Below are 57772 nucleotides of genomic sequence, written 5' to 3'. Positions count from 1 at the left end.
GGACGCCCCACAGTTTGAAAAACACTGTTGTAGACCCTTTTACTTTATAAATATCTTGGTATCCCTGAATAGATAATCTTCTCTTAAAAATGTTGTAATGAGACAGACTTCTCAGAAGTAGAATGATACCCTGAAATGTTCTCCCCATTTTTTTTTTTTTAAATATAGAAAAGCAGAACAACTGGCGATAACCTCACTCAAGACTACTTGCTCACTAAATTTTGGTATCCCTGAATAGATAATTGCCTCTTCTTTTTAAAAATACACTAACTATTTTAATTTACTGACAATTCTGAATGATCGGGTGGAGCATTTGTTCTCAGTTTTACCTTGTGGTGACTGCCAAGACCGGTACAATATTCAATGCAGTGTTTGGCAGTTCCTAGCGGGAAACCTGTTTTTTGAGGGTAAAATTAAGAAAACATTAATACCCATCATTGGAAGTAGATCATATTTGGGGTACCACAGCACTTGTGGGACTGGCTGCTTATAATATTTTACATAATTTTAAAGAGAAGACAATTTGCTTTTCAAGGATACTGATATTTAGGGAGCAAGTAGTCTGAGTGATGTTAACTGGCAACAAACTCTCTATTCCCAGTTTAATTGCTTACCAAGAAAACAGAGAACATTTGGGGAACTATTGTACTTGTGAGATCAATTGCCCATTCAAATCTCAAATTCAAAGCTTACTTTTAAAAAGGAGATAACTATTCAGATGTATTTAGTAAGTAAGGGGTCCGAGTGGGAAAAAAAAAATAGCAGTACAATTCCCACCCCTAGTATTGCTGTAAATCATTTGTTTTCATAATTTGTCAGTAATGTGTGTCACACTTTTGGTTTATAACATACACTGTATCTGTAGAACGCTTTTCAGATTGTGATAAATTTGCTTAGCCCAATTTATCCAGTATCAGAATTTTGAGACAATATTTCTTGTAAAACTGATGCATTTTCTGAAAAACAATTTATTTGTGCCTATTCAATTTAAATTCCAATTGCAGGGTGGAAATAGCAGGATTATATTATTTTGGTAATAAGTTAAGGCCCTGTATTAAGCATAAATGCTGTGCTTAAGTGTGGAGGGAAGGGGATCCGCACCTTTGGTCCATCTTCTGAAACGATGATAGCCTAAATAATTTGTTCTGACTGTGCACCCCACTGTTTTTTTATTTGTAATCCTTCCTACAAATTACATTAACCACACACTTAAAAAAAAAAAAATTGTAAGTTAATGTATCTGCTTCATGAGAATTACTGCCCTTGGTTTAAGATTATTTGTTTAAAGAAACTTAAATAAACTGGACTCCTGAAGTGAAACTTTATGTAGAATAAATGCCTTTTTAAAATGTGTTATAAATCTGTGTAGGAGTTGCTTGAGGAATGAGTAATTCACAGGCTGAGAATGGAATAGTTAACCTCCTGCAAACACAGATGTCAGTGAACCTGCTAGGAATTACAATAACAAAAAAAATCAATGAAAAACATGTTTGTGAAAAACATTGCATCTCACTCCTAGCTTAGGCAGTTCTTATATTTGCCTGAAATAGCAATTCAAATTGAACACTTGGAAAAAGTAGCTTGCAATATAGAAGGTCATTATCAAAGCTCTTAACTGAAGGCCCTATTGCTTTAGTTCTCATTTTAACACAACTATGAACAGAACTCTTCTGTGAAGAGGATGGAACTGCACTCTTAGGTTGTCTCACTTATTTCGGAAATAAATGTACAGTAGTCCATCACTAGTACAGACACTGTTATGCCCTACAGTCAGATACGCCAGACTCAAGGTGTGGCCCCCAGTAATATCCCATGAAGTTAGGGCACTGAGACGCACTGAAAAAATAAAACTGTTGTTATACTGGCATCAGACGGACGAAAATAAAAATCAGAACACAAGCTGTATTTACAATGATAATTATGGAAATTCCATAGTTTTAAACCATGATAGCCTTCTTGAATCAAAACCAGTATTTTCTTAGATACCCAATAGGGTTTATATTAACCAGTTATATGACTTTTGAAACAAAATGATGATGAATTAGACAAACAATGAGTAATTAAGATTCAATGTATGTGAAAAAGTAAGTGAACGCCTGGTTTTATCAGCTCAATTAAGGGGATAATTAGGTAGATATTCAGGGTGAGTTTGGGAGGCCCCACCTTATATAAAGATCAGAAACTTTGTGAGTTTGGTCTTCACCATACAGGTGTGTGGAAACATGTCATGCCACGATCAAAATAAATCTCTGAGGACCTCAGAAAAACAGTCATTAATGCTCATCAGTCTAGAAAGGGTTTCAAAACCATTTCTAAGGATTTGGGGCTTCACCAATCCACTGTCAGACAGATAGTCTACAAATAGAGAAAGTTCAAGACCACAGTTAATCTACCCAGGAGCGGTCGTCCTACCAAAATCTCTCCTAAAACAAACCAGAAAATCATCAAGGAAGTCACAAAGAACCCCTAGAGCAACATCCAAGGATCTGTAGGCCACTCTCACCTTGGCTAATGTGAGTATTCATGACTTAACTATCAGAAAAAGACTGAACAAGAATGGTGTTCATGGAAGGATAGCCAGGAGGTAACCAATGCTCTCTAAAAAGAACATTGCTGCTCATCTGAAGTTCATCAAAGAGCACATAGATGATCCACAGGACTTCTGGAACAATGTTCTCTGGACAGACGAGTCAAAGGTAAAACTTTTTGACCTCAATGAGAAATATTATGTTTGGCGAGAACCAAACACTGCGTTCGAACAGAAGAACCTCATCCCAACCATCAAGCATGGTGGTGGGAGTGTGATGGTTTGGGGCTGCTTTGCTGTTTCAGGAACTGGACGGCTTGCCGTCATTGACACAACCATGAATTCTACATTGTATTAGAAGATTCTAGAGGAGAAAATCAGGCCATTCATCCTTGAGCTGAAGCGGAACTGAAAGTGTGTCACGCAGAAAGACAATGATCCTAAACATACAAGCAGATCTACAAAAGAAGCTGAAGAAGTAATTTAGCATTTTAGAGTGGCCTAGTCAAAGTCCAGACCTAAACCCCATTGAAATGTTGTAGCAGGACCTGAAGCGAGCTGTCCGTGCAAGGAAAGCCTCAAATGTCACCGAGTTGTGGCAGTTTTGTTAGGAGGAATGGGCCAAACTTCCTCAAAACTGATGTGAGAGACTGACCAATGGTTACAGTAAACACTTAGTCATTACTGCTCAAGGGGGGTGCCACCAGTTATTGAATCTAAAGGTTCACATACTCTTTCACACATGGATATTGAATGTTGAATCATTTATGGATAAATAAATATTGAAAAAGTATCATGTTTTTGCGTCATTTGTTTAATCAGGTTATCTCTATCTATTATTAGGACTTAGATTAAAATCAAATAACATTTTAGGTTTGAAATATATGAAATATGTAAAAATCCTAAGGGGTTCACAAACTTAATTGTTCTATGGTGGAATTTATTTTATTTGTATCACTCTGTTCATCCAGTATATAAACACAATTCAAATAATTGATCTGTCTAAGAAACTGTTTGAGATATTGTACAAATAGCAGTGAGACCTCTCCAAAAAGTTTATACAATGTTATGTAAACTGAAAATATAAGAACAACTAGACTGGAAAATCTGACAGTGATGAAATACTAATCAGTTTCATTGTGAAATCAGACTAGAAAACTTAATATACTTTTTTTTTTTGCAGTTGCCAAAATATAACCTTTTGTACTAACTAGCAGGCCTGCTGCCCCCCAAATTGTTAAATGCACATTTAGTGTGGTAGTTTATTATACCCCTTTACTAAATTTTATGACTATATAAAAAATGCTCTTAATCTTAATGTACCAAAACAATGCAGTAACAAAGTAATTACTCAAGCAAAACTAATTTCATGTCTCCAATGTGTGCATAGTAAATGAAACCACCTTGCCTAATAAAAATAAACTGTCCAGCTCAAAGAAGCATCTTCCAGATATTTGCATTTGACTCCAAGCAGAAGGCTTCAATGTCCCTTTGAATCCAGGTGCTTAGTTTACTCATTTTGTAACCAGGTAGCAAACATGGTCTTCGTCAAATTACTATTAAGTTGTTTTTGCACGATGGTGCCCGTGTCCGGTGTATCCCTTTTACATGTTCTGCAGCTTTCCCCGGTTCATTGCTTATTCCAGGTTCTCTCTTCTTCAGGACCTCATCTAACATTTTCTTGTCTTTTGATACTTTTGCATTGTTAGTTACATTTGTATCTGTGTGTGTATATATATATATATATATATATATATATATAATATATATATATATATATATATATATATATATATATATATATATATTATACTCAACCACTTCATTTAACAAGCTTTCTGCTTCAGTACTTAATATGACTCATTTTTAAAACAAAGTTTTAGAGTATCAGCATTACCTATGTGTTTTTTGCACAGTACAGTAAACCATTTTATTTAGAAAACACTGCTGAATATAAGAAGAGCACAAAGCAGCATTTTATTTCAGCAGGTGTTCTGTGCACAGCAACAAACAGTCATCAGTTTTATCTTTTAGAAACCATAAAATAGATTGGATATTTAGATACTTTATCAAAACAACTCTATTCATAAAAATGTAAGCCTGGTGAATGTTGTACTTCTATCTGTGAATCTGGGCCCCTACATTTAACCTTTTCCTTACATAGTAAATTGAGAAAACAGGTTTATGTATGAATACATTCATACAAAACCTATGATTGTCTACATTTCAAAAACAGATATGAAAACAGCCATTACAATCTCTCATTTTGTTGTATTAGCTGCAAGAAGATACAATGTTTGACATGTATGCTTATCCCAAACAGCTAGCCCTTTGTGCTGGGGCTCAGTCCCTTGCTTGGCTGGTCTATTTATACAACTGGAGTTTCAGGCTGCAGATAGCAAGCATTATAACCAAAGTTCAAACTAACAGGTGCCCCAGAACAAAATCACTCCAGGGACAGTAGTGGATTTAAATAGCATGCCTCACATTGAAGGAATTCAGATACTGCACGTATTTGTTTATACTTCTTGTTTCCTGGAGACTGTCGCTGTGTTTTTGTTTTTGTTTTTTTTGTGTGAGGTCATGCTGTTTGGATCATTTTACAATTTCTTTAGAAAGCTATGAATAAAATTCAACCTAAAACACAATTTAGTAATATTTTACATTAACTGTATACAAAAATAAAATACATTTTCAGTAGTGGAATTAAAACCTGAAAAACAAAATATCCTAACAAAAAAAAAAAAAATAGAAAAGAAAGTCATACTATGAGAAGTTTGAATGTCTTGATCATTATCCCAGATATTCATTCACTTGTCAAGCTGATGGGTATGAAAAGTATATCCCTGTTACAGGGTAGCTTCATGGCCCAATATGTTACTGGCAGGAAAGAAACCCAGAGACAGAAAGCTGCAATGTTAAAGCTCTGTTGCCCACTTTATTAAACAAACAAACAGGAACACAAAACAAACACGGCAGATGGCCAAAATAAAAGGTTCAAACAAAACAAGACAGGCTGGACATTCACCTTCACTATAAAGTTTTCAATCTCAATATCGCAGCCCAAACGCACACTCCCTCCCTCTCTCATTCACTTACTCCCTCCCTCCTTCTTTTCTTCCCTTCCTTGCTCACTCACTCACTTATTCACTTACTCACTCACTCACTTACTTTTTTTACATGTGGACACTCCCCAATTGGCCTCAATGGCCTAACTGGGGAATGGCCACACCTGTGATTGCTGGCCAGGAAAGATTTAACCCCATCCCTGCCAACCTTACATTCACACACACACTATTTACAGTAACAAAATGAAATGGGTGGTATAGTTGGCACCTAGTATTAAAGAAGGGGAGCAGCGATACTGGGCAACCTTAAACCTGCTATGACATCCTCTCTGTTGCAAGGTGCCCAAAGATACCACCCTCTTAAACAATTCTCTGCTTTTTTTATTCCTGTTATATATAAACTGGTCAAGTCTAGTAAATTTGGAACCACCTTACACTGTGGAATATAGCCACATTTAATAATCTGCATTTGTTCAAAGTGAAAAATGAAATTAAAACATATCAATCAATATTATATCACTGACTCGCCTTTTGTAATAAAAGCTATGTTATTTGAAGCTTTGATTTGAAACTGGATTTAACAGAGTACTGGTTAACCTAGTCCCTCGAAGGTGGGTCTTTATCATTATACTTGAACTTTATCTGGAATGTACCCTCACCAGTCAAAGCACAGACTAAAAACCCATGTAGAATTGAACATGGGGACCAAAACAGAATTCTGACCATTCTGTACAAAATGATATAGAAACTAAAAGGTTGCCTTAATCATATAAACCCTGTCTTGGTCCACTTGAAATGTATGAACGTATGGCTGAGACAATCCGTGAGGGCTATAAATCTAAATACTGCATGATTAAATTTAGTGTGATCCATGCCTATACTATTAGGTCGTTCCCCGACCACCAACATTTCTGACATCACAATAAAAATGAACAGCTATTTATAAAATATATTTACTCTTGCCTTTTAAGGTGTGATGTAGATAAACAATCATTCATTTTGACTCATTTTTTTATCATTGTTTCTTTTAGTATTTCCTAATTTGGCTTTGCTGAGTGTTTAGTAGTTATGGATGATAATTTTTACCCATGGATTACGCTTTTCTTTGATTTGGGACATCAATACTGTCCCAGTGATTGTTGGAAGGTAGTGGAACTCTTGGGTGTGCGCTACAAAAAACAATACTGAAATTCTAATATGTAATTTGTTTTAAAAAAATGAACAATTCACCACAACTGGGTAAGTGGTTCTATAGATACAAACAAAACTCAAGTGTGAGGATAATAAGAAACAATAAATACTTAAGACTGTACACCAGAATATAACTTCTTGATCAAACAAGCTGGTGACTCACTATCTGGTATTTGCATATGTATTTTTTCAAGTGGTCAACAGGGTTTTGTCCTTTTCCTAGACAACTTTTATAACAACAGTGGAACGCCTGTTTTAATTTTGGAATTCTGAGATGTCTTATGTGTGTTGCTGAGATGATACATGCTGTAAAGAATCTATTATTTAATTCTTAAATTTTAATATCAAAGACTGCTCTTGTTGGCTTCAATACAAATAATGTAATGCCACTTTGTAAACCTGGATTCAAATTTGAGGGCGTTCAAGTGCAAGAGTTGCATCCTATTCACATTACATGTATACCGTGCAAAAATATGATTATGAATTAAGTGAATGACAATAGCATTGTTTCAGCGCATGTTGATCACACATTATTTAACTAGTGTGGCTAAGGCATAAGCATTAATAAAAGAGAAGAGCAAATGAATGATAGTTCAAATGATTAAAAAAAACAACTTGTTAATATCTCAAAAACCATTGTACAAGAAAAATCAACCTTTTTGACAAATCCCTAGAGACCATTTGAGGCTCTGACTATGTTTCGTGGATATAGACATAGAACATTTTGAGTTATTGTCTTAATATTTGGTACACAACTGTATTTTATGATTTGCTCAGTTTCCATTACCAGTGCCGTCTTGTAAAAATGAACTGACCCATTATTATAAACAATAAAGACTGCACACTTGGAAATATTGTCTTTTTTGTACCAAAAAACATTTGGTACAAAGCTGTTTTCTATGATTTTTTTTCACTTTCTTTTAAGATCCATTGCTGGTGGCCTTTAAAAAATAACATTTCACTTCCACACTGTTGTACCCTTTAGGCAATTTCAATGATAACGCTTGTTTCATGTATTCATTTTTCCTTTATTACATCAGATATGGCTGGTGTGTTATATATATATATATATATATATATATATATATATATATATATATATAATATATAACATTTTACCTGTGTTGCAGAGGTAGAGAAGATAATGCTTTTTTTTTTTTTTTTAAGCATGCTTTCAGAAGCACCATAACCTGCTGAGAGAGAAAGAGATCAACATATTTATCACATCTGCCAACAGAAAGAACCAGTGAGTGCTTCCATTGAGCCTGTTTTAAGCCTTATCCATGGAGCTGCTGAGAAAACACCATGCACACAGAGAAGAAATGTGATCACTGACCAAGATAAACTGATACTCCCGAGAGCCAGACAGCATGTGATAATCACAGCCTCTGCAGAGCTGAGGGCAAACTAATCCATTCTGCGGCACTGAGAAATGGCAAAAATAATATGCATCTACTGGGGCATAACTATTTTTGTAGGTTGCTGGAGGGGTCAGGTCATCACGTGGTGTATAGTTTTCTGTGCCTGCCTTGATGTATTCTTAGAAATAGATCCTTAGGTTCTGGGCAAAGACAAACACTACAACATATTATTAGCCGAGGAGGCAGTGGCCCTAATATTACTGTGTACAAATAGTAATGCACATTGAAAGTGCATGACTGCAGGTGTACTTAACAGCTCACAAAACTAGACTCTTTTGCTAGTGTCTTATAACATTTAAGTCTATTTAAAATAACTCTAGTTCAATTTTGTGTGGTAATGACAGCAGTATGAAAGGTGCACCATTTGCTAGTTATATAAATTATACATGGTATACAAGTGTATGCACCATAGTGATGTGGACCATGTTCTCTAATAAACAACACTGATCAACTTTTAGATAATTTAAAATTCTCAGGTAGTCAATCCCCCAAAACTAAATAAAGATTTATCTTCCCCTCTAAGTTAATTCAGGTGTTTTTAAAACGCTATTCACTTAACCTTAACCTGGTGAAAAGGCATTTTCAGATAATATAAATACCTGCAATAAAAGTGAAGCCTGTTATTACCTGTTACACATTATTACTGTTTGAATTAACAGTGCATACAGTACCTTACATTTGTTTTATCTGTAAACCCTTTTCCTATCTTGACCCTATTGATGTGGCAGAATTAGCATACTTTCCATAATTATAGTGTTTTAATTGCAGAGGATACCCAAGAATTCATTACATAGGCTGATGATTATTTTTTTCCCCTACATTTTGCAATTAGTGTAGGCAGGATAATGTGATGGTGGATCCCGTGGAGGAGAGGTGAGACACTCAACAGGCTTCATGCATCAGCCTATTAGCTCCTCAGGATCAAAATCATTGCAAAGTAATCAGCATGCATGGGCATGTCCTTCCAATCTCATCATAGGTTCTGCTTTTATGACTACACACTACAGCACACACTTTTAGCTTAAGAAGCTAATATCTTAAAAAATTGGGATTGAATGCATTCTGCTCGGTACAATGTGCTCCATCTGAGGAACCAATGAACTTTCCTCCCACCAGTTTATCATTTCTAATAACTAAAGAGCTTTTTCCGGTCAGTCATTGATTCATTTTGTGATTGTGGGTGGAGTGCAGTGTACTAAGAATTGACAGCACTGCTGAACTATGATATATGAATGAAAACACTTTAAATTTGTGGATAATAGATACTAATCTAACATGCATTTTTCTCTGTCTGAATGTGTGTGTTTATAAGCTGGCCAACTGAAAAGCTAAATGACCCACTCGTGTCAGTTTGAAACAGAGCTGTTGTGAAGTTTTTTTTTTTTCTAAAGCGTAACCATACAAAAAGCATACGGGGAAATGACAGCACTGACCATCCTTTTTAATAGTAAGAAAGGATTGTAAATAATGGCAAAACAAATGCATTTCATTTTTTTTTTTAAACACTATTCAGGATGCCATCGATGCAGCCATGGTGATAAGGTAACTATTATAATGGGAACAGCACCTATTGCATGTGCTCACAGCTTCTCTAGAGATGAATTAACACTGCAGTGTCTTTTGGGGCCTGTCCTCAAACATTCTTAGTGTTCTACTTTTAGACACAAGTTTTAAATAGCTACATCCAATTTAGTGTTGGCTTATATTAGGTTTTTATGTCCTATCCAAAGTCCAAGCTAAACATTGTGCTATACTAAAAGTGCCTCAAACAAATGACGCATGATTATCACAGATGCAAAGGAAGAGAGAATTCTTGAAACAAGATTCATTTATAGTGGTTTCATATTTTTGTTTGGATTTGGATGCTAGTGTGTGAAGGCTTGATTCCACCACAGAGCAGAAATGTCTTGGGCTACCCCAGTGTGAGCTTCTCCATGCTGCAGTGTGAATGTGTTCCAATCCTGGCCGTGACAGAATGTGAAACAGGAGGAGAGATCTGTTTTCAAAAACAAGGTGAAACACAGCCAGACACAGACTGTGCAGTACTATTTTACTTGGCAATTAAACTTTCTTGACATGCAGTCTTGCTATGCTTGTAAGACATGAGCTATGCGGAATATTGCAGTTAATACTTCATGGATGTTCAGCACCTGCATACCTGTTATTAAGGCTAGAATTTTGGCATGGTAATTTGTAGTACATTTCACGGGGAGGTGTGGCTAAAAAACAAGAATTTACAGAAAGGTCACCAAATAATGTAGTTTTAGCTAAATCAACATACACAAGAACTTTTAAATAGTACACCAAACCAATAATATAAAGACTAGCTTTTGACTACTGACAAGTTTAAATGTTACTTTAGAGTACAAAATTTTAACTTTTTCATTATTCTAAAACTTGTTGTAAAGAAAGCCTCTGTAAGTCAGAAAACTTTTGTTCACTAATGCATTTGTTCTTCTGTCCACAGAAAACAGCTCACTTGCCTTTTTTTTTTTTTTGTATGGCTGTCTTTCCTGCTGCTGATTCAATGGCTTGTAGCGTCTGTTTATGTAAAGTGCTTTCAATATGTTTGTCTCCGCTTGCTTTTCTTTTGTAATCCCATGAACATTACATGCTGTACAAAACATCATACCACCACTTTCATAACATGTCCCCTTTGGCTATTCTTCACTTCTCTGCTTAGCAGTGATAATTGTCAGTTTGCTTGCACTTCTGCCAACATTTTTTCACCCCATTAGCCTCCACTCCGCTCATTAATGATTGCTCGCTTAGCTACAAATCTAATTCACTGACCTACATAGCTACACGTAAATGGTGTGTGCACACACATACACAACCAAGCAATTTATAGACGTGTATTTTCAGTGCATGGCATGCTGCTTTTTCTTTAGAAATAAACAAAGGGCCTAATCAAATATGTTTTTACATCCATTGTCTTCCAAGACTTTATTAAAATTCACAATTTCATAGCCTTACCTAATATGTAGAGTCCCTATAGAAAATATCTTCTCTCTGTCATTGTTTGCTAAATAACTCCCACTGCAGCTTTCTTCCTAAATCGGTAGTTGCCTACACTTCATCTCTCCCCAAGGGTCTCTGACTACACCATTGTCCTTGAGTAGCACTGCATCCTTTGTTTCTTACTCTGCAATATAGAATTTCACATCCACTCACTTACATATACTTACTTTTTAAACAGAAGTAAAATCCACATCTTGAATTTAAAATTGTGTTCCAATCCTACTGTCTTCATGCCCTGCACTTAGCATTGGGTTTTAGCTCTAAGTGTCTTATTTGTGTTTCCAGTTATGGAGGGTGGGAAAGAAATGTGAAATATGTGCATTATGTAGCAGACACCTTGGTAAATGGGCTTTCCCTTATGGCACCATGTACAAACTGCATCTCCCTATTGTGTGTCACTTTTATTCACAATCTGACAGACTTTAAAAGATTGCTGCTAGCATGTGCTCAACTGAGGAATTCTATGTCAGAGGTTCACAACTCTGTCCCTTGAAATACATTCCACTCCAGATCTGTCTTCAAAGCAGGTCCTCAATGAATGAATTGAACATGCGTAGGGTTGTGCACCATTATTTTCATTTTAAGACATGAACTGTCTGTTTGGAGGCCTTGCTTTCAGGTAGTCCACTTTCTTGGTCATTTCACCCAGAGAGACTAATTGTCCCCCACTCCTTCAATGCCTCTCCAATCATTAACAAACAAGCTGTTTCCCCTATTGATTGACTTTTTTTCAGCCTTTTTTCATGCCTTTACACCAGGGTCACAGCTGAGGTCAAATGATCAAGAAACCAAACCTCCTAAAAGTAAACAAGAAAACTGAGAACTTTCTTTAACCCTGTGATACCAGATATCATGTTTTAATATGAAAATGCATGTTTGCTTGCATATATAGCAAATGGATGTACACAGAACTGTAGCTCTGTCTCTTTTCTATGAGCCATGACCAGCCAGGCAATGTCAGGGCATTGGTGTATGTATACCATATACTATAAACGGGTAGGTTGGAATGATTTTTTGATTCAAAACCCCTGCATTATTTAGTGTAAATGCAACACCACTGAGCAATAAAGTTTGTTACCGTGGAGACTGAACATTAAAAGCTAGGAAAGGCAATTCACTAATTACTGGTAAAGAACCCCAGATAATGAATGAAAACAACACACCAAAATGTAGCAATTAAAAAAAATCTAATTCATTTGAACATTCATATATAATTGAATATTCATCTTCTAATCCACGCAGGTGTCAGCAGCCCACATAATTATGCGTCACACAGTGAAGAACTGTGGTTGAGATGGAAAGATATTGGCTGGGGATCTCAAGCACAACAGAAATAAAGCAACGCTAATGTACGGGTAAGTAAGCTGGGCTGAGTTGAGTGGGGGACAGCGGGGGTTGATGCTGGGATGCCAGAATCACTGTCGAGCCCTCTTGAGGTGTTATGGGCTAGTCAACGATCATAGAGGATGGAAAGTGTCCACTTGAAGACCCCAGAGATGAACCCTACTTAGCTCAATCCAGGCAGTTGTCATGCTGATGCACTGTGGAGACCACACTGTGGTTGATCCCCGGAGCCAGCATTGCAGCTGTTGTGTGTGCTGAAACGCTGGGGAGGCAAAATAAGCTGATCCCTGGAGCCAGCATTACACTTCAGCCATCAACACCAGGCAGAAGGATAGCTACATCATTATACTATAAAGCTACATCATAGTTGGTGCTTATCTTGGCGAGAGCCGAGTTCAAATCAGCATGAAGTTTTAACATCTATTCTCATGCAATGGAAATCATGAATGCAAATGAATTGGAGTATTTTCTATTTGTGGGCAAAGCACTCCTTCGTTTGCAAATGTCATCATATAATGGCCCTAACTATAATAAATATCATGTTCTAAATCCAAGTACCTAGATGTATGGAAAGGAAAGCTATTTCCCAACACACATCCCAATAAAGTAGTAAATTCTAAAAGTAAACTAGTTCCCTGCTGAAAATTCAAGCAACTACTGGTGACCAGTTTACAGCTGGGAAATGGAACAAATACTTATTGGCTTGTAACTGGCCAGTCAGCATGTAAATACAATCCCAAACGAGGTTTACAGCAAATACAGTAATTTAGACAACAGTTGACTTTACAGTAAAGGGATTCAGAATGGACCCATTTTTTCTTGGAGCAGCTTAGCCAGTGCTGATCCCTACCTTAATAATTGACCTTCTAAAATAAATGTTGATGGGATGTACTGTCAGTTGGTAATCGGCAATCTCAAAGTTGCTTCTTGACACATGCAGGATTGAGATGGAACATGAGAGGACATCATTTAAAAGTTTAAATAAAAAAAATATATACATCATTATATCATCATATCTGTATAGTCTCATTTTGCTTTTTAATTAAAAAACATAAAGTCACAACAGGTGTGGAGGAAAGTAATGTTAAACCTATAAAATCAAAACAAGGTAGCCACAACATAAGGAGCTTGTTAACCGGAGGTTCCTGGTTCAATCCCAGCTCAACCACTGACTCACTGTGTGACCCTGAGCAAGTCACCTAACCTCCTTGTGCTCTCCTTTGGATGAGATGTAAAACCGAGGTCCTATTGTAAGTGACTTTGCAGCACCAGTGATGTTTAGGGAACCTGTGTGCAAAGGCGGAACTCACTTGGTAAATTACCATAGGCATGATGTGCACTACATCTTAAGGGTAACATTAAAAACATCAAGGCATGCTACCCATTGTCTGGTGCTTCTGCCTACTAGGTATCATTGCTCTGTTGTATTTTTCCACTGCATCAGTACTTAAGTGATTACATAAATGGATCAATCAATACTTTAACTTCCTTGAACGGCACCAACTGTTTATTTGGTGCCCAGTTACCAGTAAAGGTGCTGAACCAATTCTCTGCTGTGTCCCACGCCAGCTGGTTTTAAGATGAATATTCAAAATTAAATAATGAAATGCCAAGCACTCACCAAATGTCAGACATCAAGTTTGTATAGCTGACATTTGGTGAATGCTTGGCGTTTCATTATTTAATTTTGAACATTTATTTGATCCTTTAGCACCCTGTGAATACAGAACATTGCTGCACATGCTTTTTACAGCGTGCTCCTATTTCTTTATTTCAGATAAATAACCCATTCCCCTGACACTAAATCCAAGCAGCCATGATCGAATATTTCTACACAGAGCACTTTTGCCTTCAAGCACAACCCCACACTCGTATTACCTTATGTAATAATTCCAGGAATATCAGGCATCGCAACGTATCTCTGGTATCTTTTAAAAACTGCAGGGTGGACTGCTACACATTATGTGTGCATTACTGGAACTCCTAACAGCTGCTGGGGCTTTAAGAGGGCTAACTGTATGTAGATTAATAAAGTGGTATTCCCTGTTATTCACGGAGGGACTGACTCTTTACATTATGGAGTATGTTTAAAATGAATACAGTATCTCTTGCAGGTTTGACTTTGGTAATGCATTTTATAGTGTACTGTGTACAATTCTGTTTAAAATCTGTTATCACACTAGACTTGTTAACATCAGTGTTTATATATTCAGTGGCTTGTCAGATCCAGTGAAATTGCAGAAATTAAGGGAGACTGATACAAGGATTCAGTATAAACAGCAGGTTGCACAAAACTAAAGGGTCTGAAGCACAGATAGTTTGGGAGACAATGGAAAGCTGGTCAAAGTCAGTTCAAAGTATGTTAACAATGGAAATCCCCTCTAAACTGGTTATTATCTAACCTGCCAGTTGTAAAGAAGTGGAAGAACGAGTGTGTCCACCTGTTGATTCACACCAGGTCCCAGCAGTCAATCTCCAGGCTTTTTCAATCAGTTGATTGTCACTGGCAACTTCCGGAAAAGTGTGGGAATGAGCAAGTCTCTGCTTGCATGTGCTTTAACCCAGGCAAGATATGAAATAAATGTAAACCCCCCCCATAACAACATACAGAATAGGTACTATGTTTTTATTAATTTTCTGGATTTCCACAGAGCCATGCTTAAGGTTTTTCTTTTTTAATTCATGCTAACAATTTGGTCTTGTAATCCATGTTCAGATATTGAAGCTGCAAACATTTCCATTACCAAGTGCATTTGTGTGATCACTACTGTTTTTTTTTTAAATATATCTTGAATAAATGTATGAACCTTGCATAAAATAATGAGCGAATGAAGCGATTAATCTTTTCTCATTGAATCGGGCCCTTGTGCTTTTTAGATTGTAAGAACATAATAAAAGTTTGAGAGCGAGAAAAGACCATTCAGCCCATCAAGGTTCATCCCTTGTTAGTAAACTCCCCTACTGGAGGGAACTAATTTAAAAGCACACAATCTCGTCTTTTTTTCCCAATGTAAATCCTACTACTTCACCTAGTAGGCTATTTCATGCATTATTAACTGTAAAAAAAGTGCTTCCTACCTTCTGTTCTAAACTTACTTTTACTCCACTTCCACAAAACCCCCCTGTTCCCTCTGTGCTACATTTCAAGTAGTGTCTTGGGAATCATTAGCTCAGTCTATTTGTGTATCAGTATATGTTTACCACAAATTCCTCATTAAAATTAACAAAAACTAATTCTATTATGAAAGGTTAAAGACATTTTGAAAATGGTAAAGGAATTAAATTGCAGTAGGATTTCGTACTGGTATACCAAAGACTTGGGCTGATAAACTGAGCTGTTGTGTTTAGTGGAGTTATTTTTCCTAGACTGCACTAGCTGACTGCCATTTTGAGTGAAAGAGTTCCACATAAGGTATTCCATATAAGTTATAGTGTGTTAAGAAATTGATATACAAGTATGGTGTATACAGGGCAAACCCCTAAAAGATTCCAGGTTCTCCATAAAGGTCTTTATATTACAGAAGCTACGGAATTCTACATATTACTAAGAGTTTCTTGGGACGTATGGAAATACTTGTGTTAGCTTAATTTCAATAAAGAATATCGCAGATACCCAACGACACAGCAATGTATGCAGACTCACCAGAGGTTTTCTTAATGCTCATTTTACGGTTTGCCATGGATTGATTAATGTATCTGCATTATAACTGTTTACCATTTATTTTATACCAGCATTGGTAACTTTAAAATTAAACAAAATAAACGTTTAACTGAATACATTTACCAGATCCATATGTTACGCTGTTAACCTCTATTTTCCATCTTTTTGGCTCTGAATTAGTTTAATATCAGAACAGCACCATAAATTGAATTTTGTTTCAGTTAAAGGAGGAGCAGAAGTGGCATCTGCAGTTCATCTGAACAGAAAGGATGAGACGGGTCTGAGAACGCACCCGAGCCGCTGAAAACACAATGGGCACCAAGAGCACAACAGCATGCCATTCTGCACTAGGGCAACTGAGAAAACAGAGGACTATTTTTACAAATGGTCATGACTGGCATTATTGGCAATGTTATAGTAGATGCTTCATATCCTGCTTTAATTCACTAAATAGTTTTCACAAAATGTTTGTTTCCCACCGTGCACATATTTAATCCATCTGGGAAATAAAACTCTCTCCCATCCTTAACAATGTAATTGGGTTTACATATCAACAGGTGCGTTTTATTAGCTCACTTGATGAAAAGCTATAAATGACATTCGTCATCATATTGGAAACACGTCTATTGCGCGCATGGGGATCCGCCAGCGCTGTAAGGAATCAGATTCTCATATAAAACCTTTTAATTTATGACCGCTGGATGTTTTCATCACTGAAGAAAGGGTACACTGGTGCCAGCTATGCTACAGTCCCCATAAAGAGCTGAGACAGGAAGAGAATCCATGAAACACGCCAGCTAAGGCACACTAATATTATTTGTTTGGAAATCGAAAATACCTTTAAAAACAAAAAGCTAGCTTTTAAAAGCTGCTTTCTCAATAAGGAACACAAAGTTACACCCTGCTATATGTTTGTTAATTAATGAAATTGCATTTTTGTAATGCTATTTATTATTTTAATAACCTGTGAGTGTAAAGTAGGCTTAACTGTATGCATAATATACAGTAAACTGTATAGGTATACTAAGCCTGCAAGTTTACGTAGATGGTGTTTCAGCGATGGCAGCTTGTCACAAAAGACGGCTGCAGTGGGTGACGTCAGACCAGAAACCAGGAACCAACACAAAATAAACAAACAAATGAATGAACAAACACAGGACATGGCACTGGTAGCCAAAACAAAGAGATGAAATAAAACAGATTAACACTACACGAAACAGACACTAACAAACAGCGGACGAACGGACAAACACAGTGAGATGCTATTATTATTATTATTATTATTATTATTATTATTATTATTAATTCTCTCCTCTTCACACCCGTTCTCCACTCACCGAACACACAACCCTGAGTGAGTAAAAACATGCTGCTTTTATGCAGCTGTACCAAGACTCGATTGCTAATCAATCATTCAATTGGAGTCTCGGAACAACTGCACGCGAATTAATAAAAGTGTAATTCCCCGTGCTCACATATTATTACATTTTACCTACACGTGAAGTGCTGTGCAATCCTCATGCCTAAATACAAATATACATTTTAAACACCTGTGTTACACAGACCCATTTATATTCTGTGTACCAATGACTATACAACACAAATAAATAGCCCAGGGGCAGGGCACTTTGCCACAAAGCTATACAAAGCCAGACTCTTATTGTTTACATCGCACATTCCTTAAAGTGTATTTAGATTTGAATTCAATTTCAGCAGCAGGAAAGTGTGGCACACAGAAGACTGATGGAGCTGCACAGATGAAGATCCTAGTCAGAAATTGTAACAATGCAGGATAGCTGTGTGCAGCAGCAGGCAACAGCATTTTCGTGAAAGATGGTAAAAGAACCACTGCATCTCTATACACAGGCTCAAGCTAGACCACTGAGGAACAATACCACCACATACAAGGATAATCATTACAGGGCTGTGTACTGCTCCATTAGGATTTTGTGTATTCATTCACATGTCCTGTAGTTAAACTCTCCCTTCTGTAACCTAAAAGCAATTCATAGCTCTGATTAAAACCTTTTCAGGCTTTCAAGTAACTTTACACTAGCACTTAACATCCTCAAGGCTTTTCATAATAAAGTTATGACCTTCTGAATCTGTCAAGTGCCCGTCTACAACAACTCCATTGTAGAAATTATGTAACAACATTGTCTGCTTGTTCAGATGTCATTGCCTAACTAGAAGAATGTCATTCTATCAATCACCATATGAAGCCGGACCCAGACACATAAATGGGGTTACATGCTTGCAGCTGGATTTCGTATGCCAGTAACAACACACTTTTAAGAACTTTAATACAACCACTGTACAAAGCTATAGTTTGGACAAGCACAATGAGGGTTTATAATAATTGTCATAGAGAAGACATCACATGAATCACATGGACTCATTAAAAAGCCTGCAGAAACTGGCATGATCTGATCTGACACTGTTAACAAGAGGAGGAGGCATTGCTTGGTAGACTATAAACGATTATTCCCTAATGGAGGTACTTTGTGTTGTTGCTCATTAAACCCAAACAGAGCACTTGTGTTCCAGAATGAGCTGCCTAACTGACAGGGAACCAAGCTAACTCTGACAGCTGTGGGTTCACTGCTGCTTCACAGTCCCTCAGTCCACACAGCTATGCTGTTGATGTTAGGAAGATAATCACCCAAACAGTTTTCTGAGCATCTCACTGTTTGCGTTGTTTGTCAGGCCTGGATAGGCGCTCATGAAAATAACTAGGAACTGTAGGAAAAGCATTAAAGAAACTTTTTTGGTTCAGTTGCTGAGAATCCATCAAAGTCTGTCCTTCTACCTTGCAAACTATCTGTTGACCGGAAGGCCAGACTGGTGATGTATATGTTTATATTTTTTAAATGTGCAAGGAAAATTCTACATTAGCCAAAGCACATGTAACGAAGTGGCTTAAATTAACATGGAACTGCAGATTCATGTGTTAAAATATCAAACCCCTCTGAAGAAGTACTTATAGTACCCACTGTAATCACAACATCATGCTTACACTTATGAGAACATTACTTGCACAGATATTTTCAGAAATATTTGATATCAGAGTTTTTACTCAAATTAATCTACTGTTTTTGGTTGAAATGACAAAAAAGCAATTCCTCCCTTCATGTGCAGTCTGTTATTCATATAATCTGCCAGCAGTCATCGGGCAAAAGGCACAATGGGATAACGCAAAAAGAAAAGGAATAGGAAAACCCTTTCGGCTTTAAAAACAAAAGTATGCCCTGTACCATACTGTACCAATGAGTGGAACTGTATATAGCTGGTCATTTAGATTATTGTCAGAATATAAATTTACTGCATATTTTAGATATAGGCTATTGTATAAAAGTCAAACATCACAAGCATTACAATCAGAAATTTCCAGAGGTCTTTGTGATTTTTTCTGTGATGCTTCTTTGTAAGTTTAAAAATCAATTTCCTGTGACAAAAACAAATTGCTCCCCCCTTTGTACATTTGTAATTGATACCATGAAATACAATGCTCATGTCGAAACTTAGAACTGAAGTGCTGGTCTCCCTTTGCTATGACTGTGAGGCCAGGGAACAGACTTAAACTTGCTAGACACCACCATTCCCATCTCCATTGGCCCTTCCATTACAGCAGCCATTTCACGAAACCCACAAAGGCATTCTTGTAGCCAAGCCGCACAAAAACTGCAATGATTGTGTTCCGATTGTGCCTGCAGATTGGACCTGTTGCTTTGTATTTGACATTTCTTTTCATTACTTGTCTACTGCAATGCACCCAGGTGTTTTTCCACATGGCTGGCTTTGTGCCGATTAGTTAGTGACTTGCTGATGCGTTAAAGTTCACAACCACAGGATTGATGGCTTATAAATCTAATCTACAGCTGCTACTGAAATCTACCATAATAAAAAGAGTACTGATTCAATAAGTTTGAGTGCAAGGGACTTGGGATGTGATACTTATATAAATATGTTTACTGTGACCGCTCCTCGTAATTTTGGTGAACAACATTTGAGAGCACATTAACTCTGTCAGCACAAGAACTTGATCTAGTGCTTGGCAGAGCCTGTAGAAATGCTATACGACTCTTGACTTGACACTTCAGAGTCACCAGGGTGCAAACAAAGTGCAGAGAACATTTCATATAGAAATTAAAAGGACACTACACCATAAAGGATTTCTAAATATTTAATTCCTTGTTTTTTGCCTTATAAAAGTTTTCCATAGCAAAAACACAGCAAAGAGTGATAAAGCATAGTTAACCATAGGTAAACACTGTAAAGTCCAGACAGGTATGGTATGGTATATTAAAAAAACATGGAAAAGCATAGGAAAACTGCTGAAAAAAAGCGCAAAAATACTATGGTTAGGGTTATAAGGTTATAAGGGTTTGTGGCAAAGTGAGCTGCAGTGTGCAGGTGTAGAAGTGATGCGATGCTCAAGGAATGACAAACAATAACGTTCATGGTGCAATGGTGATTTATTTATAATCCAAAGTCACTTGACAACTGTAAACAATAATACCTGGTAATACACAGTGATGTGTACTGCTCAGTAAAACCAAAGGGGTTCAGTCCTAAAACAATAATAGTGTAAATACACACCATACACAGACACGGCCACACCAAAGTGAGTGCTTTAAGTGCGAGTGATGAAATACATTTATAGGTGAACAGTCGTGCAGCGTTGTCCAGGCCTTTTGCGACAGCTCCTTGTACGTGTTAGCTATCAAACAAGAACAGACAAGTACAATTAAAAACGACAAAACAAACAAACACTAAGCACTCACGGTTTTCTTATTACTGTCCTTCAGCAGTATGTCCTTAACCATAACAAAGGAGCAGTTCACATGCCACGCCCCCTTGGTTAGCGAGTGCAACCTTTCTCTCTCCAATACGCGACCACCACATAGCTTCCTGTAAGGATGGTGTTCTTTGGGTGATACGCTGTGTTGGGTTTGTGCCAAACATAACGCTTTGCATTTAGGCCAAAAAGTTCCATTTAGTTTCGTCAGACTACAGAACTTTTTGCCACATGGCTACAGAATATCCCGAGTGTTTTTTTGTGCATACTTCAAACAGGATTCAAGGTGGGCTTTCTTGAGTAATGGCTTCCTTCTTGCCCCCCTACCATACAGGCCAGATTCGTGGAGTACTTGGGATATTGTTGCCACATGCACGCTTTGACCAGTCTTGGCCATAAAAGCCTGTAGCTCTTGCAAAGTTGCCATTGGTCTCTTGGTAGCCTCTCTGATCAGTCTCCTTGCTCTGTCATCCAGTTTGGAGGGATGGCCTGATCTAGGCAGGGCCTTGGTGGTGCCACACATTTATCTTGAAATCATGTGAATCAGTACAATTTAACACCGGTGGAGGCCACTTAACTCTGTGTGTTATTTTGAAGGCGATTAGTTATACATGAACTAATTTAGGAATGCTATTACAAGGGGGGGGGGGGGGGGGAGACAGACACTTACCCAACCAAGCTATTTCAGCTTTTATTTTTTTTATTTATTTAAATTAGTTTACTAAAAATCACTAGAATATTTTTTCACTTGGAAATTGTGGGGTAGAATATGTAGATAAATGAGAAAACAAAATAAAAAAACCCAACTTTTGATACATTTTAATTCCAGGCTATAAGGCAACAAATGGTGAAAATTGATAGGGGTGTAGACTTTCTATATGCACTGTATACAGTACAAAATAGGACATGATCTATAGAATTAAATATGCAATGTAAATAAAGCATCCCTTTAAGATCAGATATAAAATATATACTTTCTTAATTAAACATTGTGCAGTGTGCATGGGGGAAGGCAGCAGCAGGGCTGGTAGGTGACGCAATGACACAAAGACATAAGCCTGATATACTTGCAAAAGGACCAGACTCTTGTACAGTGGTATTGGCACTATGCTTTAGTACGAGAGGTCCAGGGTTCGTGCCCGCCCTCCACCTGTGTGAGGCACCTGCCTGCGTTAACCAAAATCGCTACAGTAAAACTGCCTGTTTTACTAAACCACACATCTTAAAGACCAGTTCATTTCACAACACAATCAGTCTATTGCATTAATTTAAACCTGTTGTACAAGACCCCTTTCATCCTGTGATCTAGACCACTTTTTACCTGTAGGGACATTAGGAAAAAAAAAAAAAAAATCATATTAACATTTTGTAATAAAGCTAACACTCACTACGGTTCATTTCCCCTATAAAACAGGGCCCAGGATACAGAAATAAGTTTTTTTTGCGCACTATTTTTAATAAATACAAAAACATAAAAGGAAACAAACAACACAAAATAAACACCTAGCTCCCACTGGAGCACTAACTACACAGTCAGGATCGCCCAACCTAACACACTGGACAGCTAAGCTGTTTACTGGTACACAAAAACACAATTTAACACAGAGTCCTACCGTTGTGACTGCTCAGAAACAGAACACACACCTTCCTGCTTCTTTTTCCTCAACAGCCCTGGACAAACTGGCTACCTTTCTTAAATATCCTGCACCTGGCTCAAATTTACAATGATAGCCAGGTGCAGGGGATAATTAACAATAAAACAATTAACACAAATATCATTAATTAAACCCTTAAACCCAAATGACACCCGCACATTTTTTTTTTCTTTTTTTTTTTTTTAACCCTCTCCCTGCTCACACACTTGTAACTTGTAAATCACACCTCAAGCATAAGTGGTTTCTGATTATTTTACACTTTGATATATTTCTTAATTCGATTTTCAGCGAGTCCTTTGGAAAATGGCAGAAAATTATGGAATTGTTTTCGTCCTACGTGAGAATTTGCCACTGTGTTGCAATAAGGAATGCTTATTTAATTTAGTAGGTCCATATTATGCTTTAATCGCACTTTCAGTAACTACACCTGTTTCATATTTCCCTTTTACTTGCAAATTACATTTATTTTCATATTCTTATCCCTTAAACTGGACTATTTAACTTAAACAAAAGGGCCATTTTAACTCAACCACTGCACAGTCCAAGCCATGTTAAAATGTTTATTTCTCTCATTTTGCACAACAATATAATATAATATGTATGCACGTGCTCATTACTGTCCCCACACTTCACACAAAGAGGTGTCTGAGCTGTGTTTGGACCACATGTCCTTTTCTAAGCCATTGACTTGTGTTAGCCCCTCATTTATATTCAACCATTGGAGCAGTGTGGTAGTTTACAGAAAACAAACCAAAGTACAGATATAGAAATCATGTTGTTAAAATTGCCTGTTTCCTGGGAAACACCTTGCATATCATTAAGGCAACTAGAGAAAACTTGAGTGAGTCAGGCAGAATATAAAGGTGTGTCTGTAAGTTTAAATCACAAAAAGCCAAAAGGAAGAAAAGACAAAGAAATGGTTCATGAATAATATTACATATTTTTATTTTAGCTAAGTAAGTACCTATACTATCTTAATGCAAGGGGTTCAATTTAATAATTAGGGACCTTGGTGGGACAAGGTCCTGGAACACAACATATTAAAAGAGACACTGCTGTAGACAAACTAGAGCAGTGAACATTAGAGATTGACACAAGATTTTTAGAATATTTTTTTAGGTTGTCTTTAATAGGATTCAAACTTTGTTAGTTGAATCCATGAACAGAGATAAATAGGTTGATAAATATGCACATTAGGTTACTCAATATATCAATATTTTGACTGTTTTCTTTAAGTCTCTGCACAGCCTGCAGTTCAGTTGAGTTTATGTGTAACTTTAAATGCAATAATACTGTAACTGGACATAATAACTTCAATTCTTCCTGCAAAGCTATTATGCACCTTTCACCCTTTCAACAATAACAAAAAAAGATTACACAAAAAAAAAAGAAATCCAGTTGCATGTCTTTCAAAACAGTACTAACAAGAAATAAGAGAAATAGTTGTTTGTTATTCTCTTATAAAATATTTAGCTATCTTACTATAAAGACGCAAGCAACAGGCATAGTTCACTGAAGAAAATGGTTAAAAACGCCTACATACTGTTTTATTATATTAGATGTTCCTTCAACACAGAGATGATTTACCCCCTAGTTATGGAATCAGAGTATACTAACATAATGTGCCATTTACACAGCTAAAAAAAAAATGGAGGGACCCTGCATAATGAATACATGACTAACGCGCACAACCTTTTGAGAATGAACCAGTCTGTACCAGTTTTGTACATTGAACCGAGTGCTATAACTGTATTTGATTGCTTAAATAGCTGTTATTTGTCAGCCAAGACCATTCAGCACCGTGGTAGAGTAGTATTATTAAAATGACACGATGACAGGATGATTATAAGCATAAAGCATTACTTGCAGTCACGTATTGAAAGCAGAGTGATTCGTCTACAAAGAATTTAGTTCCAAAAGGTGTCACTCTCCAAGTACAAGTTTGTTAACAGACCCGCTGGAGAAACCTGTTAAGGACGGTTATAAAAACCTAGCAGGTCCTTATGATTAATTTCTATGGCCTAGTTTCGTTCTGTTTTGTTACAGCACTAAACTCATGAGATCTATTAATGAGAATTCGTGTTCTTTACAGCAAGCTGCCAGCCCCTGGAGGACAGAAAGGCTTGATGTAGTGTGGCGAGGTGACCCAGTCACTGCTGATTTTGCCTCCACAACCCGCAGGAGCACCTAATGCAACACTCTCTGTGTAATATCCAGTGACTTTGCCAGGATATAAACCAGCTACCTGTTTACTCTGAGTGTATAACAGTGTATCACCATGCAGTTGTGCCTTCACCAGGTGACTCACCCATGTCCTTTTTTAACAACAGTTTTAAGCTGCTGAAACATGGGTAGACACAGATACTTTTATGTAGACAAATAGAAAAACACTACATAAAATGTAATGCCTCATAAAAATGAATTGTAACTGAATCCCAGGAGTGAAAACACACGGTTTCTGATTATGTGACTGTGCAGAGATATATTGATTTACTGAGTGGAATCTAATCTAATTGGCAAGTGTTATTATTTACTCAGAACACCCAAGCTGTTTTAAAATAAAGTCATGGTAAGATTTTCCTGTGTTAGAAAATGCCTTGAAGCATGGGTGAACCTAAACAACAGGTCTTGACTGGAATAAACTTGAACTCATTCCTACCACACCTGTACAACATCCTCCAGATACACAAACTACAGCTTTGCAGATAAAACTATAGCCTAAGCCAGCCATTAGTGTTGTATCAGATAAATGGGTCATTGAACAAGATTGGGGTTCTATAGGTTAGCTATATATTGCTAAGCATGCAGCTGGAAATATTAGTGTCACAGGTTGGTTCTAACTTATTTCCCCAATTACCTCGCCAATCCAAGGAGTGCCAATGTAATAACACACAGGTAGCTATCCTCTAATACTAATTATTTTATTGGCTACAATTACTATACTTTAACATCTGCTGCAGCAGTCCCCTTAAAAGAGCTTACCATAGTAAAATTATAGCAAAGTGTAAGAAAACACTCTGAAAGCATGGTAAAGCATAGGCAAGTACTGGAAAGCATATTAAAACAAACATAGCAAACCATGTTAAACTGGTAAATACAGAGCATAGCCATCAGAAAAACATGGGGAAACTGAACCATTACTGTGGTAAACTTTCATAAAGATTATCTCTGTTGCCATTTACCCGTTCGTGTCTCCTGCAAAATCTTCCACGTTAACTTAACTTATCAAAGCAATAACTTATTGAGAACTACATCTAAGAGATCTCTCTTGGTGTAATGTAGCATGACTCTGCTAAAGATCTTTCTGATTAACATTTTGTGAGATTTAGCAATAAAAAACTTTACTTATGTGAGTACATGTATACTTCATTATCATACCATTAAGATAATAATTTGACATTAAACAGATAAACATGTTGACTAGCTATGCTGTGTTTGAGGTCAGTTATCACCAGATTGCTCATAGACTGTAAATGCGGGTGTCCGTTTTTCTATTCAATATGAAATGCCCAGTTCAAATGTCACCTCACCATTGCATTGGGGTACTTATATTTGTAAATAATTTAGAACAATTTGTAGATTTTATTTTTCACTTTGACGTTACGGACTTTTTTGTGTTGATCTGTGGCAAAAACTTAAAATTTAATTAAATTTAAAAATTAAATCCATTCTGATTCCATGTTGTAACACAATAAAATGTGGAAAAGTCCAAGGGGGTGAATACATTTGACATTTTACATTAGATGGAAATTATACAAAAATGTGATGAATGTAAACATTATGTGATATGTAAATGCAGACAGGAACTGATGGAAGCCCAGATTTCTATGGGAATGCGCCTGGGTTTTACAGACTGGTTTAATGATATATAGAATACACCTCATGGACCTCAGCTTTAATAGACATGCTGAAACTAACCATACTTTAAATTGTAATATCAATAAACAAAGAACAACAATTAAAATTTCAATTTAAATCCATCTTAGACCTACACTAATATACAGTAGTGCCCACAAGTATCAACACCTTTTATTAATTTCAACATTAATGCATGCACTGATTGCTGTTTCTGATTAAAATGGAATATTTAACATTTAATGTTTTAACACTGGAGTTGAAACATCACATTTTTCCAGTTCTGAATGTAATTTAACTCAAGCGGTAGAAGAGGCTGGTGAAAACAAGAATTGCATAAACAGCTTGTACATGTTAGAACACGTTTTCAAGATGCCACACTAATCCCAAAGCAAGTCATACCGAATTGTATAGAAGATTCACAGAATGGCTGTCAGTCCTGCTGATTAAACTTTTTCTTTACTCAATAGATATTTTTAATTTTCATTTTGGAGTAATGGGTAAAAACACTGTATTCTCTGAAAATGATTTATTTGAGAGCTAGGTGTTTAATTACCCAGTAGCAGTACTATACATTCAGACAATTAAATGACTTAAATGATTATTTTAAACCTGAGGGTGTCAATATATACAGTACATCTTTAAAAAGCAAGGAAAGAGGTAGCAATTCTATTGGCTAAGAAGTGCAAACATGCAAGCTCCTTTGGCTGTAAAAAAATATCTAAATGACTTGGCATAGCATGTACAACTTACAAGCCTTTCATACAAGTCTGGGGGTTACATTCTGCGATGCTTCTCAACAGATCTGTTTCAACTGCTCAACACTTGAAGGCTGTCTACTTTTCACCAATATATTTAGCAATGGATACTGACTGGAACCAAAAAACACAAAGTATCATTTTAAAATTAAAATAAAAACACAACATTTACTGCAGACTACAAAGGATTTTTGGCAAAACTGAATATTTTTAAAAGATATTCATTTTACATTATCAGTAAGCCAACACACTGACACCTGGCTCTAATCTGAAATATAAGTACCTCCCTTTGAGTTGAGCTGAACTAAAGATATTTCAGAGATACTGATCTTTCGTTATTGACAGTCTAATTCCAAGGACATTAAGTAAAACATAATTTAAAAAAAAAAAAAAACCTCTAACATATTAGATATTCATATTTTAAATCTGTGCAAGTTAATGAGTGCCAGAGCTAGAAAATACATAAAGAGATAATGGCGTAATGAGGTTAAAATGGTCTGAGTGATGCTCTGAATTAGAATCCATTTAGCTCTGTGGGTTATTGGTATTATTACAAAAGGAAGGAAAACTCTCCAGAGGAGCTATAGTCTAGTTTCATGAAACTGAAGTACAAAGCTCTAAGCAGGGTTTGTGGATGAGTATCTACGGGATGAATCATCAAATTGAGCAAAAGGAAACAAAGCACCGTGGGCTTAACATATTCTCACAAGGCCGTGTGCAAGTAGGTTGTTATAGTCTGGCTATTCACTGCCTTGATTTGAGCACTAAAAAATCACAGGGGGTTAACAACATGGAAAAATGTAATTCAATTACCTTATCCAACTCATATCAATCTTTATAACTACATTGAGTTCCATGAATGTTCGTCTCCGTTCAATATATAAATATTGCTTCTTCAAGAGAAAATACGCATAGCTCTAAATTAGGTGGGGATCAGCCATGTGATAGGCATGTCTTGTCAGCTGCCAGCCCCAAGTTGTGCAACCAACATTCCTGGTACTTTAAAATACCAGCACTTATTGGCTTTCATGTTCTTGTAGCTAGATTTCTGCAACATACAGAGCTGTTTTGCATGCCTGTGTAATTGAAAAGAAACATTGGGCTGTACCTGGCATTTCAACCTGATCAAGAAAAATAAAATAAAAAGACAAATGATTCCAGTACAATACAGTCTTTCTGTTTTTATCTATGAATGTGGTTTACACCTTTAGAAAAGGAATCCTCATAAACAGTGTCAGCACAAGTCAAGACTGCTGTGTAATTTTAACAGAAATAAGTCATGATAATCTTGATTTGAAGGCTGTGAAATCAAAAACGAACTTTGAAATAATTGTCAAGGTAAATGTTTTTTGTTAAAGTTTTATGTTAAAGTTTTTTTTTTTTTTTTTACTGTTTATAAACAAAAATAAATATTGCATTATGAATATTACATTAGGCTTTTGTGCTAAATGTTACTGTTATATCAATTTAAATCTAGTAGCACAAAATATGTTGTCTTTATTGAATACAGTGTTAAGCAGAAACAGTTATTGTGTACACATGTATTGCTGTGTACATGTCTCATGTTTGCGTTTGTATGTGTCTTTGCAATTCAGTAGATGCATGCAAGCCCTAAACGTATCAATCTCACTGTGAAGTCCTGAAACCATGCTTCCCCTTTTGTCAGTGGTACAGGGCCAGACGCTTAAGTGCTTAACTCTCCTGGCTGGCATCATTTCTATTTTTAGTACTGAAATCAGCCAATCAAGAAGACAAGATGCAGGTATGGTGAGACAGTAATCATTTAAATGGGAGAAGTGCACACACACACACAAGAGTCAAATATGGTTCTGCTATAGGATGACAGATATGAAGTCTTAGTGTGCAGTCTGTCACTGCTCAATTAGATATTGAGAGGGCTGGGATCCAAACCAGGGTCCTGTGGGCAAGTGGCAGGAGTCTAGTCTGTTTCATTAATCCAGTTTTATTCATGTGTGTTGAAGGGCAGACAAAAAAAAGGATGTGCTACAGCTGCCATGGTAAATCCCTCAGGACACAATCTAAGGTGCTTCATTAACCAGGTCAATGCAAGAAAGGTCTCCAAAAAAAAAAAAAAAAAATAAAAAGACCACTAAACACCAAACCACAGTATTCCAAAATAAAGAACAAACAAAAACTGTTATGAAGATTTAATAGGCTGCTAAACCTGCTTGGAAAAACAAACATTCAGCTGTGAAACTATCTCAATAGCACCCCCTGCTGGAAGATCATGTGTCCTGCTGTATGTGCTGCGGTGCTACTCATGGGAGGCTCTTTTTCATGTTCCGAACAGGTAATTAACTACTTGAACACCTAGGTAAATAAAACAAGGCTCTCTTCAGCTCAATTCAATAATTGGTTGGAACAAACCCCTTGACAGGAATGGATTGAAAGCGCTACAAGTGCATGCCACTGCAACATACATTTAGAGAAAGCTAGGTAAATATTTTATTTTATTTTAGAATAAGTTATTTACAAATTCATCCTCAAAGAGTAAGTAGTGGGGTTCTGAAAAAATGCGTTATACACCCCCACATGTTGCTAGAACTGTTTAAATAACGTACTTGTAATTTTTATTTTCATTGTTACATCCTGACAACATTTTACACATAACTTTAAAGTCTGTTTCAAAGACCTTTTCAAAATGGTCGCTCTAGTGCGCTGATAGTGTAAGGATTATTGCCCACATTGTGAAACAGGTAACACAGCAATAACGATCCATGATGTGGTATGAACAGAAAAGCCAGAGCACTTCATGTAATGCTTTTTTTAAAGATATTTTTAAATCGCTCTTCCTGCAGTGATTTAGAGGACAGATCTCTAACCCCAGTGCGCTAGAGTGGCCATTTTGAAAAGAGCCTTGAAACAGACATTAAAGTTCTAAGTGTAAAAAGTTGTCAGTATATTACAGGTCCATTATTTAAACAGTTGTAAAAGTGCATAACACTTTTTTTTTTTCATAATCCCACTACTTACTCTTTAAGGAGTGAAAATAATCATCTTGCATCAAGTGTATTTATTGTGTATTATGTGTATTTAAGTAGAAAACAAGTAATTGAAGGCAATAAGAAACACAATGTTAATTGCTTTCACTATAAAAAGGGAGGCATCGTTATATCAGTGGAAGCTTCTTAGAGGAGGCAACGGAGACTGTGCTGCCTCAAAATTTTAAAGTGTCTGTCGATTTTAGCAGCTTTCGATGATTGCTCTTTTAAATAATGACTAAAATGAGTAGTATTTCATTTTTCAAATGAAGGTAGTCCAGCCATTGTCTTCACCTTCAAATCATTATCTTTAAAGAATGTTTGAAAATAACTTGATTGTGCTTTTTAAATGATCATTTTCTTCTCTCAAGGCCTGGCACTCACTTTCTAAAGATCGGATATAGTCTCTACGATGTTCACTTTCACACACCCTCGCCTTTACTTCCTGCACAGGAGGTACAGGGTCTTGTAACTCCTGCTGTGTAGCTGACAGATCCAGGAGCCCTTCACTCTCCTCCTCTCGCCTCTTCCTCCTCCTCATGTCCTGCCTACCCTCAAATCTCTCCGTGTCTCTGGTCTTCTTATTTTTCCTTTTAGAAGGTGTATGGTTGAAGATAGATGGCACATAGTCAGGGGACAGGGAGTTATCAGATTCCTTCCCTGCAAAAGGTAGAGACAGTATTTATTTTCAGTTTGTAGGTACACAAAATGCAATTAGCAGAGAAATTTCAGTTTTTATGTTAAATGAAATGGAAGCATTATTTATACAAAATTACACTAAATTCTCATACTAAAGCTATTTCTGTTTACATCACTTACAAATGACCCCAAAACAGTAGCGTAGGCAGTTTTCAATCTCGCTAGCACACTTTGATGTGATTTGCTGTGTAAACTAAACAACATTCTAGTTTATTTTTTTTCCTTTTAAGAAAACTTTACCTAGATGTTACCAATTAAGCAAATATTCATGTTCATAGTTTGTTTAAAAAATACAGTACTAATGTGAATTATATAGAGAATTTATATACTGTTTGTATGTAAACGTTAACATATTTCGTCAAATGCTTAAAATAATGTATATGGCATTTTTAGTACAGACTAGAGTATAATAACTTTGTATGAGGATTTAACGAAGTGAAGGAGTTAGTCCAATAAAATGTATCACATCTCCTTCTCTTTGTCTATCATCTCTGGACTAATACGGCTACCATTTAATCTATCAACGACGATGGGGATTTAAAAAACACATATTTTGTTCTACTAAAGACAAGAGGCAGTAACGAATCTGTGGAATCAACTTTAGGGAGTGACAGGTAAACGTTTAAGCCAAGAGACTACAAACTATGCTGTGCAAAAGTGAGCACAGCATTAACAATATGTTAGTTCATAACGATTTCTGTTCAGTTTTCAAGTAGCCTACAATTAAATGTACATGAATGCAGCTTTCATTACTGCGCATTTAAATATGTTATACATTTTTGGTTCCGTAATTTCATATTAAAGTTAAGTAAAATAATATTTTAATTAAAGACTGTGAATCAACAACCCGTAAGTGTATAAATATTTCTGAACAATCGGTTATACAATTAAGCGTACAGTTAATAATAATAATAATAATAATAATAATAATAATAATAATAATAATACAAACCTTTTATAAAGTGTTCACTACTCAAACGTGTATACTGAGTTGGAGTCCAATCGGTCTTCGACTTTGGGTTCGAATCCGTTTTTGCTACTCTGTTAATGGCTGAAATCCACTTTGCCCTCCTGTCTGGCTCAGCAGGAATCCTGTAGAAGGATACTCGGAACTTTTCCTCTTCTGTTGGTGCACCCAACAGCATAACACACATCTGGCATTGTAAAATCGAAAGTGTAACGTCCGCCCTTAGTTAAGTTGTCTGCCCGCCAATGCTTTCTGACCGCCAGTATTGCCGAGCCGTGCTGTGATAATGTCACATGAAAAACCTCAACTGAGTATGATGCTGAGTGGTGTTGAATAATTGAGGTTGCATCATTCTGTTTTCGAATTCAGTTTTCTGAAGTAGATTTTAAAAAGTGACCAAATAAAATCATCACAACAGCAAGAAAAATGTTAAGACTTGACAGGAAGTTAAATACAAAGCCAGCATGTTGTTCACATGCGTGACGGGAGTTGTAGTTTTCCTCTGCATTTCTGCTGACTGGAAACACCTTTCCGCGTACCAGATAAACGAGTATTCCCAGAAGACACTACGCCGGTAGCGTTAGTTAAGTGAGCTATATTTTCAAAGTTTCATATTTGATAGGGTGCGTTGTTAATTAAACCAGTTGCTCAACGAACTGTTCTTAAATTCACCGGTGCGTCACCGCTGAAGCAGCGGATTTACCTGGGACTCCGGGAATCGGTGAACTGCACCAAAACCAAAATGACCGCTCCCACTGTGGAAGTGTGTCTTGTACGGATATACTGTTATCAAAGTAATTGTAGACTCAGAGACGGCAAATCTTTTGAAAATGGGTATGGAGTTGTGTGTGTATATATATATATATAGCGCTAATAAATATTTTGATAAACAATATCACATTTGCCAACTTATCCAAAAGTCGGCGAACTGTATTTATAAATATTTACAGTTGCAGGCTAGCTGTCTACATTTCAAAGTAACAAGCAGGTAGCACCAAACAGGAACTAGGACCCCATCACCACTAACTGTCAGCAACACGATTTAGAGGAAATAAAGTTTTACAATTCAAAATAAAAATGGCTGCCCTAACGACCAACGATACATTCCAGGTAAACATAGTCAAATATTTAACTTTTTAAAATTAAAATATAGTTCAGTATAGTATTTACTGATACATTTAAACTGAAACGTGTTTATGTTTTGTAAATATTTTGACTGGGTGCACGATGGTTTGTTAAAAAATCAAATGACTTGATACGTTAGGTAGCTGCTAGGTACTGTTGTGTTGTGTGAGTTACCAGAGCAAATTAATATAATAAATGTCAAGGATAAGAAATCTAGGAGGGGGAGGGGGTAATTGTACATGTATGTCCCGATATTTACCCATAGAAAAAATGCATTTATTCTGCACAGTAGTTAATGTAAACCACACGCTGTGCTCGTGCTCTTCGTGCGGCTGACAGACACATCTGCTGATCACTAACTTATACAAAAGTAGTCCGGGACAAATTCCGTCCTGGAGGCATTTAGTCCGGGTCTGAGACTTGATCTTTATTTAGAGACTGTCCCATCCAATTATGGGCAGATGGTCACCCTGTACAGAACTGTGCCTGCATGATTTACTGTATAACATATTGTATATTCTTATCGAAATACATATTAAATAGAGATCCAGAATAACTTTGAACGGACTGTCTCTACCAATATCTTTGCTGCCTATTAACTATCTGTCTGGCAGGCAGTACCATGGGGATGTGACACTGGACCCGCATGCCTCTAGTGGCCTAGCGGGGCTGTGCAGGAAAAAAAGGCTTCAGATAAGCTCAACATTCATTACAGTCAATCAATTTGTGGGGATTTAGTACCAAAGTTAGAAATGAGTTATTGTACCGGTTTGAAAAGTCGATTTGATTAAGAATTAGCAAGCCTATACTTCTGATTATGTTTTATGTTATATTATCCTTACTTTTTCATTCTGGCAATATTTGTATTCCATATGCATATTATTGTAACTATAAGTTACTGTAAACTTAATAAAGCTTTGATTAGTAAATTGTGAAAAGTCGTTTAATTATGGTGAAATTTAAACAGCTGAATATTTAAATCCAAATTGTCAATGTATTTATCTGTTTTACCTGTATCCACTTTTATTTGTTGGAGGGTGATGACGCTTTCCAGCCCGCTGGCCATCATGACAAACAGTTTTATATCCAGAACTGGAGAGAGAAAGAAGCACAGGCTAAGAAGGCTGAATTCATCCGGGAGACAGAAAAACTGAAAAAACAGTATGTCCATTCATACAGTATACAGGTCCGGTGGGCAGAGCAATATAGCTGGGTCTGTCAAAGGCTGGTTAATAAATGCATAATTCTATACTTTCCGTATGTTTGTACACACTGCATCTACTGTCCTTCGGATGAGACGTAAAATCGAGGCAGGAGTTGTTGATGCATAGTTTGCGCCCTCGTCTCTAAGTCGCTTTGGATAAAAGTGTCTGCTAGCATGCTAAACATTTAAGACTAAGGTCCTGCTTAAGGGGCACACATACATTATGTTAAATGTTTAATGCAGAATGAAGTTCTGATGCTTTCCAAACTAATTCAGCACAACATTTTTTTTAAATTGATCTGTTGATTTCATTGTCATTTAACCTTTGTTTTAATTACAGGATTGCAAAACTTGAAAAAGACCAAAATGCACATATTTATGTCAAAAAGAAAGATGTCAGAAATGAGTTTGGAACACTGGAAGACTTGGAACTCAAACTGACAAATAGTAGAAAAATAGAAAGTAAGTTTAATGCTTTAAATGGAGGATGTTGGTGCTAAGAAACAGATTAGGCATAAATCTAGTTGTGGTAGCTTTTGGAAGTCTAGCCTTACAACATGTTCATTAACCCTGTGTTTTTTTTTTTCTTTTAGAGGCTAAGCTTCAACAGCAACTTGCCAAAATCCACAACGGTGTAAAGAGATTCCAAAGACAGCTGAAGGATGTAAAGCCGACCCCAGAGTGTATGTGTATAGTATAGTCGTGGTAAAAGGATAATGTTTGTGTTAAGCATTGTAAAAGATGGGGAAGAAAAAAAAGAATAGTTTTATTTTCATAATTTGGCTATGTTTAAATTAAAACAAATATTGTTTTATAGTTGTGGAAAAGCTCAAGGAAATAATGGAGGAAGTTGAAAATGCCATAAATGTTTTCAAAGAAGAGCAACGACAAAGGTATGTTACTAAATAAATAATAGTAATGTACATGATGAAGAGTGACAGGTAGTAATTAATAAATACATTAATACATATTTTACAATGACTTAATGTGTGGGAGAACAGTTCATGCGTCATTCTGTATAAAAATTGACCAGTGATTTTTAATTATTATTTTTTTATTATGAAGTCATGGAAGGAAAAAGAATATTGATGCATACATATTTTACTTGCATATAATATTTATCCACTGTACCTAGATGCCACATCCTGCAGAAATGTGATATTTTTCAGTCTGGTCCTACTTTGATCAGTACAAAAGTAGGAGCTTGTGGATTTTTGATAACTTATATGACCAACTGTCTCTTTTCAGTTATGAGGAGCTCATGAAAGAGGAGAAGAATTCCTCTCAGGAAATCATTGCTCTGGAAAAGAAGTTTGAGACATGGGCCTTGGCTGTGTCAGCTGCTCCAAAAAACTGCCCATCTCTCTTAGCTAAGGTACCATTAGCCACAACCATTGAGGATGATCTGCCAGCTGAAGTAGTGGAGTTTGAGAAGTTCTTGCAGCAGACTGGAGGGCGACAGGGAGGCTGGGATGATTATGATCATCAGAGCTTCTTAAAAGTTTGGACCAAGCACAGTGGCAAGCCTGGGTATATGAAGGAAGCCTTGCTGTATCTGCCTGGAAGAACCCAGGAAGATATTCAGCTCCACGAGAATTGGTATCAAGAGTTTCTATTTCTTGAAGAAAACAAAAAGGAGGTAGGGGGCACACATTTTAATGGAGATATTCTTTTATATTTGAATCTGGTTATAGAGTCCAGCCTTGCATATTAGCATGCAGTGGATGTCTGTTGTGGTGATATACTTTTTCATGATGGCGTTACAGTTGTTGTGAAAGATCAATCATACTAACATACTTCTTCTACTTACTGTAGTGTTTGTTGAACTTTTCATATATTGTTAGTACATAAAGCTTCATGAGCTGTACATATTTATAAATGACTGCGGAGATTTTGATATACTGTACAGTCAGTTTTTTTTTTTTTTTAAATGGGATTGATCACAATTAAGTATTTGGAGGTTTTGGTCTATTTCCAATAACCTTGATCGCCATAACTATGGTCATGAAGAATCTGTCTTAAGAAAAAGATATGTTATCACTCATTCAGCAGAGGCGTATGAGAAAAAAAAAATCATAGTAAGGGGTAGAACATTTCGAAACATCTACTATTTTATGTTTCACTGTAATTGATGTCCATGTTGCGATCTTTCGTATTAATCTACTTTTGTAAAAAGCTTCTTTTGAGGCAATACATTTACATCAAAGCTATTTAAAAATGTCTTCTAGGCTATTCAGAAATGGAAAGCTAAGAAGCAACAGGAAAAAGAAGAACTCCTGAAGCAGAAAGATAAATCAGAGGAAGAGCTGAGGCAAGAGCAGCTGGCCCATGCAGAGGCACGGCGTCAGAAAATTGAACAGGAAAGAAAAGACAGACAGACAAGACTCCATGTTTGGAAGAAGCAGAAGGAGGAGGAGCGCACCATGGAAGAGAAGCAGCATCTCAGAGAAGAGGCAGAGAAAAGGAGGAAGGCAAAGGAGGAGCAGCAGCGGCAGCTGGAGGTCAAGCTAGAAGTGGAGACATATGTCCGGCAGAAGAAGGAGCAGGAGGAATTTCTTCGTCTTGAAAAAGAGATGCAAGAGCAGGCTGAGCAGGATGAAAAGAGGAGACAGGCTGCTAGAGGAATCACCAAGTTTCAAGAAAGAGTAAACCTTAGCAGTGTTTCTGTTACCACAAGGATTAGGGGGATGTTCCATACATATTAAAATATTGAATCTAGCCTAGCCTGTAGCCACATTTGGCACAGTTGTCTGTAGAAACAACAGTAAAATATACTTATTTGCAAAGCCTCCGATTTTTGAAAATGTGATTTTAACGGTGTCCGTTATTTTTTTATTTTTTTTTTAAGGGTCTTTGTGCAGTATTGGAAAACTAGTATTCCTTATGTAGTGGAGTACACTGGATAGAAGATCAGTATTACAATTGCAAGTGAAGGCTATCATTTAAAATGTTTACTTTTTTTTTTTTTTTTTCCAGGATTTGCACAAATTAGAGTCCAAGCTGTTGGAGAAACGAGCAAAAGAGGAAGAAGTTGCTGAGCGTGAGCACAGACTGGCCAAGTTGAAGGAGAAGGTAATGTTATAAAATAACAGCCGTATGACAGACAATAAAGTAATTGACAGACCTGAAGAACCGGTACAACAGGACTCCTAACTTCATTTTTGAAAAGTGAATGGAGGTGGTGAGCCTGTTATATGTCTGGTTTAACTGAAATGCACACATTGTAAAACCCCACCACTATGACATTTGTATTTAAAAGCAAGTTGTTTACAAAGGATTTAAAGTTTTAACTGCATCAATAATACTTCTTGCTAATGTTGGATCTATTATAAATTCATGACTTTACATTTGATTTCTTTAGTTGGTTATTCAAGCTGACATACTATGCTCTAATTAGGTAGTCTGTTTTCCTTTCATGATTTGTACGTACTATTGTGACAGCATTTGCAGATGGGCTAATATTGTCTCTACTGTAGAGTTTAAAGAAAAGGCATTCTACTTGGAGAATGCTTTTACCATGACTGTCCTGTAAGTTTGGATGAACACATTTAATTGTTCATTTGAAAAAAAAAAAAAAATTACTTAATGTAATAGTAACTAGAGAAATGATGAAATACACATTTTTTTTCTGAGTTCTATACATTTTCTTTCCTGAATGAAACTTTTGGGTTATATTTGTAAATGTCTGTATTTGATATCCTTTTATTAATCAAGACACTCCAATATCATTTTTATATCTCTAAACTATTTACTTAGGTTGAAGTTCACATAAGCAGAGACCCATCTAGACTATGGAGACCTACAAAGGGATGGGAAGAACGCACCAAACAGATTGGACCAACTGGGGGAGGACCATTGTTGCATATACCACAAAGGTTAAAAAAAAAAAGTAAATGTAGTAGAACAAAACATAGAATACATTTTAATAATATTTTTTTTACTAATATATTGCCTCTTTTTTACAGAGCTGTGCCAAGCTGGAGACAAGGCTTATAGTCAGAATAAACATCGAGATCTTCTAAATAAACTGGTACCATACTATAGAAATGCATTAGTCCAAAGGATATCAAGGCAGAGCACATCAAACATTTTATGGAAATGGAGTTCTATAGGTTTGGAATTATGTAATGTGTAAATTATTTTTAAAGAACTTGATTCTGGAATCAAATGTGAAAATTCATAGCACCATAACAAACCAGTGTACACAGATAAAATACAGAGGGTCCTCTTAACTTGTACAGATTGCACAGTAACTGTAAGTTTAAAGATATTTGTATAAAATCAAGAGTTTATTGGATCATAAATGTGAATGCAGTCTGAAACTTCTATTTGAGGGTAGGCGTGTATGATAAAAGTTTGGTGAAGATTGGTGAATGTCATTGAAAACTGGTCATTTTACATTCGTAATCCATTATCTGCCAGGTTGAGTTTCTTAGATCTCTAACTAAATGGAGATTTATTCTATGTTTCTGTCGGAAACATTCCAGCTTGAAGTATTGGTGTGCAGTGAGAAACATTTTAAAATGGTCAAAACACATTACAAACAGATGAATGCACTTTGAGTTGTAAATTATTTTTAATAATTTTGTGTATTTTGCACCATGTCATATCCAATCTTGTAAATACTAAAACTCCAAAACAAACTGCTCAATTTTGCCTTTATTTGTGTGTGGTTTGTTTTATTATTTACTGCTAGGCGACTTAAAGTTGTTACAAAATATCACATAGAATATCACATTACAGATAAGCAGTTAAAGTACAGTAAAATCAGTAGAAAGTAAGATCAGTTTCAAATAAGAGCAAAATAAGGAATACAGTAAGTTACATTTAGGAGTGAGTTTGACTAAGATCAGTTACACTTGGTACATATATTTGCTTATATGAGTAAAGTCCATTAAGAGCATGTATTAAGTACGATAGGTAGAGAATGATTTCAAATAAGCAATTACAAAAACCATGAGTATGGATACTTATAAAAAAAAAAAAATTAGTTATAATTAAGAGCAGTAGTAGACTACAGCAAGGTATGGAGCAGTTTAGTGCAGTACAAGCTGGGGGGGGGGGGGGGGGGGGTGATTTGTTTGTGTAAATATATGTATTTTAAAAAAGAGTACAATATGACATTTTGGGACATCAACATTAAAAAAAAAAAAAATACAATAAATCTACAAATACAAACCTTTTGCAAGCGAGTAAAAATGTTTAACTAATAATTATTAAATATATTTGAAATGATTGAAGTTTTGCATTCAAACCTATTAAATATAGATATTGACCCAACATTACCATTTATGTACTGTATGTATGTATTGTTATGATGGTGATGATGATGAGATCAAAAATAAGGTTTGTGCTTTAAGTAATTGCTTAATTCCAGCGGAACTGTCTGCCTTAGAATTATTGTGACAGTACTGATTGTTCCCCCAAATACTCACTACCTTGGTTACTGTACACAAACAAAGTTCATGGAACAAGACAGCCCTCCATACAGCACCTGTATGTGCTGAAATCAGGACTACAGTCAGTCTAATCCTGTGATATTAGTGCATTTGTAATACACCAATAATGCAATGTTTTGGCGTGATCATGGCTGGAAATATCAAGATTGTAGTTTGAGATGATTCTTTATGACACAGGGGTCCCATCAGACTCCAAACTAGAGACACCTTCATTAGCTCTTGAATCATTATTTCATACTTGTCAACTTCTAGATACTGTTCAACTGGACGCTCGTCCTAGGGGTGAGGGAAGGGGTGCGCGCCGTCATATGCATCATACACATAGGAGAGTACATATGCAAAAAACACTCATTATCATAGAATATTATCCACCCAACTCAACACCACACGACCATCATGGTAGTAAAAATAGACACAAAGCGTTCTTAGCTTGTATAAGTTAATGATCAGCAAATGTCTCAGCCGCACAAAGCACACCGTGTAGTTTTCACTAACTGCAGAATAAATGATTTATTTTTCTATGGGTAAATATCGTGACGCGGGACATTTGCTAGGAAATCGGGACTGTCTCGACTATATAAGGACTGTTGGCATGTATGGTAGTTTGGATATAAGACATTATATAAACAATTATTTTAACATATGGGGAGCCTTAAGCCTAAAACATAAACAAAATATTTTGGAATTGTTTTACCATGTTCCAACTCCTAGACTGGTCTATGACACTGCACTATTTATGTACAGTAAAACAAACGATCAGCCATTATAATATTTTCACCGATCAGAAAATTGCGCTTTCAGCTCTCCGGAAGTGACGTTTTCGGAAGTTGACAAGGACTTTAATCTTTGATAAAAAGATGGCTGAAGAAGAGAATCCGGCAGCAGAATTTGAAGAAACGGACTTTCTGAAAGACCGGCATGTTATTTTTTTTCAGAGATGTTTGCAAATCTTACCGGAGAGATACTCTTCGCTGGAAACCAGCAGGTAAGGGAAACCGCTGTGTACCTACACATGATGTGTACGGTAGCTTTCCTCTGTCTTAACTCTTCAGCAGTGAATGACATGCCTTTTGTTGATTGAAATTAATAGGTATGTATTCGATTTTGTGTGTGTGTGTGTGTATATGTATATATATATATATATATATATATATATATATATATATCATATATGTGTGTGTGTGTGTGTGTGTGTGTGTGTGTGTGTGTGTGTGTGTGTGTGTGTGTGAATATATATATATATATATATATATATATATATATATATATATATATATATATATGGTGTGTGTGTGTATTTTGTTCCACGGGTCAAGGAAAATAAGTCGGATTAACGTTTCGTAACCGTATCGCTAAAAATATAACAAAACAACACTTATTGGTAGCGAATATTGGTGCTGTGTTGTGAAAAATAAGTTTAAAAAAAAATGCAGTTTGTGTTAATTACTCTATAAACGGTATTAAAAACGACTTATTATGTATTATCAAAAGTACAGTAGGCGGGTATGCACTGAAGAAAGACGTTAATGAGAACGTGCTTGCAGGGTGTAAATATTTTGCCTTCAGTTCCTGAAATGTCACTGGAGTGTAAAGGAACCATTCATACAGGAAGCAGTTACAGCAACATTACTACTTTCACAGACCTGGAACTGTGGTGACCACACAGTAGATCTTTCGTTTATTTTAAACAATATTACTGTATAAATATAATGTCCTTATTTTCAACTGGGATAAGTTTCACATTGCACAGGTCCGAATTCATGCAGCGAACAATGGACCAGAGACTAAATGCACAACGAACTGATTATGATGGTGACTGCGGTATGGTGGTTTCAATGTTCAAACATGCATGTTGCTAATGCCCCACTATGTGTGTTTTGCATAATTCGCTGTTTCTGCTTAGATTATTACCAAGCCTACTAACTAACGATCTTTTTCAACTGCTCGGATGACTTCTGTGTCAAATATTACTTTAAGGTTGTTAGGCAGTAATCTCTAAAACCAAAATTATAACTACTGGAACAGTCCATATCCTTTAAAATATTGAGGATAGAAGGTTTTTTCAGATTGAAGTGTTAAATCCATGTGTACAATAGTAAGTGTACAAAGTCACTTGTAGCAACTCGCTCATTAATAAAATAAATATAGAATTTCAGATAATGTTTTTTAGCAGGTACCCGGTTCAAATCCCAGCTCAGCCACTGACTTATTGTGTCACCCTGAGCAAGTCACTTAACCTCCTTGTGCTCCGTCTTTGGGGTGAGACGTTGCTGTAAGTGACTCTGCAGCTGATGCGTAGTTCACACACCCTAGTCTCCTATCTTGTAAAGCGCTTTGTGACGGTGGTCCACTATGAAAGGCGCTGTATAAAATAATAATTATTATTATTGTTGTTGTTGTTTTCAGTAAATTTCAAGCTGTTTGTTGTTTTTGGAATTACAGCCAGTGATATTCAAGGATAGATTTGATGTTTATTATTAATGCAGAAAACCCTTTTTTACAGTACCATGACAATAATATGATATTGTACTGTAGACAATAATCTTAAAGCGTGGAAATGATGTACTTAGATTAAACTTCCATTCTGCACTACTGGAAAACTTTTCTTCTATGCGTTGTTTTACAGGCTAACCATTGTGTTCTTTGCACTTTCTGGCCTGGACATGTTGAATACCTTGGATGTGGTGGATAAGCCAAGCCTAATAGAATATATCTATTCATTACAAGTCCTTCCCACAGAAGATAGTAAGTTTATTTTTACTTTATTATTATCAAAAGACCATTCTTTAGAGAGGATTTCTGTTTCTTAATCAAATCATGTGCATTGAGTTATCCTAGACAACATACTGTATCATTCACAAAGAACATTAGTTTATAATTTAATAATGCAGAGAATTACAGTTACCTTTTAAAGAAACTGGTATACAGTATACACTTGCAACATCAGCCTTTGTATATTTGATGATTATGTATTTTAGGTTTTACAAAGGCACGCCCAGATTCGTTTTGCACTATGGTGTGGCTATAAGCCATACCATGCTTGTTTTAACATGCTAAAAACAGATTCAACCACTATAGAGTGTTGTAGTCAGTTTATACATTTGGTTGTCTACCCTAATTTAAAGCCAATAAAAATGTTAATGACCAAAAAAAAAATGTTCCCTTTTAATCAGAATTCATATTAAAGCAGTTTAATTAATGTTGTATCTACTGAAGTGTGTGGTGGCAAATTGTGAACAATTTTATGATCTAATCTTAGTGATTTGGATTTCTTTATTACCCAACTGAGCTGTACTGGTTATGAGGTCAGAGTGTGACTTGTAAAACCCCCAGAGCCATCTGTTTTACTACGTCGACATTTTCAAAGTATGTGGCACTTTTAAAGGGATTTAATTTTAATGACGTGCCCCTAGATCACCATTTTGGTGAATAAGAAACAAAAGTGCTGTGTCATGGAATAACAGGGGAATCGCTATGTATGAGAAATGTAACCGCTGTCAAGCAGTTCTCTGATTTCTTTGACCTTCACTGTCAGTCCCTTCTACATAATCCATCATTTTAATCATTAAACAGCTGCAGTTACTGCCCACTGTTGCCTTTCACCAATCATTCTGAATTCACTGCCAGAATTTGTTATTCGAGTCGCATGTAATAGCAGTGTCACAGTGTTAAGATTAAGGTTGAATAGGTAGGTAGGTAGATTTTTTTTAAATATGTCTTTCTGCACAACAAAGTACAAGTTAAACAGTTTTTGGAAACACATTTATTCCATGCATTTTTTAACAATATTCTCTGGGTTTTCATTATGTTTACTGTATATGTATCCTTTCTGTCTATATATTTGCCTTTCACATGCTCCTCTGACTTTCTCACTTACAACATATACAGTGGTTTGCGAAAGTATTGACCCCCCCTTGGCATTTTTCCTATTTTGTTGCCTTACAACCTGGAATTAAAATGGATTTTTTGGGGGTTTGTATCATTTGATTTACACAACATGCCTACCACTTTGAAGATGCAAAATATTTTTTATTGTGAAACAAACAAAGAATAAGACAAAAAAACAGAAAACTTGAGTGTGCATAAGTATTCTCCCCCCCAAAGTCAATACTTTGTAGAGCCACCTTTTGCAGCAATTACAGCTGCAGGTCTCTTGAGGTATGTATCTATCAGCTTGGCACATCTAGCCACTGAGATTTTTGTCCATTCTTCAAGGCAAAACTGCTCCAGCTCCTTCAAGTTGGATGGGTTCCGCTGGTGTACAGCAATCTTTAAGTCATACCACAGATTCTCAGTTGGATTGAGGTCTGGGCTTTGACTAGGCCATTCCAAGACATTTAAATGTTTCCCCTTAAACCACTCAAGTATTTCTTTAGCAGTATGCTTAGGGTTATTGTCCTGCTGGAAGATGAACCTCCGCCCCAGTCTCGAATCTCTGGAAGACTGAAACAGGTTTCCCTCAAGAATTTCCCTGTATTTAGCGCCATCCATCATTCCTTCAGTTCTGGCCAGTTTCCCAGCCCCTGCCGATGAAAAACATCCCCACAGCATGATGCTGCCACCACCATGCTTCACTGTGGGGACGGTGTTCTCGGGGTGATGAGAGGTGTTGGGTTTGCGCCAGACTTAGCGTTTTCCTTGATGGCCAAAAAGCTCAATTTTAGTCTCATCTGACTAGAGTACCTTCTTCCATATGTTTGGGGAGTCTCCCACATGCCTTTTGGCGGACACCAAACGTGTTCTTTAAGCAATGGCTTTTTTCTGGCCACTCTTCCGTAAAGCCCAGCTCAGTGGAGTGTACGGCTTAAAGTGGTCCTATGGACAGATACTCCAATCTCTGCTGTGGAGCTTTGCAGCTCCTTCAGGGTTATCTTTGCTCTCTTTGTTGCCTCTCTGATTAATGCCCTCCTTGCCTGGTCCGTGAGTTTTGGTGGGCAGCCCTCTCTTGCCAGGTTTGTTGTGGTGCCATATTCTTTCCATTTTTTAATAATGGCTTTAATGGTGCTCTGTGGGAAGTTCAAAGTTTCGGATATTTTTTTATAACCCAACCCTGATCTGTACTTCTCCACAACTTTGTCCCTGACCTGTTTGGAGAGCTCCTTGGTCTTCATGGTGCCCCTTGCTTGGTGGTGCCCCTTGCTTAGTGGTGTTGCAGACTCTGGGGCCTTTCTGAACAGGTGTATATATACTGAGATCATGTGACAGATCATGTGACACTTAGATTGCACACAGGTGGACTTTATTTATGTGACTTCTGAAAGTAATTGGTTGCACCAGATCTTATTTAGAGGCTTAATAGCAAAGGGGGCGAATACATATGCACGCACCACTTTTCCGTTATTTATTTTTTAGAATTTTTTTAAACGTTATTTTTTTCATTTCACTTCACCAATTTGGACTATTTTGTGTATGTCCATTACATGAAATCCAAACAAAAATCCATTTTAATTCCAGGTTGTAAGGCAACAAAATAGGAAAAATGCCAAGGGGGGTCAATACTTTCACAAGCCACTGTAAATATGGTGACTGTATGTACATTTAGATGCTTTCCATATGACCATTTTCACAGTTAATATAGACCACGATTCATGCCATAGTTCAAACGGTTTTTGAAAGAATGCATTTGTAGCTGTAAATTAAATGTATACACTATAGACTTGTCATACACTAATTTATAACAAGGAAATACTCTATAATGGATTAAACAGTATTAAACAGATTCCTATTTAGCAACAAATGCAAAAGCATTTTTTTCTGAAAGTAATGACAGTTTAACAGTTAAAAATACCAACGATTTCACCGAACAATAATGAATACACCACTGAAATGTTGTTTTTATTCTTTTGAGAAATTTACCCTTGCTCATTGCTAATAAGGCCGGTAGTGTCAGAGCATGCGCCACAAAAATGTGTTATATCTGTGCCACTAGATGGCAGTGTGGGTTACATTATGAAAGAGAAACTGACATTTGTGTTACAAAAGATGTATGCTATTAAGAATAGACAATCCTTTTAAAATTACCCAGGTCTCTCCAACTCGGGTAACCTATAGGGATATCCCTCTGGAGTATACTGTTTAAGAAGAAAGTGATTTATGAAAGAAGTCACAAAACATATAAACAGTAAAGAGTAAAAGAGAAGAGATCCAGATGTGTATCAAAAACATGAGTACATATGAAGTTCAATACTGTGTCATACTTCAGAAAGATCACCATGCAGTCCTACTGACTTGCAGTGCTACCTGGTAGATACTCAGTAATCCAAAGTCTTCTGGCTGCACACAATCTGATCTAATAATCAAGTCTTTTGATGGTGTATTTAATATGATTTAGTAAACTGTATAGGGTGACAGTTAATTGAATTGGATAAATCAAGAGGCTGAGGTTCTTTTCTGGGAGAGGTGGAGGGGTTCTACTTTGTTTGAAATGTACTGGCATTGCTGATATGGATAACAACTTTCTTGTTCTGACTGTTCCTTTAGAGTCCAATCTGGGACGCTGTGGATTCAGAGGATCTTCACATCAGGGAATTCCATACAATCCATCTAAGGTGAGAAAAACATTGCTTGTCAGCCCTGATCCTCCTTTATTACTGTATATTCTTTGGATGAGGGCTCCCGAGGAGCGCATCCAGTAAAGGCGCTCCGTGTGGCATGCAGGATGTGCCCTGGAGATCGCAGGTTCAAATCCCGGCACTATAGGTCTGGTAGCTTCGCTGTGGATCCGCATTGCGAAAAATGACGACGTGGCAGGAACACGTCACGGAGGACGCGTGTTTCAGCCACCGTTTCCCGAGTTGCAGCGGTGAACAGGGATTATTAATAACACAATTGCTGATTTGAAATTGGGGTAAAAATCATTGGCAACGACTACATTTTAAAAAGACAAAAAAAGAAAAAAAATTCAGATGAAACGTAAAACAAAAGTCCTATTGTAAGTGACTCTCGTCGCTTTGAATAAAAACGTCTGCTAAATGACAAAATAAAAATAATAATAATATTCTTACTGTTACGTGAGTACTGCCCTCAGGGTCACAGTGTAGCCAATCGCCCACATAACAACACATTATCCTGTGCTGGGCTGCAGGGTCCTGAAAAGCAGATTTGCTGGGATGGAAAAGGAGAGATTATGTATTCTGTGTAGAGAAACAACAAAAACTTTCCAATTGGGTTTACACTCATGCTTTTAGATGTAAGTTATAAACGCAAGCCATTTTATTTGAACATGCAGCAAGTACCCATTTTATGTTGATATATACAGATATGTAAAGAGACCTGCAAATTTAGTTGTTATGGAAATAGGTAACTCTTAATGTAAATCATTGTGATCTACTTTTCGGTAGAATGGTGGCTCTAATTTTGTATTTGCAGTTGTGGAAGGATGTGTGTTAATTTAAGATCACATTTGTATTTACATTTAGCACAAAAGCAGCAAAATGAAAGTCCTTTTTCATTTCAAATCTCAAATTAAAATTAATTGGGCTACACATTTCCCTGTTGGAATGTATTGCCCTTTATGGAAATAGTTATACACCTTTTATAGCAGAGACTTCCACTGAAGTCATACATGTTCTTTATTAATGTTGTTTCTGTTTCAGAGTCCCGGAGTGAATCACCCCTATGACAGCGGCCATGTTGCAATGACCTATACAGGTCTTGCTTGCCTAATTATCTTGGGAGATGATCTGAGTCGAGTGAATAAAGACGCATGTTTGGCAGGACTAAAAGCACTCCAGCTGGAGGATGGCAGGTAGATTGTACAGAACCTCGTGGGTTTCAGCCAGCTAATACTCAGGGGGAGGTCTTGTAAAGCTTGTCTCTATACAGTTTTTTTTTATGTCAGATAGAAAATCTCTAGTTATCTGCCTCCACATTCATACTGTGTATATATAATGTGTTTCGTGCCCCATTGTTTTAACTTCTGACCATATCCATGATACAGACATACTTTGGGCCTCTACAGTGGTTATAGAGCTGTATTCTTTGATTCTCTCAATAAAGTTTCCTTACCGTTGATTCAAATTAACCACTGCACTTGCCAAATAATTTTAACCTCTCGACATGAGCCAGATATTGTACTTCATGTTTACCAGCCATTTGATCTGATATACATTGTGTCCCCTGTGGTGTTTTTTTTTTTGTTTTGTTCACAAAAACTCTTCGTTTTTTTAATCCTAGTATGAGGTTAAGGAAACTTTCAACCAGACCAAACAGGCATACAAACAGGGAAGTGTTTTTCAGTGCATTTTAGACAGTCTAATAATGACTTTGCTTGTCTTTTAGTTTCTACGCTGTCCCAGAAGGAAGTGAGAATGACATGCGGTTTGTCTACTGTGGTGCCTGTATATGCTACATGCTCAATGACTGGTCAGGCATGGATATCAAGAAAGCAGTAGATTACATCAGGAGAAGTATGGTAATGATGTGGTATTCTTATTTTTGCTTGTTTAAAAATACAGACACTGGCACCTTATACTGATAGTAATTTTGTGTAAACTATAGAGGCTCAATTTTGGTTAATGTAACTGCTTGAATGACAACCTTTACTTTCTGTATTTGATAGCTGATTATATTTTTCCCATCTGCATCAATTTATACACAACATACCACAAATTAAAAACTATTTTCTAAGTGACTGTTAAAAAATGTCAAGGGCCTTCAAAATAATTAAACTGAATGTTAAATTGGGAATACTATAAAGAAACCTATACTTCTATGGTTTATATTTTCTAGCCACTGAATGGTGACGGTAGATATTAGAAAGAACCTGCAAAAAGGCCATTAAGCCCAACAAGCTACCCGTTTGGTTTTTTTCTTATCTCCTCTTTCCTGCTTTCTCTTCAACCCTGTATCTATTCTATCGCTGTTCTGGATTGTAAATCTGATACCTAGTTTTGCAAAACATACATAGGTGAATGGAGTTGGGTCATAGGAATGGGAGTATTATCCTTAACACTGGGTACCCATAGTAAAGTAATCAAATCATGTTATCTCATGTGTGCAGTCTTACAGTGGTTAAAGAACTAAACAAAGATAAGAGCAGATTGAGATGTTTTCATTTGTTAAATTTGACCTATCCCTTCATCTTTCATGAAATCACAGATAGAATCTGCGCAAAAGGGACCATAAACAGCAGACTCTTATTGTTTGTCTGTGACATGTAGGCCCCTAGTTCTGATTTTCAAAAACTTAACTGCAATGAACATGTATGCTATTTTTCGTTCTGTGCATTTTCTGCATTTTCCAAGTTTTAGCTGCATTTATTTTTTTTAACTTGTGGCACTGTAAAAAAACAACCAATTGGTAGCCATTGTAATTTATTTAAAGCCCTGCAATTTGAACAGCTACAAAAAGAATGGATTCCTTCAAATTATGTTCGATATGGTAGTCTTAGCTTACCAATGTTTGTGTCAAATGCAAAATGTGTCTCCATTTGGTGTGCTTTGGTGCAGGGGTCAGTAAGTTGGTGCGTTTTCTTTCAATATGGGAGATACTTTTGTTTTTGTTCATAAAAAAAAAAACACATTTATTGTATCTTAAGTATGTATTTTGCGCTCATGAAAACCTTGGCTTTGCTTATACGGTCCTGTATAAACTAACACAAGCAGCTGCAGAGGAGTGGCTGTGGTAGTTTGTAGGGCAGCATTAGATCTCCCGTTGGGGTTGTGCTATTGTTGTATTTCTTCACCGTTTCACCGTTCAAGGATATGTCTAGAACTGAATGTTCCCCTTTTTCAGTAACACTGAAGCACCAAAAAACACAGCATATAGGTGTCATTTTAAATGGCTAGTTCTATGTATATTTTTTTTAAATCTAAGTCAGTATTCTTCATTGATTCTTGGTTACAGTGGTCCTTTAAAAATCCAGTGCCGAAACCTGGTGCTGATACTGATATTTAAAAATAATTATTTAATATAAACCATACTAAGTAAGCATTTGACTTTCTATTGCTGTTAAGATCTGATTTTGGGTCAGAGGAGAGGGGGAGAACTTTTTGAAATTTTTACATTGTAGGTCTAGAAAGGATATACAGGTAAACTTAATGCTTGTGTGTAAGTAAGTACATAGTAAGGTCATTTATGAATAGGTATTTCACGATGTTCAATATACAGGCTATAAAAAGTAATAGTGACCTTCAATTCTTAATCTCAGATGTAAGAAGTTCCATTGTTTATAAAGGATTATGGAATTCATTCAGTAGAGTTTACATATTTTCTTATACTTTTTGGGAAGGGGGAATGTGTGATTGTGTGGAAAGAGTAACAAGGTTATAATCTCTAGATTTATTCTTGGCTGTCTATAAATAGGCTTCACTGATATATATATATATATATATATATATATATATATATATATATATATATATATATATATATATATATATATAAATTAAATATATAGTAATTAATAAATTTTTAATTAATTACCGCAATCTGTCCGTTCCGGTTAGACGGTAATTACAATTTTGTTAAGTTAACACGGAGGAGCCACTTGCAGCCAGTAGGGGGAGGGAGTACATTGCCAGCACCTGAATTGCTGTTATTGTGAGAGGTAATTGGAAGGATTGTGTAGCTGAAGAGAACTTTTGAATTAATCCCCAAACAGGCTGTTCTGTTAAAAACTAAACAAAGATTATCTGGCTATCAAAAAATAGACAATTGTCCTTAGAAGTCAGGGACAGCAGGATTTTAAAATGGGCAAGAATATCTTTTAAAACGTATTCTTAGCTTTTTGCTTACTGTATTATCCTCAGTAGCAATATTCAGTTTTTAATTGGTGGAATGTAATTTAGTAGGTTGGGTAACAATGAATAACATTCTCTAAGTACCTTTTATTTACAACATTACTTTCAAATGATGTTTTGGAATTGTAGAGAGTGGCTTGCTTTTAATGTGTATGATTTTGAAATAAGTTAATTTACGCACATCCTGCTCTGACAAGATTGAGAACTGTTTGCACTGTAGTGACAAACAGGACAAGTACAGTACAGAGCAGAGAAAACAGCAAGCTTAAAATAACTAGACATCATTTAAATACTTTTATTTGTTTAACATTAAGTGAAGAGTTTTTTCTTTTAGTAGTATTAAAATGAATGCATAGTTGTCATAGGCAAATTTACTGAAATTCTCATATCCGGCTCAATATTATAGTATATCTGTTTTTTTGGTGGTTCCTCAAATGGCAACCACCAAGCATGCTGCTGTCGAGCTATGGTCCCATGCAATAAATTGTAGTCTGTTTTCAGTCATTACAAAAAAAAAAAACCTCCAGGACTTTATTCATTCAGGTTTGTATTAGTTATGTTTTGTAAACTGATATCTGACAGAACAGAAAACTATTCTGTATGAGAGTAAATGCTAGACGGGACATTAAATAATTAATAACTAACATAAAGGAACGGTGAAGGCTTATAAAAATACCTCTCATAGTAGAATTTCACAAATCCCTTATTTGACTTGTTTTCTTATGAGCCCACAGAATGAGCATTTCTACCTGCAGTAAGGTGCATACCTGAATTTTTAATTAGAAACTCAAAGGATTTGAGCCCTGTGCCTTCACTCAGCCTTGTTGGATGAGTGCTTTACTAAATACAACAAAAATATGTTGCTATCCTTCATTTTACCTTCAGGTTATTATAATGTCAAACCAGACTATACTGCAAGTATATGTATACTAAATGCCTGTGTGAATCTTTTTTTTTTTTATGATTCCTAGTCACTTTGTTGATGATGCCACCCATGCTTTTTCAGTCTTTTTGCATTTTTTATATTTCCTGATACAATATTTTTATGATGCTGTAAATAGCAGTAAGACAGGACTATTGATCAGATTTCTTCCACTTGTAGGCAGCTTCACTGTCATTTCAAATCCTTCTGGACCAGGTAGACCAGAGTAATCATGACCCATAGTACCTTAATACTTTCCATGGATATTGCTTTTATGCGTGGGCATTGGTACTGGCACTACATAGGGAAAATAGCTTGCTTAGTATGATCGGGCAGGGCAGGTTCATGGACTCTAATAATTCTTAACACCTCGAACATGTAATATCAAAGCTCACTTTGTGGATCTGAAACCCACACACTAAAATGGGCATTGAATACATACCCTTTCAAAATTATCTTTTTATTTTTGTAGATGGGCAGGAATGTGGTTTGCTTATGCTATTGTTTTTGTTTGGCCTTGCAGACATGTTAATTTATTTTTCATGTATTTGTCTGCTTAATAGATTTTCATTTATATAACATACTGCACTTTTCATTTATATATCATACTACTGCACATTTCCACAATAGTCTAATTATATTAATGTGTTTTCTTTAAGTCCTATGACAATGGTGTTTCACAAGGAGCGGGATTGGAATCACATGGTAAGTAGCAAGCTATGAAAGCCTGCTTTAATGGGATTTACCTTACAGTTGAATATATCTGATTTGTTTAAACAGTTTAAAGTTTGCTCTAGTATGATCATGTGACTGCATTGGCATAATCTTAAGCAGCTGTTGGCTACCTTACATTGTGCCATTTCATTTTGTAACCATGCTTTATGTGTATAATTCCCTAGTGTATAGCCCATAGAGTGAGAGCATTTTTCTACCAAGGGCTTTCAGTAATTGTCACTGTACTGAATTTTAAATAATGTTTGGCCAGGCTTATTTCAATACACAAAATATATAATTTAACAGTTTCTCTCTACTTTTAATATGCTGTTCTGCACAAGTGTTAAAAAGGCATGTAGGGTTATACTTGGGACAGTTTAAGTGCATAATTGCTTAAAATAATCAGTCTGGGCATGTCACAAGATTTGTAATTAGTTATGTGTTCACTTAAAATCTGGGCAAGCCTTTTTAAGGGCTCATCCTGTTATCCCAGGTAATTACTACTGTTGGTGTAAGAACCAATGTTTTAAAATTTCTGTTTTCTGGTGTCCTGCAGACCTGTATACAGGTCTAGGAAAGATGACTCCATTTTTAAAACCATAGTTGTCACTTATATCCTGGGCCTCCAGTTATGTTGCAATCACCTCATTTTGAATTCTAGCTCTTAAGATGCTCAGAATTCCTTGCTGGCTTTCAATGCATAATTTAAACAAATTTTTCATGCTAGGATTGATTCAGCTCTGCCTATTTTAAGTACTCATTAAATTATACATTTGCATATACAGTATGAATCCTAACAGGTTTTGTATAACGTTACATTTTTTTTTAATTCATCCATATCCTCTTGCAGCAGATCAGTAAGCTAATCTTATTTACTAATACATATATTTTATGTTCAAATGTATTACATTTTCTGTATAAGAAACTGCAAACAAGGACAGTCTTTCTGTAAAGTTATTCAGAGTGTACTTCTTCCACTTTACAACCAGTCAGTTTTACACATTTTTTTTTATGAGTTACCATCCCAATTCCACAAAGACCACTCCCATTTCACAAGAGTATTTAAAATAGTAATACCATGATAACTCTGTAGACTTGCTCTTTATGTTGACTGTGTGTGTTTGACTTTGGGCACTGATCTGCATTAGGGAACTACTGGCTGCTTCAGCAGCATTTGACCAAATCTTGGTAGTATCTGTGATCTAAAGCTTTGAAATGTGCAGTTGTTCATTAAACCTGTTTAGTACAATTTAAGTTCAATTACCTAGCTTGTTCTGGGTGTACATAAGAACACCAGTGTGTTTTAATTTATTCAGGTGGATCTACATTCTGTGCCATTGCTACCCTCTGTCTCATGGGTAAACTTGAGATCTTCACAGAGAAAGAACTGAACAGGATAAGAAGGTGGTGCATTATGAGGCAGCAAAATGGTTTTCATGGGCGGCCCAACAAACCTGTGGATACATGTTACTCCTTCTGGGTTGGAGCTACACTTGAGGTAAATCACCAAGAAAGCCTGCACCTTCATATCAAAGCTATAAGAACTGTGATCTTTAAGGTGTAGCTAATTGTTGCTCAGTGTTGTATCTGGTAAAGTGGCACAAACTTGCCTTTCATTAATCAGTTATTATTGTAAAGGAGTGCTAATCTATGCACTAAAATGAATTTCCGTGCTTCTAGTTTGCTTCAATAACATGGTTACTGGTACCCTTTTATTGTAGTGAGAATATTTTGATTTTTTTTTTTCTGCAAATAAACTGGTACCTTTGCTATAGGTTACATGGTTTAATAGCAGCTGTATCATTGGTGTCAATTTGAACTACAACAAATAGTGATTTGTCTTTCTGTATATCCTAATCTGAAAGCAACAACATAGATTTTAAATCCATACTTGTCACTCTTTAAATCCTGATTCACCTCATTTTTAATTTTGTATCTACATTTCTTTCTACCTTTAAACGCCCAATGTATACTAGTTTTTACATGCTAGAATCGAATCTGTTCTGTCTATGTCAAATACTCATTTTACATTTTGATTATACAGTACACAGGTAGAGCCTGACAGATTTGGCGTGCTGATACACATTTGTTTATCTTAGTCATTTGTACAGATCTTCTTACACATTTTCTTACCCGTTACTTTACTAAATGTACATACAGTGAAACCTGAATTAACTGATCACAAAAGGAAAGGTAATATTTTCACATCCAGTGAATTACAAAGCCAGTTGTTTACCACTACTGAGAATGATATGTAGTGTAACCAATACTGTAGAAAGACCAAGAGGATAAATATTTCAAGGACTTGACAGACTGGCATGACAAGTGTTGTTTATTGTGTGGGTTTATTTGACCTCTGTATTTTGAAGAGAACTGACTAGCAATAATAATTCACCCAATAAAAAGCAATTTTATAAAAATGACAGTTTCAAAGATAAAAAGTTAACATTTTTAAAATTGGTAGAACAAAAAGTACTGTGCTATATTTAGGGATTACATACTCCATTCGGTAAGTGACTGTAAATTTAGCCTTTGTAACTAGTGAAAGTTATATTTTAAAAGCCATACATACCTAAAAATTTGTATTGTACTGTATTGATATTTAACAACAGAAAATGCTGTAACATAAATTCTGAACTACTTGTTTTTCAGCTACTAGACGTTTTCCAGTACACTAATTTTCAAAAGAACCGGAACTACATCTTGTCAACTCAGGATCGGCTTGTTGGTGGATTTGCAAAATGGCCGGACAGCCATCCAGGTAAAATAATATCATGGTGCAGACAACAACAAAAACTAATTGAGGAGGTTTTCCACTTTCAAAGTGTCAACTGAAGCCACAGAGTAATTGAATACTTTGCGGGAGTCAAAGGAGTTTGCCATTATAAACTGAGAGGAATTGGTTCTTATTACATTAGCTGTATACTATTAGGGTAGTAGTAAATTAGCTTGAAACCAAGTTCAGTTTTAAGAAATGAACAAACATTTTGACAAATAAATCTGCACCAGAGTACTGCTTTCCTTTTAATTTATTAATATTCTTAGAAATGTAATGGTGTTCACAAGAATTAATTTTAAACCTCTGAAAATGTTTACCCATGTTCTACTGTATTATATAAGTGCATTTTTATATGACCTTATATGATAAATGTATATGAACCTTTTCGGTGGAACTCCAAGGAATTTTGAGGTTCCAAAAGCAATATGAAATTAAAAATGACATTCTCCATTCATTTTATGTTTGGTTCAAAATATAGGTCAGAATTCACTCAAAATGTAAAATGTCTTTTCTATTTCTATTTTGCAGACACCGTAATCAAGATCTGCCCAGTGTAATATATCTGCAGATATATGTACAGCTAGGGCCAAAAGTTTTGTATTGCCTAAAATATTAGGATTTAGACATAAATTCGATCTCAAATATTAGGTGTCCAGTTCTTGGTTGCATATTTATGATTGTCTGGTAACTTTTAGTTGTGCATTAATTACAAAGAATGTGCACCTAAGTGAGTGCTTTTTAATTTGAGCTCCTGTCTCTTTCAGATGCGCTGCATGCATATTTTGGGATCTGTGCTCTGTCTCTGATTGGCGAGTACAACCTGCGTAAAGTGCACCCTGCTTTGAATGTGAGCAGAAGGGCTTTTGAACATCTTCAGCACCTGCATCAGACATGGAGAGCACAGAACAGTAACCCCCATACAGAATCCATGCCCATCTGCACATGACACTTCGATGGACTAATGAGAATGAAAAAATGAAAATAAGAAATGTATTAGAGCAACATTTTTAAAAGCCATGTGTAACAAAGTGTGCATTTCACTAGCGTTTGATTTTTTTATGTACCAAATCAATTACTGTGAATAATATCAGTATTACAAGGGTTAGTGGGTGGCATGTTCATAATTGCTTGTGATTGAAATTAAGGCGTGAACATTACAAATAACATGTATGCAATGTCTTTTATAGATCTAATGAAATTGTACTGTAGGTAAAAATGGCCTTTTGTTGACCTGGCAAACTTATATGATTTATGGTATGGATCTTTCATGACTTAAAGTTTTTATGACCCAGGAATATATATTTTTTCAGTATTCTTGATCTACCTAATTTTTTATGTAAACATTTCTGGTAGTTTTTAATTTGAGTCAGTTTTCTGCCTTTATAGATTTCTTAAGAGCATTTTAGTTGTTTCAACGTTTGTGTTAAAAATACTTCGCCAAACATTTTCCTTTTTTGCAAACAAAATAGGCTTCAAAACCTGGTCATGTTCTTGCTCTTAAAGAAAATATATCTCAGTCTTGAAAGTTTGTCACAAAGCCATACCTTATTTATTTTTGTAAGCAAGCTTGGGTCGTACAGCCTAGACAGCATGGCAAGCTGATTATGAATTCAATCACTGATACGGTATTTCACTGAGGCACTTATATTAGATGTTTTTGATTCCAGCTCTTCCTAAAATAACCTATACTAACAATATAAGTGATATATTTAATGTTGTGTGTGCCTCAGCCAGAAATAATGATGTGCATGCTATCCAAAGTAAATCAGAAAGGGTTAGTCTGTATTGCTGCTGTTAGGCATTTTTCCTAATAGACATGCAAATGTTTTGCTCCAATTAGTGGTATAACAAACATTATTTTGTTACCTATTCTATATCAATGTAAATTACTTTAGAAAATTAGTATAAACAGTAGGTTTTCAAACTATTCTGTTTGCTTAATAAAAACTTCTAGTAAACTTTGTAAGAAATTAAGAATTATGATTTTGAGTGAATATGTAGACTTATCTTTAGATCCTACTGACTGCATGCATTTAGAAATCAATCATGGCCCAGCTGAGATGCAGTATATTTTAACTATGTATCAGTATAATGTTAAGAATATACTGTACATTTGAAAAGGCTTTCTGAAATATAAAAACTTTGTTTCTTATTTAATGACCCCCCCCCCCCCCCCCCCATGTGAGATATATATATATATATATATATATATATATATATATATATATATATATATATATATATATATATATATATATATATATATATATATGCACACACAAAATATTGTACATGGATATATTACTAGCAAAGAACCAAAGTGTCATTCTCCTCCAAGATCTTTGCAGCCAGCTTACTTGAGCTGTGTGTGACGTCAGTCAGCTGGTCACGCTCTCGGCTGCACAGATCTGCAAGAATCTGCTTGAATAAAACACCACCATTGTCTTAATGTTTAGTACACAAGGATATTCTTTGATTTGTCTTCCGTTCCTTTACCAGTGTTGTCCAGTAATTATTCACTGCTGCATTGCTTTAAACTCAGGCTTTATCAGTGATGGATACCTCATGATTTGACATCTTTTATAGTCAGTACAAAGTTGTATTGTATTATTCTCTCAAGTTCCATTACAGGTAGTGTCCAGTGAACTATCGGTGCCACTGAAAAAATATCAATGATACGATCGTTTACACATTTCCATTTGATCTAATATGACATATCCCTTGTCCACAAAATCTCCCAATTGAATTTGTGTATTTCAGGAACTATCTTACAACCAAGATCCAATGTCGCATGAAAAAAAAAAAACAGCAATGGTCTACAAAAAGAAATGTGAGATCAGATGGTGTTCCCATAGCAGCA

At 36.1% G+C, this 57772-nt stretch overlaps 3 protein-coding genes across 3 annotated transcripts; 2 read left to right on the top strand and 1 right to left on the bottom strand.

Moving 5' to 3' along the window:
• Nucleotides 1–30227: 30227 nt before the first annotated feature.
• LOC121315185 (THAP domain-containing protein 1-like) lies at nucleotides 30228–32797 on the bottom strand. Its single transcript, XM_041249239.1, has 2 exons — nucleotides 31953–32797; nucleotides 30228–30961 (listed from the first exon to the last, which is right to left on the bottom strand). Exons 1-2 carry the CDS (start codon nucleotides 32152–32154, stop codon nucleotides 30612–30614), a joined length of 552 nt encoding a protein of 183 aa, XP_041105173.1. The 5' UTR covers nucleotides 32155–32797; the 3' UTR covers nucleotides 30228–30611.
• An 89-nt stretch (nucleotides 32798–32886) lies between these two features.
• Nucleotides 32887–39019, top strand: LOC121315178 (coiled-coil domain-containing protein 112-like). Its single transcript, XM_041249226.1, has 10 exons — nucleotides 32887–33077; nucleotides 34129–34253; nucleotides 34637–34758; nucleotides 34890–34979; nucleotides 35114–35189; nucleotides 35545–35935; nucleotides 36525–36941; nucleotides 37273–37368; nucleotides 38053–38171; nucleotides 38262–39019. Exons 1-10 carry the CDS (start codon nucleotides 33045–33047, stop codon nucleotides 38290–38292), a joined length of 1500 nt encoding a protein of 499 aa, XP_041105160.1. The 5' UTR covers nucleotides 32887–33044; the 3' UTR covers nucleotides 38293–39019.
• A 1454-nt stretch (nucleotides 39020–40473) lies between these two features.
• On the top strand, nucleotides 40474–57084 carry LOC121315175 (geranylgeranyl transferase type-1 subunit beta-like). Its single transcript, XM_041249214.1, has 9 exons — nucleotides 40474–40740; nucleotides 42382–42500; nucleotides 46236–46303; nucleotides 47351–47502; nucleotides 48036–48168; nucleotides 52079–52124; nucleotides 53450–53631; nucleotides 54786–54894; nucleotides 55677–57084. The coding sequence occupies exons 1-9, from the start codon at nucleotides 40613–40615 to the stop codon at nucleotides 55856–55858; spliced, it is 1119 nt and encodes a 372-aa protein (XP_041105148.1). The 5' UTR covers nucleotides 40474–40612; the 3' UTR covers nucleotides 55859–57084.
• Nucleotides 57085–57772: the final 688 nt, after the last annotated feature.

Source organism: Polyodon spathula, chromosome 1 (genome assembly GCF_017654505.1).
Source record: "Polyodon spathula isolate WHYD16114869_AA chromosome 1, ASM1765450v1, whole genome shotgun sequence".
Classification (NCBI taxonomy): domain Eukaryota; kingdom Metazoa; phylum Chordata; class Actinopteri; order Acipenseriformes; family Polyodontidae; genus Polyodon; species Polyodon spathula.
The sequence above is the reverse complement of the archived record's forward strand: the minus strand, read 5'-3'. Positions and strand labels throughout refer to the sequence as shown.

Excerpts from the sequence above, each read along its gene's own strand:
- LOC121315175 (XM_041249214.1), top strand. The coding sequence starts at position 40,613 with ATGGCTGAAGAAGAGAATCCGGCAGCAGAATTTGAAGAAACGGACTTT. Across the intron at positions 46,304-47,350 it reads TTCCATACAATCCATCTAAG|AGTCCCGGAGTGAATCACCC; the intron begins GTGAGAAAAACA and ends TTTCTGTTTCAG. Across the intron at positions 54,895-55,676 it reads ATGGCCGGACAGCCATCCAG|ATGCGCTGCATGCATATTTT; the intron begins GTAAAATAATAT and ends TGTCTCTTTCAG.
- LOC121315178 (XM_041249226.1), top strand. The coding sequence starts at position 33,045 with ATGGCTGCCCTAACGACCAACGATACATTCCAG. Across the intron at positions 34,980-35,113 it reads TGTAAAGCCGACCCCAGAGT|TTGTGGAAAAGCTCAAGGAA; the intron begins GTATGTGTATAG and ends ATTGTTTTATAG. Across the intron at positions 36,942-37,272 it reads TCACCAAGTTTCAAGAAAGA|GATTTGCACAAATTAGAGTC; the intron begins GTAAACCTTAGC and ends TTTTTTTTCCAG.
- LOC121315185 (XM_041249239.1), bottom strand. The coding sequence starts at position 32,154 with ATGTGTGTTATGCTGTTGGGTGCACCAACAGAAGAGGAAAAGTTCCGA. Across the intron at positions 30,962-31,952 it reads TAGTGAACACTTTATAAAAG|GGAAGGAATCTGATAACTCC; the intron begins GTTTGTATTATT and ends TACCTTTTGCAG.